The following is a 72,089-nucleotide window of genomic DNA, read 5'->3' on the forward strand; positions in this document are numbered from 1 at the left end:
CGAGCGGGGTATGTGTATTTCGGGGGTGCGCGGGAAGTTTCACATGCGATTGGCCCTGTGCGAGTGGGGTACGTGTATTTCGGGGGTACGCAGGAGGTTTTACAAGCGATTGGTCCTGTGCGAGCAGGGTACATGTATTTCGGGGGTGCGCGGGAAGTTTTACCTGCGATTGGCCCTATGCGAGCGGGGTACGTGTATTTCAGGGGTGCGCAGGAAGTTTTACACGCGATTGTCCCTGTGCGAGCAGAGTATGCGTATTTCGGGGGTGCGCGGAAGTTTTACACGCGATTGGCCCTGTGCGAGTCGGGAACGTGTATTTCTGGGGTGCGCGGGAAGTTTCAAACGCGATTGGCCCTGTGCTAGCAGGGAACGTTCATTTTGGAGGTGCGCCGGAAGTTTTACATGCGATTGGCCCTGTGCGAGCGGGGTACGTGTATTTCGGGGGTGCCCGGGAAGTTTCACATGCAATTGGCCCTGTGAGAGCGGGGTACGTGTATTTCGGGGGTGCGCAGGAGGTTTTACACGCGATTGGGCCTGTGCGAGTGGGGTACGTGTATTTCGGGGGTGCACGGGAGATTTTACCTGCGATTGGCCCTGTGCGAGCGGGGTACGTGTATTTCAGGGGTTCGCAGGATGTTTTACACGCGATTGTCCCTGTGCGAGCGGAGTATGCGTATTTCGGGGGTGCGCGGGATGTTTTACACGCGATTGTCCCTGTGCAAGCGGGGTATGTGTATTTCGGGGGTGCATGGGAAGTTTTACACGCGATTGGCCCTGTGCGAGCGGGGTACATGTATTTCTGGGGTGCGTGGGAAGTTTCACATGCGATTGGCCCTGTGCTAGCGGGGAACGTCTATTTCAGGGGTGCGCAGGAAGTTTTACACGCGATTGGCCCTGTGCGAGTGGGGTATGTGTATTTCGAGGGTGCGTGGGAAGTTTCACATGCGATTGGCCCTGTGCGAGCGGGTACGTGTATTTCGGAGGTGGGCAGGAGGTTTTACACGCGATTGGGCCTGTGCGAGCGGGGTACGTGTATTTCGGGGGTGCGCAGGAATTTTTACCTGTGATTGGCCCTATGCGAGCGGGGTACGTGTATTTCAGGGGTGCGCAGGAAGTTTTACACGCGATTGTCCCTGTGTGGCGGAGTATGCGTATTTCGGGGGTGCACGGGAAGTTTTACATGCGATTGGCCCTGTGCGAGCAGGGAACGTGTATTTCTGGGGTGCGTGGGAAGTTTCACACGCGATTGGCCCTGTGCGAGCGGGGTACGTGTATTTCGGGGGTGCGCGGGAAGTTTTACACGCGATTGGGCCTGTGAGAGCGGGGTACGTGTATTTCGGGGGTGCGCGGGAGGTTTTACCTGCGATTGGCCCTGTGCGAGCGGGGTATGTGTATTTCAGGGGTGCGCAGGAAGTTTTACACGCGATTGTCCCTGTGCGAGCGGAGTATGCATATTTCGGGGGTGCGCAGGAAGTTTTACACGTGATTGGCCCTGTGCGAGCGGGGTACGTGTATTTCTGGGGTGCGCAGGAAGTTTCACCCGCGATTGGCCCTGTGCTACCGGGGAGCGTCTAATTCGGGGGTGCGCAGGAAGTTTTACACACGATTGGCCCTGTGCGAGTGGGGTATGTGTATTTCGGGGGTGCGCGGGAAGTTTCACACGCGATTGGCCCTATGCGAGCGGGGTATGTGTATTTCAGGGGTGCGCAGGAAGTTTTACACGCGATTGTCCCTGTGCTAGCGGAGTATGTGTATTTTGGGGGTGCGCGGGAAGTTTTACACGCGATTGGCCCTGTGCGAGTGGGGAACGTGTATTTCTGGGGTGCGCGGGAAGTTTCAAACGCGATTGGCCCTGTGCTAGCGGGGAACGTTCATTTCGGGGGTGCGCAGGAAGTTTTACACGCGATTGGCCGTGTGCGAGCAGGGTACGTGTATTTCAGGGGTGCGCGGGAAGTTTCACATGCAATTGGCCCTGTGAGAGCGGGGTACGTGTATTTCGAGGGTGTGCAGGAGGTTTTACACGCGATTGGGCCTGTGCGAGCGGGGTATGTGTATTTTGGGGGTGCGCGGGAGGTTTTCCCTGCGATTGGCCCTGTGCGAGCGGGGTACGTGTATTTCAGGGGTGGGCAGGAAGTTTTACACGCGATTGGCCCTGTGCGAGCGGGGTATGTGTATTTCGGGGATGCGTGGGAAGTTTCACATGCGATTGGCCCTGTGCGAGTGGGGTACGTGTATTTCGGGGGTACGCAGGAGGTTTTACACGCGATTGGGCCTGTGCGAGCAGGGTACATGTATTTCGGGGGTGCGCTGGAAGTTTTACCTGCGATTGGCCCTATGCGAGCGGGGTACGTGTATTTCAGGGGTGCGCAGGAAGTTTTACACGCGATTGTCCCTGTGCGAGCAAAGTATGCGTATTTCGGGGGTGTGCGGGAAGTTTTACACGCGATTGGCCCTGTGCGAGCGGGGAACGTGTATTTCTGGGGTGCGCAGGAAGTTTCACAAGCGATTGGCCCTGTGCGAGCGGGGTTTGTGTATTTCGGGGGTGCGCGGGAAATTTCACATGCAATTGCCCCTGTGCGAGCGGGGTACGTGTATTTCGGGGGTGCGCAGGAGGTTTTACACGCGATTGGGCCTGTGCGAGCGGGGTACGTGTATTTCGGGGGTGCGCGGGAGGTTTTACCTGCGATTGGCCCTGTGCGAGCGGGATATGTGTATTTCAGGGGTGCGCAGGAAGTTTTACACGCGATTGTCCCTGTGCGAGCGAAGTATGCATATTTTGGGGGTGCGCAGGAAGTTTTACACATGATTGGCCCTGTGCGAGCGGGGTATGTGTATTTCTGGGGTGCGCAGTAAGTTTCACACGCGATTGGCCCTGTGCAAACGGGGAACGTGTATTTCGGGGGTGCAAGGGAAGTTTTACACACGATTGGCCCTGTGCGAGAGGGGTACGTGTATTTCGGGGGTGCCCCAACGAATTGGCATTGTGTATCCTCCCAGGTGTGCACTCTCCCCCCTCCCCAGGGCCTGCAGGCAGACCCCACCACAGGAGTACACACTGCACCCCTGGCCATGCCCCACTGGCAGCCCATCCACCCTGGCGAAGCCCCCCAGCCAGCCCACATGTCAACATGCACAAGTGAGCACTGACTCATGTCCACCAGAACCCCCATGCAGCCAGCATTGAGGGGCACTTGCCAGCAGGCCCCGACTCATGTCTCCCAGCACCCTCATCCAGCCAGCATTGAGGGGCACTTGCCAGCAGGCCCTGACTCATGTCCCCCAGCTCCCCCATCCACCCAGCATTGAGGGGCACCTGTCAGCAGGCCCCGACTCATGTCCCCGTGAAACACGAAAGGAAGCTGCACAATCATGGGCTTCATGTGCACCAAAATACCACAGCACGCCACCCCAGTCTTGACATGCAATGATTTCAACAATCCACCCCACACCGACATGCCTATGTCAGGACACAAATCAAAATTCAACCATGTACATCAACACATGTCCGTCACACACACAAACTGTTTGCCATAGATTGTGTAAAACCACATTTTCACATGCATGAACCCAATGAGCGAATCCCCCACATGGAATTAAAATATCAAAATGTATTATTAACAAAATCAATGTAATGAAATGAAAGGCAAAAAAATAATGCAAACATGAAATGAAATGAATGTCCAAAAATATGAAAAATGAAATGTAGATGCAATCCAAATAAATGCTAAAGAAAAATGGTCCAAATTCTCTGTCCACCAAAACAAATCCAAAGGAAACGTAAAAATCAAATTCCATTGCTCCATGGTGAAATCCAAAAAAAATGTACATATACAGTCCAACTATGTACAAGCAATTTTGAAAGGGTTCATGAGCCCAACAAAAGAACTGAAACCTATCTAAGAAACTACCTAAGAAATAACTATATACAAAACTGTGGGGCATAGTCCAATCACCCAAAAATAAATGAAAACGAAAATTAAACCTAACACTAAAAACTATTTACAATGGCGGCAGGCTAGTCCGACGGCTCACTTTCCGATGTCCCGGGCCAGGGCATCATCGAACTCCTGGTCAATGTCCTGGAGGCAGTCCTCTTACATGGCGCAAGGGTACGCAGGGACAATGCCATGTTGGACTCCAACTCCCTGCGATAGCCTCGAGGCACTCGGCACGCCTCAGTGCCCTCCGCATGGAGTTCTCCGCCCTGACCATTGTGAGCCGTGCCTCTTCCGCCCGCCGCCTCTCCACATCTATACACTGGCCCAACCGCAGCCACACGGAAGACACACCCATTCCAGGGTCCTCCTGCCCTCTGGCCGATGCCTGCCCCCCTGATGTTGATGGCCCCGAGCCATCATTGCTCCCACCTAGAGCCTGCTCTTGCTGCTGCTGTCCATGTGCCCTGTCCGATGATGCCTGCACATCCTCCATCAGCTGGTCTCCAGTTGTGGTGTCCACCCCTGCTGGACCGCCGATTCCCAACTGTGGCAGGAATGGGATCTCCACCAAGCTGGCTCTGTTGGTCGGGCCAGGTCCACAGGGGGCCCTGGTGGAATATGGGCCAGAAGACGGCAGGAGGACGACTGGCGCATAGTCTCCAAAGAGGAGGAGAGGTTCGACAGAGTGCGCAACACATGTAGGAACCCACCAAGGGCCCCTCCCGACAGTGCCACATCGCGACACTGCTCTTCGTGATGGCGTGCTCCCCCCCAGGATGTGTCATGCATCCATGGCAGTTCAAAGTCACACACACGCTTCTCAGACACACAGACATGCACACCATACATGTACATGAGAGAAGCACCCATCCCTCACCCCCCCTCCATGACCAAGAACATAGACTGGCATGCATTCATGTGTGCATTCTGCATACAGCTCCCCATGTTGCATTGGACACATGCACCATCCATGTGGTTCACACATTACTGGTCTCACATGCATGACCATGATGTCCCTGCACACACACTTCCATACATGGCCTATGTCACACATACAGGCAAGTATCAGACTACCAGCACACTGCAACATGCCCTGTCTCACACAGCAATGCATGGCCACTTACCGCTCGACTCCAGATGGGCCTGCATCCTGAGGATCTGATGGTGAAGCACTGGGTGAATGCGCTCCAGGACCCTCATTTGCTGGTTGGAAAGCTGGCCCCGGCGCCCCACTGCATCCTCTGCCCCTAAGAGGTGCCGGGCCTTCCTGAGGGTCCTGGCCTTGTAGTCCTCCCAGAGCTTCTGGATGTGTTTCATGTCTCGGGGTGCCCCCCCTCCGCGTTGATGGCACCCACGATGTCCGTCTAGATCCTCCTCCGTCCTTCCTTGTCAGCGCGCGATGGTGTGAAGAGGGCATCATAGTGCCCCAGGACATGCTCCACCAGGACACCAACTTCCTTCTCGCTGAAGCTGGTGGCCCTCTGCCTCTCTGGCTGGGGGTCGCCAGTGGTCTCGGATGGTGTTTGGCCCGACATGGCGACCCCTGAGGCAGGTGTGGGTGGGCAACTGGATCCTGGGGCTGGGCTGTGGAGCGATGTTATCCCAGTCGGGAGTCTTCTGTTCTAACAGGGGTGGACACAGCAACTGGACCCCTGCAGATGGCTGAGGTGCAGGCACCAAATAGCAGGGCACGTGGGCAGCAGGCAGGCAGCAGCAGATGGTAGGTGGGAGCGTGCTCGGGGCTCTTGGGGGCAGGAAAACGGCCTTTTGGGCAGGAGCGTGGTCTTCCATGTGTTTTCGCGTGGCCAGCTTGATACAGAGTGATTTGGCACGTCAAAAAAGTGCACGTCAGCGTGAAATCCGAGGAAAGGCCCTTAGCGTGTAAGCACATCTGTGACGTTACGCGCGCGGGCGTTTCCCTCGTGACGTGTGCATAGTGGTTCAGTGCATGAAAAAACTGCATGTGAATGCGTGTAATCCGAGGAAAGGGCCTACGCGCATAAGTGACGCGACGCGCGCGGGCATTTCCCTCAGCACGGGTTAAAGGTGAGAGGGGCAGCAGTTCACAGTATGTGCCTTTCGTGGAGACCGACGTGTGTGTTGCTACTTCGTGTTGTTTCGTGTGCCATCACAACTTCACAGTGGATCAAGGACGTATCTCTTCTTTTGGCGGGGGTATTGGCTACGCATGTTTTTCATCATCGCGCTAGTCTGACGGTGAGTCACGTACGCTATTTTTCCCACTGCGGGTGCCCCTGTGTATTGCATACCCGTTTCCGAGGTCATAGTAACCTGCGTGTCCCACACGTATGCATCTTTCGTGTTCCTGGGTTCCACCGCGTACTGCGGGAGGTTAATTCCATGCACGTAGGCTGCAGGGGTTGCGTGCACGGTTTTACTGCAGTTTTGGGGTACCTGAGCATTGCGTGACCCGTCACTACATCACCGGGGTCACATAGAGCCTTGCAGGTGCAGGGGTGCTGTTAACATCTTGCATCCCACGCCCTTCACCCCAATTGCCCAAGAAAATTGTGGTGTACACCTCCCATTGGCACTACTCCATCTGTGCTATGGTTGGGAGGCCACCAAAGGTGAGGGGCGCCTCAGCTGGGCGTACTCCTCGTAGCGGGCATGGTCAGGGACGTGGCCGGGGTGACCAGGGAGTAGGGGGACTCCAGGGTGTCCAGGGTGTCCGCAGAGGGGGAAGAGGCAGGGGTGCGCCACTTGTGCACAATGTTGTGCCATGTGTCAGTGCAGTCATGCCACCAACCCCTGTGGTTCAGGGAGATGCAGCTCCTGCAGATGGCACTGGCGCCCGTGTGACCTGGCAGTCCGTTTCATCAACTGCCACGGGCCCAAGGGTAGTGGTAGCTGCAGGTGCAGCTGTGGACACCACCACCCAGGCTCAGGGTCTCCCAGCGCAGGCTGCGTTGGCACTTGAAGTGTCTTTAGAAGATGTCCAACAGTGCAGGAGGCAAACCGTAGTAGCATGCAGGGCTGCCCTGACCGAGACACGTATCCCTGGGGCAGTAATGTCATCTGCTGCCCCGAACAGCCGGGGGTTGGCAAGTGCAGGGGCAGATGCAGCCAACAACACCCTGGTTGTGAGTCTGTCAACCAGAACAGTCGCAGTCAATGACCCTGCCACAGCGGATGGTGCTGCGCAGGGTCCATTAGAGGGCACCCAGCTGCCACTGACGCAAGTCAGGCCTTTGGTCGTCCCTCCAACTGCCACTCCTTTGGCTCAATCCACCAGTGCCACTGGCCATACTGATCAGGGTGGCATTTTCCAGCCAGGGTCTGCGTCACAATCCAAGAGGAGGAATGTTGCACCTGCAGCACAGGCTGGGACCCCACACACAGCCACTACCTCCTGCATGTCGAGGAAGAAGCCTTTCTGCAACCAGGAACTGGACTTCCTCGTGGACTACGTGCGGGACCACAGCCGTGACATGCTAGTGGGGCCTAATTGTCAGACAACGGCTGCCCACCATGATACCCACTGGAAGCAAGTTGCGGAGCATGTGAGTGCATTCGGCCATGAGGTGCGCAAGGTCCAAGAGTGCAAAAAGCATTGGAATGACCTCAAACGCAGCGCTAAGGCTAAGTGTGCCTCAAATTACAACTTGACTCTGGTGACTGGCAGTGGGCCTGCACCTGAGGAGGAAGACCTCACTCCGCATGAGTCACTCGTTGCGGAGTTCATACCATCAGAATCGGTCGAAGGAGTGGGAGAGATGCAGGACTTTGATGCCCAGTCCAGTGAGTGTTGCTGCGTGTTTGTTGAGGACATGTGTGTTTTACTTGTGTGATGTGTTGTGCATGACTGCCACTACATGTCACGTGTACATGGTTCTGATGTGCAAGTAATGCAATGCTTCACTGATGCATGGCTGCTCTGCAGGATGGTGGAAATGTGGAGCAGACGGGAACTGTCCTCATCACCACTATTGCACCCTACACACATGTTGGTCACCAGGATGCCCCTCCGGTCCATGTTCCAGCTCACTGGCCCTTCTGCATGTAGCCTGGGGTGACCGTCCTCTCAGCCCAGGGACTATGTCATAGCACGACTGACGTACATGTGTCCTCTGCATGCATGCGGGTACTCCATGTAGGCATGCTCCCTTGCCCCTCCACCCCCCCTCTGCATCCCAATTTCACCTTTGCACTAGTCTGCTTCAATTTTGCTGTTGAGTACTTGCCTGTTCATGCATCCTGTGTACATGCTAACTTCCAGCGGCAAATCTGCCAGACATATGCTGTGTGGTACATCCTTTGTACTTGATGCAGGGTGTCTCACTTGGACTGTGCAGAGGTCAGATGCCCTGCAGGGACATGAGTGCCCATTAATGCTCCATGTGTATTCCACGCATGCCCCGATGTGTCCTTGACTGGATGATCATTGTAGTACGAGTCCAGGGTGACCTACATTGCATGGCATTTCATCAGCCTTCCCATGGCCACTGGGGCTGAGTCCTGCGTCACACACATGTTTAGGGTGTGACAGTCTGTGTGGGTCACAGGCTTCAGCCTGTTTCATGGCCAATGACTCTGTCCAACTGGTGTAGTATCTTCTTCACACGTGGGTGTACTCCTGAGGTTGCATCATGTGTCCAGCTTACTGTCCCATCATCATTTTCTGTGTTGTCACTTGACTCACATGATGCAGTTGATGCTAGTCAACACTGTCTGTCAATACACAGCTCTATGTTCAGCCTTTTGATACCATGCAAGGCATCCCTACATTTGCACTTGGGGGGAGGGGTGGTTTGCTTGTAGCCATGCTACCCATTGAATGCACATTGCATGTGATGCCTGAAGTTGACCTTGCACTGCCTTCACATTTTCTGATACACATCATGAAGTACTTGTACATGTGGATAGTGAGTAACGTACAAATGTGCTGCACTGCATCGACCCACTTCAGAGAGATATAACACCTTTCTACATGCCTAATCACAGAAGCAATGTCAAGTTGACCCAGCATGCATGGCAGGTTCTCTTTTGTGTGTGACATGTCTGCTTCATGTGTTTGGTGTCTGTGTGATGTCTATGTTGTGTGTGTGTTGTGTGCTTCTAACATGTGTAGTGACCTTTTTTGTCTCTACTTTTCAGATGATGACGCAATGGAGCCAGAGGATGGTGTTGTCATGCCAGGCACAGGGTTGTTATCACTACAGCAACCCGGCACAAGTGGGGGTCGTGGGGTGGTAGGCCATGAAAACCCACATGTGCTACAGTCCATGTTGTGTTTGGCTGGCAATGAGTCCGGCCCTGATGACCACTCTGATGTCCATGTCGAGTTGGATGTGCATCAGGTCCATATGTCTGGGGTGAGTGATTCTGATGTGGGCACTCCTCTGTCCGTGACACCTGCACTGAGGGGTCAGACAGTCTTGGAGCCTCCGCCTGTGGTGGATCGGGAAGCAGGGTCACCCTCCACACCAGTCACTGATGTGCCTGGGCCATCACGTTGACGGGGGCATGTAGTCGTGCAGCCACGGGCGGTGCCAACACAACGAGGACACCCGGTCCTTGGATTCCGCAGGTGTCAAGCCCAGCAACGCGGTCGCCGCACGCAACCGCTGTATACTGAGTTGGAGCAAGTCATGACTGCCAATTCTGAACGCCAGGGGGCAGCAATGGAGAACATTGCTGTGAGCATGGAGCGTGTAGCCCAATCCATGCTCCCCCCTGCTAGGCAGGTGCTTCTCCAGCAGCAGGCGGCACGGTCCACAGCCCGCTCGCTCAGGCTGGGCATGGCAGCCTCAGACAGGGCACGCCAGGCTGAAATGTTGTCACTGCGGGAAGCAATTGCTGCTCACGCAGAGGCACACATGGAGGCCCTGAGGGAGGAGTATGCTTCCCTCAGATCCACTCTTGGTGTCCTTCTGATGTCCCAGAGGGAGCGGTCAGAGGAGAGGTTTGTGCAGCTTGAGCGTAACATCTTGGCTGAGCAACTGTTACGCTCACCTGGCTCCCACAGAAGCGTCGATCGGAACTGGACAGCTGCGGTCTCCATCAATGTGACGCTTAGGGCCGAGATGACGGACTGCACTGGCCCACCTAGCTTCGTTTGCTTGGCCCATAGGAATATTCTTCTGCAAATGGAAAAAGGGAATTAACCACCCGTGGAGTTGAGCGTAAATCCCCCCACCCCCGCTGTTCTCCCCACAGATCACCTTTGATGTCCCCTCTTATAGTCTCACCTGATGGTTTGAAAAGATGAGCTCTCCATCCTGCATTGAGCGCAGGGGCGCGTTGATAACCAGTTGCTTCACTGGCTCGAAGGAATTGGTGAGTTCCAGAACAAAATTGACTCTGAGATTCCCGGCAAGACGCGGTAAGTATAAAGTTCGTAAGAGTTCAAATGCCTGACTTTCACTCTTGTCCGATTCCTTGCAGTTTGCAGCTTGACCCTAATGAAGAGTTCCTCATGGTAACCGGTAGTATTCTGGTAAGGATTTGTATTTTCCAACACAGTTTGATAAAATAATGTCAATATGTAACCTGTTGCTTTCTCCCTTATTCAGGCACTGAGAGAAAGTATGAAGTCTTGGGGAATAATACTTCCGGCGGTAAAATAAGGTAAGTCTATTGTGGTGAGGAGGGTTCCCCTGGTTAGTCCCTTTGTTTCACCTTGCTGTCCTTTTGTTTCCCCTTAGGGGCCGGGGTTCGGCGAAGATGCAGTGGAAGCTGCGCCGACCCGTGAAGAGGAATAGTACCCCCGGTGGTAAAATCAGGTAAGTCTATGGGGGGGTAACTAATATTCCTCTGTGTATTCCCTTGGCTCACCTTGCTGTTCTTGTCTTCTCCTTAGGTGCCTAAGTGCGGCGGAACATGCAGGAGGATGCGGTGGAATGTGAAGATGCTGCGAAGGCCGGTGAGTTCAGCGCGGCGCTGCAGCAGGCGAGGCAACACGCAAAAAATAACTTCTTTCTTCCAGCTCGAAGGCGCGATGGATTGGGAATTTAGGTAAGGATTAAAGGTATTGCTCTTGTTCTAACCTTTTCTGCTTCTTTCTCCCTTTTTCTAGGAGCTCCAAACTCGGGGCGGGTGTGGCAGAAGGCTGGATGCACGGTGAGCGTTACGCTGCTGGATGCAGAATAACGCGAAGCATGTGCTGCTCTTCGGGCATGGTTTCAATAGCATCCAAAGTAGTCCCAGGTAAGTATTCCTCCCCAACCCCGCCCGAGTAAAAAATAGTCCCTAAGTAAAGTAGTCCCTTCCAAGCCTCCTTTGGCTTGGAGCTCTTGCAGCATGGTCTGCATCAGGTAAGTTTGCAGCATGGTCTGCATCAGGTAATTTTTAATCTATGAGCCTGGTGCCTATGGTGCCAGGACTGACTCTCCATATGAGCCTGGCACGGACCCAAATAGCCCCTAGCAGGGGTGCTTGGGCTTGCTTAGGATAACTTAATGCCTGCTTCCGGGGTTGCTGGACGTGGTCTGGGTCCCCGGGGGTAGGCATCATGACAGCTACATGCTTGCCGGGAGGTGCATCAGTTGTCCAGCCAGGCCTTGCAGGAGGAACTCTGTGTTACACGTGTTACCTTGCAAGAGGAAGCACGCGTATCATATGAGGTTCTGCATGCATACCTATGTGTCATCGCCGCACAGAACCAGGCTCACCTGTCCGGCAGACTTGCTGCCAACGAGGGGCAAGCTGCGGCTAGGCATGGTCAGGCTCCTGTGACACGTCCTGCTTTCCAGGAAGAGCCAGACTCGGATGACGAGATATCTCCCACATAGGTCGGGCCATGCAAGCGTTGAGCCCATGGAGTTTTTTTTTTTTCCTCAACATCATTGCATGTGGGTGTTGAGCATCACCCTGTATCTCCCCCCTCCTGGGTGCCTCCCCCCCGGGTCGTATGTTGCCATTTTTCATTTTTCTTTTAGTTTAGTTAGTTAAGTTTCTATTTGACAGTTAGTTTAATTAGGTAATGTAGGTTTTTGATAGTTAGTGTAATTAGATAATATAGTTTAAAATTGCTTGTCTGTTGTGCTTTCATGTGACGGTGTGGTGCTTTGTGGCTTTTGAAAGCATCCACTGTCTGTTCCAGCTGGTCCCTTCAAGCTTGTCTCGTGTATGTGTTTGCAGCTTGGGGTCCTGACTCACATATGCCACTCCTGCTTCCCTTATCCATGGGCTTGCAAGGATGGTTCAGTGTTACAGCCTATTACAAAAGGGCTTTGGACTGTCATATCTGTGGCATGTCTGCTGCTGTACTACTTGTGTTGACACCCCTAGTGGGGATGATATGGGTGATTTTGACCACAGTTCTTCCTTTGCTAGATGGGTGGTTTCATGATTCATGTGTGCATTCATTGCTGTACATTGTGTAGTGTGTTTCTTATCTTTGCTGTACATGTGCTTCATGCAATTCATGCTGTAGACAGTGGCTGACACACTTTGGCTGGGAAGGTTGCACTGATGGAGTGATTTCAGATGTACGTCTCTGACATGGTCCACTCATGACATGCCTGAGGAGACACACACAGGGAAATTTCATGCATTAATCATGTGTTTCTGCCCTTTCTGCAGAGGGATGAGCCTCCAGACCGCCTTTCCCAGCAGACATGGCCCATTTGATGTCTGGAAGCTGGCCACGTTCAGTGGTGCAGAAATGCACATGTGTGCACAGGCAGAGCCACAGGGATTGCGCTCATACATCATACAGAAGCTGTCATGTTTCAAGGAACTCCAGGCAAGTTGAGCAGCACAAGGGGGCCACACCGCAGCCAACCATCCACCATGACACTTGCACATGCATGCTAAGTAGCACCACTGACGGTGAGCTTGGACAGATATTGGTGTTGAAGTGCACAGTGCAGCTAAGATGCATTGGTGGAGTAATGGGCAGTTGATGGGAAAGTTGTCAGGGGCACACGCAGGGGCAGTGGCACATATCCTCCGGTCCAACATGGTCCATTGAGGCGGTTGTATTAGCCATGTAGCATTCCAAGACAGGGAAAGAAGCAGCTCACAGGGACAGACAGCGAGGGCCAGACTTGTGTGCAGTGCATTTCATTTACAAGTTTGAATTGCCACATGTACTACCTACTTTATTTAGGTTATGCTGGAACACAACTTGTACTGAAGTCGTACCTTGCTAAATGCGTCTGGATGCTTACCCAGGGAACATTGGATGTTGTGTGAATCTTGACACATTGGTCTAACATTTGCCACGCACCCACCAGCGCATTACTTACTGCATTGACTGTGTATAACCCATCACAGGGGGAATCTTACGTATGGGTACGAAGCACCACACCAGATAGTTTTTAGAGTATCTTGTTACTTTGGGGCATGCATGGTGGTGTGTGTGTGTGTTATGGGCACGCACAGATTAGTGACTCTGGTTCGCTTTTCAGCATTGAACTGCTCATGTTACCGGACCTGAGAGTGTGCAGGCAGGAGGCCAGCACTCACCCCAGAGATAAGTTTCTCTTTGACTTCAATTTGAGTAATTTGGCACTATGTGCATGATGTACACGTTTGGTCTGATTGTGTATGTGTTAATGTGATTATTATGTTTTTGCACATTCCCTACTTTCCCTTGTCAATCCTACTCCCCTCTCCTGCCCCTCATTCCGGTTATCCAGTATACCAATGCCTGTCCCGACTGCATATCCCTGACCCTCCTTCCCCACCAGGGTCTCAGAGGCCTGTGTGAGTTTGACCTTGCAGGCACCCAGACCACAATGGGGGCGGTTGGTTCATGCCACTCCTGCGCCTGTACACGGGAACTGTGACAGTACACATCAGTTTGTGGTGCATCATTCGATATTATGTACCACACGTGGTACACATCCTGTTGTGACATTGTTTTACTGTGCTACCTTGGTTGTTCCATCATTGTGCTAGTACTTGGGCTTTGTGACATACTGCTACTTCAAGTCATCTACTGGAGGCTCTTCTGGTTTGTTTTGCTGCCTGCAGGCTTTTTGCTTGGCTTCTGTGTTGGCCTGCTTTGGGTTCTCTTTGATTTGGTGTTTTTGCAAGTCAAGGTGTCCTCTGAGGGTGCTGGACACTTTTTACACGCAAGGTGGAAGATGGAGACAAAGGGGAAGGGTGATCCTGCGGCCAGGTGAACTTCAAGGATGAAGGCTACATACCCCATTCGCAGTTGTTCAGTGGGTCATGGTGATATGTGAGAGAGGGGGGGTATTTTGTTGTTGGACAGTTGCCTTGCCCCACAGTGTGATGGACACCCTGACATTGTAATTGTGGTATCTTATGTACATGATGTATTCTGCTGATCAATGGCTGTTCATGTGTTGTGTTTACCTTTCAGGTGTGAGGGTATAGTTGTGGTTTGACATGCTGGGGTGTACACATGGGCAATGTTCACATGTGATGAGGACACTGATGGTCACTTGACTGCACATGCATGCATTGAGTTCATGTCCCTACTGACACACACACTCGCACTATGATCCACAACATGTACAACCACCCTTCCCTGTCCATATGTGCACACAGTTAGCCTTCTGGGGACCACTGTGTCCCTGCAACACATGATCTATGACCATTTGTGGATCCTGTACAAGCGTGATTTGTTTTTTTATTTAGTTTGTCATTTTCATATGATGCTCAGGGTGTGCATCACACACAATGACTGGCCACTATGCTGTGTGCTGAGCAGTGTGTTGCAGGAGATGGACACAGCACACGTATTATGCAGTGTTTATTTTGCCGTGCACAATGTGCATGTGAACAGGCATTCATTGTTATGGTCAAGCTACAACGGTTGTTATGCATTTGGGTATGACTTGCTTTGTGTGGTAGGTTGTTGGTCAGTCATTTCATCTGATTCCATGTCAGGCATCATTGTCTGACGCCTCTTTGCATTTTTCACATGTCAATGTGTACATTACTGTTATTGTGTTGGTATTTTGCTAATGCTTGCCATGTCATGTTGTGGTTTTGGTGGCTTTGTCTGACATACCAGTGATTGTCATGGCCTGTTTTACAAGTCTGTGTGATACACACCTTGCATGTGTACCTTTTGGTCACACAGGATTGGTTAGGTTTGAGTAGCTAGGGATGCACACAATGTGGCACTTCCATGGCAACATTCTCAGGGTGGTAAGGTTGTGACAGTTGACTGTCTCTTTGTCATCATCGATTGTCACCTGGCATGTGCCAGGCCTGTGTGCACTCTGCAGGGGTGGGAGTTTAGGTGAAAAATGTGGCCACAAGCTGGGTCCGGGCTGCCTCGCCACTTGCCCTATCCCCTCCCATGGGCAGCGCCTGTGCCTGTGGTTGGGGATGTGGAGGCACCACCATGTCCACAGGTACACCCTGCCATGTTGCAACATTGTGCAGGACACATGCTGCCACAATGATCCTGCACACTACTGGGGGTGCATGGAGTAGCTGGCCGCCAGAGTGGTCAAGGGAGCGGAAGCGTGACTTGAGCACTCCGAATGTGCGGTCCACTATGCCCCTGATTGCAATATGGGCTGTGGTGTATCTTACCTGGGGTGGTGTGGTGGGGTTCCGGATTGGCGTCATCATGTGGTTGCTCAGAGGGTAGGCACTGTCCCCTGGAGCGGTGATAATGGTTGTGATTATTGGGGTTGGATATTTGTCTGTGTGCACGGTCATTTGTACTCGTCTAGGAGCCATGTGTCGTCATACTGCCCAGCTTCCAGGGCCCGGCTCAGGGCGGACATTCTGTATATGAAACTGTCATGGGTGGAGCCAAGGTAGTTTGCATAGACAGAGGTGATTATTCCCTTGGCATCGCATATCACCTGCACGTTGATGGAATGCCAGTGCTTGCGGTTTCGGTAGATGTGCTCAGTGGCCCTAGGTGGACGTAGGGCCACATGGGTGCAATCTATGACACTGAGCACTTTGGGGAAGTGTGCCACTCGTAAAAGACCTGGACGACGGCTATGCCTTTCTGCGGGTGTTCTGGGCATGTATGTGTGCCTGCAGACTGAGGGGCGCGCAGTCATGATTGCCAACACCTGGTGTAGGCAGCATGACTGTGTGGCCTGTGAGACCCGCCCACTATGGCAGTAGTCTGCTGAAATGACCCAGTGGGCAAAAAATGCAGGACATTGAGCACCTTCTCCAAGGGGCTCAATGCTTGGGAGCAAAGGGTGGGTGATGTAAGGTCATCTTCACACTCCCTGACCAGGTCTAGGATGATACAAGGTGGAAACCTATGCCTGCCATAGACCTGGTCGTCAGGCATCCCAAAAAGGCTTGTCCGGGGGAAAAAATGCGGGCCCTGGCTATTCTCCTCCTCCTGCGGTGTCCCACAATCAGTGCTGCGACAAATGGGGCATTGATCGTAGCGGTATGTACGTGTTTGTTGTTTGTGCGTGCTTTTATACTGTGGGCGGGGGCGCTTATGCCTGCTTTCCTGTGGCGGACGTGTTGACGCCTGTACGTGTCTTTTAGCGTGCGCTTGTTTCCCGTATTCAAATCCATTAATACGAGTTTTTCGCGTGCGTGTGGGCGTTCCGTGTATTTCCCTGCAGTACTTCCCCAGTTACGCCTTCTTTTTCACACGTTGTTCCCCATTCCGTGCGTTACGCCCCGTTTCCCACCCCCTTTTTGGTATGTGCGCAGACGTTGTGCGCTTTCCCTGTGCGTGTCGCGCACGGCGTTCGGGATGGTGCAATAGCGTGTGCGCCTGTGTGCGTCACACACGGGTTTGGCGCACACCCCGAGAAAAACACGCACAGGAACTTCCATGAACGCACACGTGCACATGCGCTTCCTTTTTCACGCTTGCGCCTGCTTGCGCCAGCTTCCGCCACTTTTTTCGGCGCACATTTGTTCCATGAATCGGCCCCTTACTGTTCTGTTTTGCTGAATGCTAAAATTGCACACATGACCTTTAAGACGGTATGGCAATTATCCTCCTTTCATGTTTAAACATCCCAAGGCTGTGCCTTCATGGAAACCCACTCTGGCACTTGTGGGACAAGTATATCAACACTGCAACTAAAAACGGACCTGCATAGCCTCATTCCCCCTGAATGACAAAATGTTATGTGCTGCATTGAAAAATGACTTGCATTCCAGATGACATCGCCCTGGTGACATTTTCGTTTCTGAAACAGCACAGAATTCGTGTTATTTCAACCTAGCCCTGCCTGTGTCTTGCATCTGAATGCCATGAAATCAGACAGCTGCCTAGGATCAAAGGGCACCATGGCAACCCCTGTTCAAGTTGACCCAGAGGGGGCAGGCTGGCTGTGGAGATTTGAAGGACTGCCCATTTCAATCAACAGACTTTTGACATTAAGACAGTAACATGAACAAGCAATAACATGAAATTATGACATGTAGCATCAGAATAAGACTATTTGGGCCTCATTACGGCTTTGGCGGTAGTCATGCCGCTATTGGCAGCATGGCTGCCATCAAAACTGGGTCCGAGTTCCCTGAATGGGGAATACTGGGCTATTCCGAGTTTGGAGGGCCAGGTAATTCCTCCCTCTTGGAACCCGAGCCCGGACCTTCCCCATTCCCATTCGAGCCCTATAGGGCTCAATTGTAATGGGAGAGGGAGCTAACAACGGGCCGATTACGACTGGCCAGTTGTTAGCTCCCTGGTCCCCTCGCAGGACCCGGTAAGGACGCCTGGTTTTACCGCAAGGGGATCTCGCTTACTGTTTGTTCTAGCCATTGAACCGCTCGCTATTGCTTTACGTAAAGCCTTATGCTTAAAAGGTGTACCCTTCCATGGAGTTGAGCAGAAATTATGTTTTTTTGCAGATGACCTTTTGCTGGTTTTACGGGATTTGGGGACTTCTTTGCAATCCTTGATGAACATCTTGGATCGTTTCCATACGGTGGCCGGATATAATATAAACTGGTCAAAGTCTTAACAATCACAAGGAGTTGCGCTAAATCAATGGTGACTAGTTATGGTTTTCAGTGATGTTTGCACAAGATGAAGTACTTGGGGATTTGGTTGACCCCAGTGGTGAGTGATATGGTGGATGCGAACTTGAATGTGGTCTGTCGTGAACTGAAGGTATCTCTGAAGAGGTGGTCAGTTTTATGCTTATCGCTATGGGTCAAGGTGAATGCCTTGAAGATGGTGATTGCTCCGAAAATCGACTATGTTTTGAGCATGTTCCCGTTGAAGATCAGTGCATGTTACTGGAAATTGATTGATGCAACTCTTCAGGTGTTCATTTGGGATGGGAAGCCTCCTAAATTGAAACTGTGGAAACTCCAGCTGCCCTTTGAGAGGGGGGACTTGGGGTTCCCAATTTTAGGGCGTATCATCTTGCCTTTTCTTGCCAGTTTTTACTTCCTTTACTAGTTGATTCTCCGAATGCTTGGGCAGTGGCGGAGACGAGCTCTTTGGGTCCTCTAGCCACGCGGGATCTACTTACGACAGTTAGCAAACATGGTAGGAGGTCTCTTTTAACTGAATTTTTGAGGGGTGTGTGGAAAGATTTTCATTATATGTTTGGCTCAAGTGCCCTGGAATCACCTACTGTATCGATTTGGCTCAATAGAGCGATTACAGAGAACCGTGGACCTATATTGTGGCCGGAATGGTTTGTTGGTGGAGTTCATTGGATTGGCGATGTGTACAGGGATGGGAAGTGGATTGATTATGATATTTTATGCAAGGATTTCAATATTGAAAATCTTTCAGTGGCAGATTACAGGAAATTAAAGAAATGCATTGGTGAGATCGACAGGAATGATTCGGTGAGTTTGGAGTTTTTTGTGGGGACTGTCAGCCTGTTGCAAGTAAGGTGTATCGCCGGATTGTTGCTAACTACAAAGAAAACATTGGTCTGCTGGATGAATGGAGTAGGAGACTGGGATGCGAGATCACCGCAGATTCGTGGCTGGAGATATGTGCTAATGTTAAGCTTTGCTCGATCAATTTATGTGAGCGTTCTAGGCAAATTAAAATTCTCACCTGGTGTTTTGGTCCACGGAAAGGCTCAAAAACAGAGGTATGTCTGAATCAGATGTGTGTTGGTGCTGTGATGTGGAGAGGGGCACTCTTGAGCATTTGCTTTGGGATTGTGTCCGGGTCAGAGGTTTCTGGCAGGAGGTTTGTACTATCTGTCTACAGGTTTTGGATTGTAGTATTGACTTGGATTTTAAGATGATGGTTTTGGGGAGTGGTGCCTTACTCGAGGATTTGTCCATTTCTGAGAAAAAGAAATTGTTTAGGGGTCCATTGCTAAGAAACTGATCTTGTGAGAGTGGAAGTCTCGAGTCCCGCCTGACTCAGATGCTTGGGTTGATGAGATGGTCTCTCGGACATGTTCTAAGGGTTTGTATTTTTTTTTGCTTACTCCTTTTCTTTCAATTAGTATCGATATTCTTTGGATGTACTGTCTGTTTATGATATCTTTACCTGCTTTGTTTGCCAATTGTGTGTTCTTGTATTGCAATGTATAAATAAAGAATACAAAAAAAAGTAGTACCAAAAAGTAATCTTGCTTGCCTTCCTTTCTGCATTGATGTGTCCGATATTAAATTAAATTAAGTGTACCCTATCATTTGCTGTTTAAATTATCACCACATTGGTGATTGCTGCCCGAAATTTGATTTGTGTGATTTTGCATTTGAATTTGAAAATAAATAAATATTTCCTTTTACACACTGGCCTGGTTTGTGGTCCATTGCGACACAGGGTGTACGTTAAGGAGAGTGTGAGACGGGTTGGCTGCCTTCTCAAAGTAAGAACCCGAATCAGAAAAAATAAAAGCCTTTTTACTGTGCACCACATCCCTGGCCAGTGCAAAGAGTCCTGGTCTGGAGTGTGACGTGTCTTTAAATCCATGACACCATCACATTTTAGTGCAGGGGCTACCAGAGCCAGTATAAAAGAGTTTGAAAACATTGGTGGGGATGGAAGCAAAGGGATGGCCAAAAATACAGCTCACAATAGTACACCATTGTAGAGTATGGCAGGAAAAGGTTAAGCAAAACGCGGAAGAGAGAAAGGCAGACAAGGCCAAGCTACTGCAAAATAAACTATCAAAGTATGCAATGGAAGGGGCAGTTATAACCAGCCCCAGCCAACAAGCGCCAGCACAACAGCAGTAGTATCAACAACCGTTTGCACCGCCCATGGGAGGAGGGTACATGGGGCGGGCGGCTCACAGCAGGAATTCCGAGGATGGGGAGGGTTCCAGAGGAGGCATGGCTTCAGGCCACAGGCACATCACAATCAAGGGGGGTTTGCAGGGGGAGTTAGGGGGTACGGGCAGCAGATGCAACAGAACTCAGGGGACTTTTTGGGGGGTTCCAAGGACAGGGGAAGAAGCCACCACAGTGCTGGACCTGTGGCCAGCTAAAACACATTTCAAGAGCATGCCGATTTAGAGGAGCACAACTGAATTGGGGAGATCAGGGCCAGCAACATAATCAAGGGGGGCAGGACGATTATTACGCTCAGGGCCAACAGCAACAAGGGCAGATGCAAGGCACATATCAGCAGACGCCACGAGCACCAGCACCAGCACCATCACAGATAAAGACGCAGGTACCACAAATGGCAGCACCACTACTGCAGTATTTGCAAGCACCACAGATCAGGGGGAACACACAAAGGTTAGCACAGATACAGGATGATGACACACCTGAGCACATGGAAACAGTGGCAACAGTGTCGGTTAGGAGATTAAGAGGAGTAACCATGGTGGGGAACAACCCCTTTACAGGTAACGGGTTATCAATGTATCCTCAATAGGACAGCCCACAGGCAAACTTGTTGTGTACCATCCTGTCGATCACACCCAACGCTGCGGAGGAACCTTGCATAGGTGACAAAACATTTTCCTTTCGTATTGACACTGGGGCGACTAGGTCATGCATCCGGGAAAGAACATTTGCGTTTTCATGTTATGCTATGAACACTCAAGTATTCTCTGGGCCTCAAGGAGTGGTTCCTTTTACTGATAATATCTCACTATCTATAGGAGATCATGGCTTATCACTACCTCTACTTTACTCTCAACAGACACCTGTAAACATATTGGGGAGCGACCTCATGAGCAGACCAAAAATGGCCATTTCATTCACAGACAAGGGCATAGTGTGCTCAACACCAGGCATACACATGTTGGATGTAAAACAGATTGTCCAGGCATATTGAGGACGCACGGTACAGACGGGGGTGCCCATGGACCCCAGAAATGTTTCAATATGGGATAGACATTGCCATTGAATGGATGCCAGGCATCGCAGGAAAGGTATGGCGAGTGCCAAATGAGTATCTGTTCAGGAGAGACACCATTGGGTGCGCAGGATGGAACAATAGTGTCCATAGAGATAGAGGTCGTATTGGCAAGAGAGGATTGGATTGCAGTGCATGCAGCAGATGACATTGCGAGGGCTTGGAGAGCAATCATTGCAGTTGCAGAAGGGTGCGGGCTAACAACAGTGACAGATGATGACGTTTTTGGCGAAGAGAGACTGGAAATAGAGATGATGTTTGAAATTAGAGTAACATTTTGGTTACGATTTCATTACAGAGAGGTACCACAGAGAATGTCGATGACGCTGGAGGCGCCACCCACACTCTGGGAGAAGGACATGGCCAAGGCACCGGACAGTTTATGGACCACCAGTCCTTATAACGTGGGGTGCATACAGAGCATAAGGGGAGTAAAGATCAAATTGAAACCAGGAGCCATTTTGCCAAGAGTAAAACAGTATCTCCTAAACAGGGAGGCAGATGAGGGCATTTATTAGACAATCAACACCCTCATAGAGAGAGGCATTCTGCAACCATCAGAATCTCCGTGCAACACGGCAGTGTACCCCGTGCGTAAGGCCACCGGGGGGTCATGGCATTTCATTCAGGACTTAAGACCTCTTAACCACATTGTAGAAGCAGACTATCCAGTAGCAGCAAATCCAGCGGCAATTTTTTGTGGCATCCCAGCAGTAGCCACCTGTTTCACGGTCATTGATTTGAAGAATGCATTCTTTTCAGTGCCACTACACCCAGACTCACACGATCTCACCAGCTTTATTTATTGAAACCAGAAGTGGAAACATGCTCGGTTGCCACAGGGGTACTGCGAGTCACCCTCTATCTTCAACAGAGTGATCCAGATGGATCTAGGCTACATACAGACAGAAAGCACAGTTTTACAGTATGTTGATGACATTTTGATTTGCAGTGAGATGGAAGATCAGCGCAGGGAGGACCCAGTACACATGTTGACAGTGTTAGCTGACTGTTAGGCAGAAACCTGTGCAGTTCCCTTAGGGACCACTGCAAAAGATTTAAGACTACAGATGTTGGCAGTAAACCCACTTGGTAGCAGTCTGTACCACCCAGATTTACCTGGTAGCTGTGGCTGAGCAGTCAGACTTCCCTCTTGAAGAGTTAGGCAGTATGCAAAGTATACACAATAGGCACTCAGACACAATAATACAATCAAACACTGACCACAGCTTTTGGTATCAAAGTATATAATTATTTATTTAAAAACACACAGTTGAAACACTCCAGCACTCGTATTGTAAAATATCCTAAACACAGTTACTATTGTAATATATACACCCCTTTTTCCTTATCAGATTAGTCACAGTAAAACACCACTTATTTTCATACAGAGGTGAGCGCTTAACTAAATTGCACTCTAATAAGTTTGTGAAAAAGGGAAGGAAAAAGACAGAATAGGAAGAGGCACACCACTCTACGATTCCAGAACACTGTTAGCAAGGCAGAGAGCAAAATGTCACTGGTGAGTCAAAGTCCAAAGGCTGGGCCCACTCTTAGAGAGAGCAGAGCACAAATGCGCCCAAGATCACACAGTTACACTAGGCTTAGAAAGTCTTTCAGAGGGTTCAGAAAAGCATTGGGAGAGACTTAGAAAAGTTTAGCCAAGGTGTCCCAGGCTAACCCAGGTTCGAAAGCCGGGGGCTAAATCTACCCCGTACAGTCGGTAGCAAGGGAAGCCAGGTGGGACACGGTACCTTAAGTGGGAAGGATCCTCCAGCGGTGGCAGTTGTTCCTGGTAGTGGGTGCAAGTTGTGTCGTCGTCCAGTGGAAGAGAAGATTTCGACTTGGAGGAAAGATGAAGGTCGTTGCACTACCAGGGAAGAAACCAGCCGTGGCGTTTTCTGGTTAAAGGTGGTACCTTTGTTTCGCAGTCGTGGTAAAACGTGGTATCCCAGTTGCCGGGGTGCTTGGCACGGGCAAGGCGGCCACGAGATACGTCGGGAAAGCGAGAAGACGGTGCAACTGGTTATCCCCACCAGTTAAAGAAAGAAGACTCTCCGGCGGGAGATCTCCTCTGTCGTTGGGAAAAAGTGGTGAGACGGTCCGGCAGGGCTCCACCGGTAGTGGTGTTGTGGCAGGTCGGCTCAGCTTCTCCCTCGTCGGATTCTTAGGTCCTGTGACGACTTCTGAAGTTCCAGTCCCCAAAGCCCTGCTTTTATGCAGCAAACCCCCATTCACTCAGCCTAGCTGTCACTCAAACATGCTAAGTGGTGAGCCGGCCGGCTCACCACTTGGGCCAATCAGGACGGAGTGCGACTTGAGTTGCCTAGGCAACTCAGTTCAGGGTGCCTACATTCCCCTCCACCCATCCTAAGTACCCCAGACACAGTGGCACCACTTTGGAGGGCTTCTGTGGAGAAGCCCGCCAAAAAGTGGAACAAAGGGCTCGACTTGGGTTGGAGTCACAGAAGAGAATACAAGCGCCATTTTACCTTTACGTGGAAGGATAGTAATAAGGGCAGGTAGTTTGGTCTTTCTTTCCTGTCCTTCCGGGCATGCTCGGTGGCTCTCTTTTCCCAAGTTTGTTTGATTTTCACAATGTCTTGTTCGGTTAGCCGTAGACGAGTCTGTTGAGAATTTGTCTCGATCGCCCAATCATTCGTTCTTAAGTTCATGCTTGGGGTATGCCACGTACAGCAGAGTAAGTTGTGGTCACTGTGAATGGTTTTTTGAACCTTGAAACCCGTCAAACCTTTAGTTAGACCATTTGAAACAAAGATGTAATCCAGCTTGGCTTTAGACCCGTTGCGTTCTCACGTTGGAATATTCGTTTGATTGGGGAACAAAGATGCCACATTCTGGATGCTTCATGAGCTGATTACTACGTTCCAGGCCTTTCCTCTCACTATGGTGGAGTCAACACTTCCCCGTTGAGCGCTGGAGCATTGGTGTGCTGCATGGGCCTCCGTACACTTTGCATTCAAGTCGCCACAGATGATGAGCTCGATATTATCGAAATTCTGCATATAGCTGGTCAATTGTTTCCGACATGTTGTCGCAAAAGGTTTTTGTAGACATTCACTGATGATTCCAGTAGCAATTCAGAATGGCCACCTGCCTCTGCCAGCCGATTTCCATCTTTTCCTTGCCCTGGATTTGCGAGGTCAGCGTGACCAGCATTTCATATGACTGTTTCCACTTTCGTGGTTCGCTCACACCCGTTCCTGTTTTTATGGCAGTCAAAAGACCCGACGACGGTCTCCCAAGCAAGCCTTTGACTGCCGGAAAGGTCACCACTGAGAAACCGCCCAGTGTTGGTTGGTTGACAAGCCAGGTTTCTTGTAGGCATAAGATGTCGTATAGACCAAGATCAACATCTCCCGGTATCGTCAGGTGCGAGTGGCCTCTTGTGTTGCATGAGCCCACAATGCACATTTCCTTTATGGGTCGGTCGCTACTTTTTTCGCAGGAGTTGTCGTCGAAGCAATCCGACCCTGTTCGCTGCTATTTACCATTATTTTTATTCCAGCTCGACATTAGCCACTTCCATGGCCCTTTAGGTTGTCTTTCATCTTCCATTTTTGCCTGATGGGTTGCATGGTTCTTTAACCTGTCATCTGGCTGTTTTCACTCTTGATTGCTGCAAGCGACGGCTTGAATCTGTTCTTCTCTGTTGTTTCTCGTTTAGTTCCGAGCCCAGACCCCCTGGTCCTTTGTGCCTCTCTGTGGCGTTGAGATTGAGTCACCTCTCTCCATCATTTCGGTGGTCCCTTTGCCGCCCCTATTGTGCTCGTCTATACATTTCATGCCCCTCCCGGGGCTTGTACCCTCGGCCTTGGCGGTATAGGTCCTCTGTTTTGGATATGTAGTGATAATGGGTTTTTGGGTTATCCAGCTTTTCTTCACCTAGCTCTTGCCTGCTCATCTTCCTTTTTTGCTCCATCAAACAAATTCAATTTGTCAAATTCTTCGTAGGCTGACTCATCCATATGTCGGATGGCGGCTGATTTTAAATGGAGAAATGCTTTCGCCTTCTTTTCCCTACGATAGGGTTCCACCAGCACCATGTCATCCGTTCTGATCTTTTTCAAAGATTTCATTCTATTAGTTATTTGGAGTATTGTCGGTCGGTTTAATATTAGGAAGTTTTTGTCTACTTCCCTTTGTTCAAGCTTGAGAACTCGTATCTCTTCATTTGCTTTTTTTTGTTTTCCAATTTACTTTTTTCTGCCCGATACTTTCGCGGACTTCTTCGGTTGTTGTCTTTTTGTTGAGCGTCTCGGAGTTTGGATGGGCTTCTTCTTTGTCTTGGTGCATGGCTGAAGATCTTCTCATTATCCTCAGTCGCTTGAACCGAAACTCTCTGTACGGCCCTCGGATTAGTTTCGTTACTATCCATCTGGATTGGACCCTCCTTGTCCATCTTGGCCTTTGCTGTTTGATTCGCAATCTGTTCAGGACCGTGCTTTTTTGCCTCGCCTTCTATACCAGGGGGGCTTGACTCCTTCGAGCCCTTTTCTGAGTATGTAGAGATGTCCATTAGGTCTGTACATCCTAAGAATTCATCTACTGTTCTCGGTGATCTCGGGGTGGCGGTTTCCTCTGATCGTGAGCTTGGTTTTTGTCAATTATTATTGGCTTGTGTTCGCCCAGGCCGAGACCCCTCACGTTAGATTTAGCCGGTACTGAGGTAACCTTCATGAGGTTAGACTTCCTTTCCATCAGGTCAATTGTAGGTGGCTGCGCCTTTTGTCCTCTAGACGATTTCGCCTCTTCCGTTTTTTCTTGTGGCAATAACAACAGGGTTTTCTTTTTTCCATTTGTCCGTTCTCCGGGCTCATCCCTTGGTTCTTCGTGAAATGATATCTTTGTAAGATCCTTTCTGTTCAGAATTTCCAAGGTTTCAATCTTTTTTTCCAACACTTCTATTTTTCTTTCGCAGTCGGTTTTCTGAATAGCATCGTTCTGGGGTCCTTCCGGCTCAATTGATCTTACTAGTAGGGTCCTGGTCATGGTTTCCATATTCGTGATCTTTTTCTCTACAGCTTCGATTTTCCTTTCCCACTGTGTTTTCTGTACAGGCGCGTTTTCAGTATTTGCCGGTGAGAGGCTCTCCATTTGGGCCAATTTCTCCATCATATTAGATAGGATTGCTGAGTTATCTTGTACGTTTTCTTTGATTGATTCGTACAGTTTACAGAAAGGTGCTAACACGATGGTCATTGCTGACATGATGGCGATCATTCTGGTTTCTTATTGGGCGATTTGTTTTGTAGCGCCACCGCAATTTCACTGAGTCGTCTTTTTTTTGGAGAGGCTTGGATTTTATCCGATCTTATCAATGTGGCTGATGAGTCCAATGCCGGGCATTCCTCTATGGATCTTGAATTTCTGTCAATATTCACGGCCCTTCTTGGTAATTCGATTTTCGAATGCGGGTTTTCCTTATACAGTTTTGACTGGTCGCCTTTCAACAGGGGCATGACCGAACATTATTATCATGGTGTGTTTATTGATTCGCAGTGGGGTAGTGGGAATTGTATTTTGTCAGCTTTATATGGCTATGAGTGCTACTGCTGTACCCCCTACTAACATTTGCCGATCCAGGCAGGAGGAACTACCATGTCAGGTGGAAGAGAAGACACTGCTGATAAGGTAAGGAAAGGTAAGCGCAGTGTTGACACAGACATGAAGGGAGTTGATATGTATCTCACAGACACATCACGGGTATCCAATAACATGTGGTACAAACATATGACCAAAGTAGGTAAGTAAACCATCGGGGAGAGCTGTTATGTCTGCTCTTTAATTCCCTACACCAGGAGTGCTTCTAGAACGCCCATAGCAACTGAAATACCCACAGTAAAATCATAATGCTTGATGTACCTCACGATGGTCCAAATGCGAGGAAGATTCCAAGGGAAGACAGCAACATTAAGATGGATGTCCAAAGGGACCTTCCCATATGAAGATAATTACATAAAGACATTAAAGATGGTGAACAATTATTGGCAGCTAGATAAGGGTTGCAGTACATCACAGATGGACCAGAGAAAGGAGAGACAATGACTATCGCGCTGAAGCAACTACCATGCCCTTGGACACAACTAAAAGAGATAGGTGGAGAGCCTGCAAGCTGGGAAAGACCACAGATATGAGTGTACGGATGAGTGTACACTAACGATGGATGGGAAGATGGAGTGGTGGGAAGCAAGGCACTGACCTTAGCACAGTCAGCAGTGAACAAGGTGCAAGAAGAAAATGACAAGTGCCCGAACGAATGGAACAAAAGTGCAAAGTTGCTGACCTGGGTGGAGAACGAAGATGGACTGATGTCAATAATTCCCCTGAAGACACCAGTTCTGTGCAACCAGAACAATGGTGATTTGGAAGTTGGTGAAAACGTGGGATGCAAGATGATTGAAAATATCGCAGCAATGAGAGCAGGAACGGCAGTAGTGATGGATCACTATTGGGAATGAGGATCAAAAGCATATGAGAAACTGCCATCTGGGTGGGTAGGGGTATGCTTCCCGGTACACATCAACATGCCTTCATTGGTGGTCCCCAACAAAGATGTGAAGCTCAATGAATTCCCGAAGATGGACAACAACAGATGAAGGAAGAGGTCGGTTGAGGTAGCACTGCCTGCCCACACAGAGAAGACAGAAAAGCAAATAGGACCAAACAGGATAAAGAGAGGGGGGAATTACTTTTCAGAGGCGTCAGAGGCAGCAATGGACGAGATCCCAACAGAACACAGACCGTTTAGCAGAATGCAAATGTTCTTTGCATCTATAATACCAAGAATACAGACATACACCAATGCCTAATGGTTACAGATCACCCGTTGGGAGCTGATGGTAACAATCAATTCTACAGTAAATGGGTTCAACGCCATAAAAGAAGAACTCAGAGCGATAAGATTGGTGGCGCTCCAGAATAGGTATGTTCTGGATCTCCTCACAGTAATGGAAAGAGGAGTGTGCAGAAAGATAGGGAGTTCATGCTGCACATTCCTAACAGCTAATGATGAAGACAACTGAAATCTCTCAGATGCAGTTGCACAGTTGGAGCAAATGGAGGATGAAACACAAAGCACAGAGAAGGACCAGAGCTGGTTCTCGTATATATGGTCATGGATGCTATCATGGCTGTCAGACAGATTGAAGGTGATAGCTGTAGCCATCGTATTGGGAGCAGCATCAGTATGCAGAGTGAAGATATGCATTGGAAGATACAAGGAAATGGCAGAATAAGCAATTAGAATGCGGATAATGATGGATGTAAGGACAAAGATTGCAGTGTGACTTATTTGCAGCAGGGACCATAAACCTGGACAATCCCGGGATCCAAAGTTCTACGAAGGGAAGTGGGTTTGGTGCAACCCCGAAGGAGTATGCTGCTACATGAACTGGTCCTTTGAGGATCACACAAATTATTATGGACACCTCAGAGGATTAACTAAGATATGGTAGCCCAGGGCAAAAGGGTAGACATAAAGAGATTTGGTCAACAAGTTGACCAGAGGGGAGACTGCTGAAAAGGGATGGACGAATTCGACCCTGGTCCCTCTCCAATATGATACATGGACCAGAGAAAAACTGGAGATACCGCAATCGCTCATACTATTTCAGACCGATCCCTAGTGCTCCTATGATAGACCAGTACATAGAAAGGTACCCACTCAGCCAACACTAGAGCCCAGCAGCAGTACAAACGTTACCCAGAGTAGAGGAGGAGCCTCAGGATGCCAATAAGGAGACTTCAATGGACAGTATTGATTAAAGCGTCAAGAAGCCACGTTACTGATGTTAGAGACACCATGATTTAGCAGCGTAAGAAAGAAAGCACACATGTCATCCGCACAATGGGACACAAACGCACACCCGAATACATGAAGAACACAGGCATAACAGTTCTATGAGTTAGAGGACAAATACATGCAAATACAGTCTTTGCTTTTATTAATTTGTCATTAGCTTAACCACAGCTACACAGAAACCGCAAGAAACAAGAGATTCTGAGTAGAGCTTGCAGATGCTTACATGCAAACAACCTTATGGATCTGGAGGAGCACCTAAGGGACCTGAAAGAACAATGTATAACTAACCTATGGAGACTATAGAATAACACAACCGCATAGAAGCCATGCCATGGCTTAGTAAAATCACAGTAGGCTACAAGCATCTCAGTAAGAGCTGAGCTGAGCCGAATACAGATTGAACAGAAGAGCAAATGTGTGAGACTGGGCCAGCAGCCAAGGCTACGAAATGCAAGTGACATTCCATTCCCTGAACTATAGTAACACCAGCTGCAGTAAATGCAAATAATTCCTTATAAATCAGAATAATTCAGAGCTCCAAAAGCCCAAAACACGGTCTCAGAACACGTGATTCGGCAGGCTAGGATGATGAATCGAAACCAGCGCTGGGAAAGAGGAGCAAACTCAGGCGGCCAGACAGAAGCTTGCAACAAAGTCATTACAAGATGAGACAAGTGTTGTACGATGTGAACGGGCACTCTCATAGACTATGGTGGTACACACACGTTACTATGCAGACATATAGTTGTACTTATTACATTGAGAAGTTACACCTCAAGCTGAGAATCATTTTGGATCCAAGGCCTGGGGACATCAGCTCTAGCCAATCCCAGTTCAGCATCCTAGGGGAGGGTAGCAGCGGGCAAGACCAATGGTAAGACCCTCACACTGCAACATTTCAGCCACCTGACCTGCGAGAGCAAGTAGACTAACATGTATAGCGTCTGCTATATGGGAACTATCACTCAACAGCCAATCCCATATTGCAATAGTTTTTCGGGAGTAGGGCCCTGGTTTTGACGTCACTATGATGCCATCCAGATACAAAACTGGCCTGCGAGCCAGGAATCGTTGAGATGTCCCAGGATTTTCTTCGATCTGTGTACTGATCCCTGTTGGTTTTAGCTGTAATTAATCGCAGTTGAACTTTCTGTCTGGCTGGGTCTATGTTCCTTTGCAGGGAAGGTGTTGGGCCTTCCATGAGTCCGCAAGCTCCTACCTGGGAGTTTGACCCCAACAGTATCACGCAAGCCAGAACCCTCCCACTGCCAGGAGAACACAGCAAAGAGAGAAAGCACAGTGAGTTTGTGAACGAAAGCCAGGCACCTTCCTACCACTAGACTCGTTGTTATAAGGAATCAAAAAGTTTAATAAAAAGAAAAAACATAAGAAATAACTAAAATAAAATATAATGAGTTGTGCAGTCGCTCGCCTTATTTGCAGACAGGTTCTGATTGGAATAAATTAAATCAAATAAAGAAAACAGAAAATGAACTAGTTTGGTCAACCCAACCGAAATGAAAATAAGAAACTATGCAGGATAGCTGGAATGACCGTACCTGATGGGATCCAGAGGGCGGAAATTCTGTCTCCTAAGAGCAGAGAATGCCTGACCCCTCCCACTACCAGAAAAAGACAGCAAAGAGAGACAACACAGCATGTCTGTAAAGGGAAGGGAGGCACCTTCCTATTGAGAGACTCACCGTGACAAGGAACCAAAAGCATCATAAAAATAAACAACACAAGAAATAACACAGATTTAAATATAATGAAAAGTATAATGAAAATAAACAACACAAGAAATAACACAGATTTAAATAAAATGAAAACTATAATGAAAATAAACAACACAAGAAATAACACAAATTTAAATATAATGAGGCATCCAGTCACCCGCCTTACTCGCAAGTGAGTTTCAAAGGAAATAAATATAACCAAATGAAGAAAACAGAAAATAAACTAGTGTGGTCAACCTAACCAAAATGAACATAAGAAATGAAGAAGGGCAGCCAGAGAGGCCGTACCTGATGGTAGTACCCTCTCAATATTACCTGCTGCCAAACCATTGTCTCAGTGACCTGCTAAATATTACTAGCCACTTTTGGGGAAGTTCAACCAGGTTTAGTATGGATATAAAATAGGAAGACTGCAAGGTATAGCTGGCTCTCTTCCCCAGTTCTTCTTGTTTGTTTGTCTTTTTTTTTTTCATGTATGACCTGAGGCCTGTATGCGTGTGGTGCTGTATAAGTGATAAAGTAGAGTAACGTACAGTACAGATCTCTGACCAGTTCATAGAGCCATGGTACACTGCCTTGGGTAGCTCTGGTTCAGCTCTGCACAGACAGCATAGACCTCTTCCCAGCTTATAGAACCATGGTACACTGCCTTGGGTGGCTTTGGTTCAGCTCTGCAGAGGACAGCATAGATCTAGTACCAGTTTATAGAGCCACAGTAGGCTGCTGTGAGTGGCTTTGGTTCAGCTCTGCAATAGGACAGCATGGATCTCTTACCAGCTTATAGAGCCACGACAGACTGCTTTGGGTGGCTTTGGTTCAGCTCTGCATAGGACAGCATAGATTTCTTACCAGCTCATAGAGCCAGGGTAGACTGCCTTGGGTGGCTTTGGTTCAGCTCTGCACAGGACAGTATAGATCACTTACCAGCTCATAGAGCCACGGTAGACTGCCTTGGGTGGCTTTGGTTCAGCTCTGCACAGGACAGCATAGATCTTTTACCAGTTCATAGAGCCATGGTAGACTGCCTTGGGTGGCTCTGGTTCAGCTCGGCAGAGGACAGCATAGATCTACTACCAGCTTATAGAGCCACAGTAGACTGCCGTGAGTGGTTTTGGTTCAGCTCTGCACAGATAGCATAGACCTCTTCCCAGCTTATAGAACCATGGTACACTACATTGGGTGGCTTTGGTTCAGCTCGGCAGAGGACAGTATAGATCTACTACCAGCTTATAGAGCCACAGTAGACTGCCGTGAGTGGTTTTGGTTCAGCTCTGCATAGGACAGCATAGATCTCTTAACAGCTCATAGAGCCGGGGTAGACTGCCTTGGGTGGATTTGGTTCAGCTCTGCATAGGACAGCATAGATCTCTTAACAGTTCATAGAGCCACAACAGACTGCCTTGGGTGGCTTTGGTTCAGCTCTGCACAGGACAACATAGATTTCTTACCAGCTCATAGAGCCAGGGTAGACTGCCTTGGGTGGCTTTGGTTCAGCTCTGCACAGGACAGCATAGATTTCTTACCAGCTCATAGAGCCAGGGTAGACTGCCTTGGGTGGCTTTGGTTCAGCTCTGCACAGGACAGCATAGATATATTACCAGCTCATAGAGCCATGGTAGACTGCCTTGGGTGGCTTTGGTTCAGCTCTGCACAGGACAGTGTAGATCTCTTCCCAACTAATAGACCCATGGTAGACTGCTTTGGGTGGCTTTGGTTCAGCTCTGCACAGGACAGTGTAGATCTCTTCCCAGCGTATAGACCCATGGTAGACTGCCTTGGGTGGCTTTGGTTCAGCTCTGCACAGGACAACATGGATCTTCTACCCGCTCATAGAGCCACGGTAGACTGCCTTGGGTGGCTTGGTTCAGCTCTGCACAGGACAGTATCAATCTCTTACCTGCTCATAGAGCCACGGTAGACTGCCTTGGGTGGCTTTCGTTCAGCTCTGCACATGACAGTGTAGATCTCTTCCCAGCTTATAGACCCATGGTAGACTGCCTTGGGTGGCTTTGGGTCAGCTCTGCATAGGACAGTGTAGATCTCTTCCCAGTTTATAAACCCATGGTAGACTGCCTTGGGTGGCTTTGGTTCAGCTCTGCACAGGACAGTGTAGATCTCTTCCCAGCTTATAGACCCATGGTAGACTGCCTTGGGTGGCTTTGGTCCAGCTCTGCACAGGACAGTGTAGATCTCTTCCCAGCTTATAGACCCATGGTAGACTGCCTTGGGTGGCTTTGGTTCAGCTCTGCACAGGACAGTGTAGATCTCTTCCCAGCTTATAGACCCATGGTAGACTGCCTTGGGTGGCTTTGGTTCAGCTCTGCACAGGACAGCATGGATCTCTTACTTGCTCATAGAGCCATGGTAGACTACCTTGGGTAGCTTTGGTTCCGCTCCGCACAGGACAGCATAGATCTCTTACTAGCTCATAGAGCCAGGGTAGACTTCCATGGTGGCTTTGGATCAGCTCTGCACAGGTTTCTCATGTTTACCCACCACCAACAATTCCGGTTTTTATCACTTCTAGCCAATGTATCTACCTAGGATAAAAGGCGGAGTCATATCTGATAGAATTTAGATCAATTAACTGCAGAATGCACACATAAATGCTTTACTCGTTGAGCTATTGTACCAGCCAAGGAATTTATCAGCTCCACCCACTGCATGGGTGCCGCTCTATGCCACTGCTGCCTGCTCCTACATAGGCGTGTTCATAATTGTTTTAATGAATAAAGGATATTTCACAGAGGAGAAAACATATATAAAACAGAGGGTCACATTTTAAGTTCAGCAGTGCAGGAAAGAAGACCAAAAAAGTATAAGCATTACCAGACCTGAGGGATCCGGAAGCGGTCCAAGACATTAGAAATTGCTATGGATGTCGAAGACGTACTTCCACCAACAAACCCAATCAGAGATAGGAGGGATTGTGGTGGAAAGAATGCTTAGCCAATTGAACTCTGCTCTCGCCCATGTGGAGATGTAACTCCATGTTTTCTGCAAGATTTTCACTCGTCTTAGACATAATCCCATTTGGCATGCACTGTAAAAGCAAAGAAATATCGAGGTTGAGTACCACAAATGAAATACTCCAAACACGAGCTATAAAGATTCACAGATCTTTAATCGACTGTACAGTTTACAAAGAAACACAGATACAGAAACCTATCTGGCTCTCAACACCCCGCAATGAGTACCAGCCCGTCAAAGAGAGGAGAGAGAGTCCTGGACATCTAAACATTCATACTTTTATACAGTTTTGAGAAATATTGTCCAGCCCCTCTTCACGTTAATAATCTTCGGTCTAGAGTTTGTGCCTAGTTCACATTTGGTTCACATAATATTTTACAAAGGATTATACATGGTTGTATTTCTACAGTGATACAATGGCAACGTATGTTCACAAATCCTAGAGCAAGCTCCCCAAAAGTTGCATTCAATCGAATTCGGCCTATGTCCACACTAGGAGTTTACTTTGCATTGTTCCAGATGTGTACTCGCAGATGAGGCTTGTTAGCGTAGACAATGCTAGGACAACAGTTTATGTATAGTACAAGGCCTCATTACCTTGTCTAAACAGTTGGCTCCTGGACAGCCTAAACATTAACAGAACTCAAAGGTCAGGAGGCTTGGTTGCAAGTTGAAAACATAGTCCACCATTTTAGAACAGAGAATTGTATGAACAGAAATCAAAATGGCTGATGACTCTAAAATGGCGGCAAAGTCGATCCAAAATCAGAACTTTGCAACGCGGTTTTCCCCATAGAGTGACTAGGCTTAGGCCAATATAAATCAAAAGGAGGCACTATATGATTTCCGTTTAACAATAAAAGCAAATATGTGTGTTTTGCATCACTGATGCTCTGCTCAGTAAGCTAATTTTTTGAAAGTGCAACATTTTAGAACATTTGAGAAACTATCCAGTCACAACGGGACCATTTCTCGAATGTAACCGAAACTAGATAAGGCTTCATCCAGCTGTGTGTCTGGGTGAGTTCTCCTCACCAAGGATTTGATTATTCACAGATTGTTGATTTCTTCTTTGAAGTTTATAAAGATAGACAGGAAACTGTGATTCACTCCTTTAAATGGTCTGTAAAGCTCACCCCTCTCATAGAGACTAAAGTTAAAGAAATGGATGAGAACGGCAATAATTTAGGGAGGCGTTGGTGTGTCTGGGATTTCTTTGGGGTCTCTTGGCCTGTTGATATTTGATTTGCTCCGTGGATGATTTCAATAAAAGCCATTTACCAACCTTCCTTTTCCAGTCAGCGGATGCCGTAGACATCATGACAACGTTCTCAGGGGCACAAGATTTCTATGCCCTTGAAACACACCTCCGAGGCGCTGTGGTCAATATTGAGGATATTAAGTGCATGTTCCCTTATGTTGATTACATACACATCCTGAAAATATTGAATTACAAAAATGGTGTAAATTGGGCATAAAGTGGTCTGTCGTGGTGTCTGGCAGTCTGCTTACCACTTCCATTATTCAGAGATGGAGACTTAGTGCTACTGAGTGCAGCAGTGACTACAAAACAGCATCTCCAGCACAGAGTGCATGTGGAAAGTGAGCGAAAAGTGGTCTGTCGTGGTGTCTGGCAGTCTGCTTACCACTTCCATTATCCAGAGGCGGAGACTCAGTGCTACTGAGTGCAGTAGTGACTACAAAACAGCATCTCCAGCACAGAGTGCATGTGGAAAGTGAGCGAAAAGTGGTCTGTCGTGGCCCGTCGGGTGCCGGAGTATGGAGCCCGGCCCATTGGCCAGAAGCACCCCCAACAACACAACAGTTCGAGGAGACAATCACCCCCCAATTCTGCACCAGATAGACAGGCTGAATACACGGTAAGCGGAGCTACGGGGACAGGCACGAGGAGCTCTGATGTAGCTTGAAAGATTAAATGGACGACCCCCCTCCCCTGAACAGTTGATATGGCATGGAGGGTTCCAAGGTCCACGTCATGCAGTCTTGGCCATGAAGAGGACGAGGGGCGTTGTCTCAGGAGTTCACGCCTGAGGTTTGAAGGTGAAAAACTGCATGGGCATATGCCACCTGACATTGGGGGCATTGAGGACAGAGCCCCAGTGAACATACATACAACACAACTTAACTCCAAGTCTGAAAGTGGGCCAAACCACTTGCACAGGGCACAAAACCCACAAGACCTGGTCGGCACGAAAGGCTCTTTGATCGCCAAAACACACAATCACTCCTTACCTGTGGCCACTAAGGACCAGGAGGCACGATTCTTATTGGCTGTGCGAGGCCCCCAGAACAACAAAAAAACAATGTTCTACACAGACCAAACAGCATTGATTTTGAGATCAAACAACAAGTAGCGGTAGCCTCAGATAAAGCATCAAGGACTGACTCCCCAAAATCAGCAGCAGACTTCCTTAAAGATGATCCATTAATGAACATCAGCGTCTATCAGACAATGAAACAGCGCAATGTACACCATTAGTTACGAGTACATTGGCCAATGATCAGACGCAAGAAACTAACATTGAAGCTAGTAAAAACTCTCAAGCAAGAAAAAAGGCAAATGAAGAAAGAGAATTTGAAACTCTTGAGGAAAGAAGCAAACGACTAACCAAAACAGCAAAATGGAATTGGAGCGAGAGGGATCAGGCTCCGACAGATCATCCGAAGTGAGACTCAAATCTAAAAAAGTATAAGCCCTATGAAGAGGGAAAAACGCGACAAGAAGAAACGAGACAAATTACCCGAAACAGCAACAGCGGTCACACATAGGGCAGACTTCTAATGAAGAACGGCCGAGAGACTCCGCAAAAGTCCATTACAGATCGAGAACAGAGATCTATAAAATCATAAGCTCAAAAAGAAAGGAAATACGATGGACATTCAGAATGGAACAGAGAGCAAGTAACAAGAAAGAATGAATTCTGAATAGAAGAACAGTGCTGGCGATTTTTCATCAAATTCCGAAATTGCGGGTCGTGAAATCAGAAAATCTGATCATTGTCGAGCCTTGGCATGACCACCAGAGAGCGGAAACATACCTACACATCGGATCACCTTCAGTATACAAACAAATTTTCAACAGTACTCTGGAAATTTACAACCTGTTTGATACAACACAGCAAGACGGTCAAACAGACGGGATAATGACATTGTCAGAAAGGAGCGGAGCGAGGCAACAATAAGACATGAAGCAAGCCACAATAAAATGCAATTTTGTTACCAACAATGAGATTCTCAGTATGAGCAGTGCACGAAAACATACAAGAGATTCACCTAAAAGGTCGGAAAGTGAGAACACGAGTGAAACTCCACACAACAATCGAGTGTACAGAGAGCAAAGTCCATGAGACCAAAGATCTCAACAACAAGAACAATCATCCAAGCAGTTCAGAACAGTCAAAACCAACGAGTAGCAAACCACAAACCTGAAAATAAACAAGGTATCTGGACATGGCTACCAATAGCCCTTACAATGCATCGGAGTAAGTAGCAATTTGCGAACAAAGACCACAAGCTGAAGCCGAATCGGCAATAAGAAGCCCCCTCACGTAAAGTGAAATTGTGCTCATGGAATGCAAGAGGCCACTCCCACCTAACTGTGCCGGGACAGGTAAACCTTGGTGCATATGATATCATATGCCTGCAGGAGACCTGGCTAGTACAACCACCGACTTTAGAAGGATACCAAATCATCACGGCTCCAGCAGCAAAAAGTCATCTGGGTCACCCTACATCAGGCCTTCTGATTGCATGCCACAACGGATGTGGGCTATCCATGGGGAAAATGCTGATCGCAAACCTATCAATACTGGCAGTAATGCCAGTTGGGAGCAAAGGAATGACGAAGGCGACGCATCAAATACAGTAGTAATTATCAACACCTACTGGAATCCAGCTGCCATCAATGTGGAAACACTTATCTCATTATGTGACCAGGTGATTGATGAGGCCATGACAACGCTGATAGCGACTTTTCTACTGATCTGCAGTGATTTGAACGCAGTTTGTAAAACATACAAAGGAATCCGAGCAAAACTCAAGAACTCCCCGGCAAAACAGCGAGGTAAAGCATGGCTTGACTTGATCCACTCACAGAATATTAGGCATATGGTGAACAGGAACAATCACATCAGTCGATTACCAACCCTTGTTAGCGGCATACAAACATCAATTAACAAGACAGAAATGCTCTTGCAGCCCAAAAAACCATGTCTACAATAAAGAGCTGGTAGAAAAGAGATGCGAGTTCAGAAGAGCTATAAGGTTGGCAAAAAAGTCGACAACAACAGAAGCCTGCACAAAAATCAATGAAACGACAAGGGTTTACAATGCATGGGTAAGATTTTATCGAGACAAACTTTACCAGCTGGACGCAGAGGACATTGCCAAAGAATTAAACACACTTAATGCAAGAGACTTCTGGTCCCTGTTGAGAGCCATCGATATAACCACTGGAAGACACAATGCCCAATAACATCGATCAGCGGACCTGGGAAACACACTTTGATGCAGTATTCAAATTCATAAGGCCAGGGGGCACAGATGACATTCAGCATGGTAACATGAACTGGATCAACCTCGAAAACAAAGAGGACATCATGGAGGTAATTAGGAAACTGAAAAACTCTAGGGCTCCGGGACCTGACAGTATCACCAACTTTTAACTAAAGGCTCATCCTGACGAATGGGCTGACCTGCTACGCTTAACTTTTCGTCGATGTGCAGAAACGAGATCCCTGCCTACATTGTGGACCACTGCGACTGTAATCCTGATCTATAAAAAAAAGGGGATAAAAATGATCCTCACAACTTCCGACCCATAGCCTTGCTTAACGCCATGGGAAAGCTGTATGGATCCTTGCTTCTAAGGAAATGTCAAACTTGGCTGCCTCGGCAAATTGCAATGACCATCTACAAGCGGACTTTAAAAAAATGCAGGGACAGCTGGAAACATCTTGGTGCTCAGTATTTTGAAAAGTAAGGCCTTATAATACAAACAGCGTCTCTTTGTCGTCTTTATAGACTTTACTCAGGCGTTCGATCACATTGAAAGACATCGCCTGTGGCAGAAACGACTAGCCTGGAAGTGCCCAGAAGACATCTTGGCCCCAATTCATGCCCTACACTCTAAAACCTCCATGAGAGTTTGTCTTAGACGACAAGGCGAACTATCGGGAGAAATTCCAACTACACGTGGGGTCAAAAAGGGTTTTCCACTGGCCTCAGCTCTATTCCTTGCCTACATAGGAGACTTCCAAAAGACCGAGGTGTTGACACGGGCATTCCCCCCAAAAATTGGAAATTCAACGATCTCACGACTTCTTTATGCTGATGATCTTACATTATTCGATCAAACACCATCGGCCTCCAGCGGCAATTGAATAGCCTACTTCTGTACACAAACGAAAAACTTTCTTGAGATCAACAAAGAAAAAATGAAAGTCATGAGACTGCAAAAACATAGTACGAAAGTAGATGGCAAAAAATGGTTTCTGGGAGATTCTACTGGACAGTTCCAAACATGAAACCACCATGTAAACTGCCCTGTATGGAAAGATATAAAAACTAGCAGCCCAGGCAAAAGCAATCAATAGAAAATGTGGGAGGTTCTCCTTAACTCCGACAATACATTTCTATGAAATGAAGGTTGTGCCGGCCATGACGTACGGCACCGAAGCATTGCCGACTATTCCAAAGAATCTTTGGCCCAAATTAGAAGCCGCCTTTTGGAGATCGGTCCTAAAGTTGCCGACTTCTACATCGGGAGTCGCGATAAGGCACAAACTGAGTCTACAATCACTCGAGTGCACTGTAAGTTGCAATTCCATAATGCTGTACAGAAAGTGCAGAATGGACGACATTAACTCAATTTTCAAAATGATTAACAGAGAAATGCACACAGGCAGATGTGAGATCTTAACAAACTGGCAAATGGAAAATGAACTACTACTAGATACCATTGCCTCAGAAGAAGAGCTCATACAAAATCCGTGCAGAGTTCTGTGCAAAATCAAAGATCTAGACTGGACAAAGACGACAGAAACAGCGGGCAAAAATAAATTGACGTTACACCTACCTCACAACACAAAAAAGTTAAACGAACTGCAAAACTACATCAAGACATTTCCTAACAGGCTGGCCCGAAACCTGATACTAAGAGCACAACTAAACTTATTAGAAACCAATGAAATCCTATACATTAGAGGGTGTTTGCAAACATCAAACTGCCGCTTCTGCCAAGACACATCGTCCCCGCCGCAATAAACTATTGGACATCTATTGATGGTATGATGAGGGACATGAGTGATAAGACTACGATATCTATCAAGCGTAGTCGCAGCTGACATACCGCCACAGGAAGGGACCTGGTAGAAAAGGCTTATAGATGGTGACAGAACCAGCTGGCAAATCGCCACAGCGAAGATTTTGGAGCACATTGTGAACAATCTGCTTTAATAGAAACTACCGACTTGTCGAAAATCACACTGCAATTATCAAGTTTCAACAAGACGTGATGGCTGACGCAGTCATGAAGCAGCTGATTCCTGACTGTGATATTGTAAAAATCTCATGTTGATTAAACAATAAAAAAAATAAAAAAAAAATATTGAATTTTACAGGCTTGCATTGGCACACATGTGTTCAATCCTGGATCATGTTTGCTACACCGTGTTATTGACGCTCAGCCATGGCGGTGCGTGTCAGAAACACACCACTCCTGATCACAGGAATTGAGCAGGGGCCTACCTCCCTGAGGGCAGGAGTAACAGACCTTGACTTGCACTTGTGTGTGTAGGTACTTTGGCTTATGACTTGAACAAGGTGCATAGCTTAGCAATGAAAGCTGATTCTTTGATCTTGATGCCGCCATGGCGTAAGTCATAGACAAAGGTGCATTGAGCAAAGCCAATGCGAGAAGAGGGGGTGAACACCGGGGGTGAGAAGGAAACAGCCATGACAGCCAGCAATATATAAGAGGTGATCAAGGCACTTCACAGAGTGAATGCTGTCTTAGGGAAATGAAAGGAGACTGGCTCTGTCAGGCACGCGCAGGAGACTGACCCATGATGAGGAAAAGGCAGACTATACATGCACTGGCTCCAGGCAGAACCTCGGACTGGAGGGAGTCACGTCAGTGGGTGGAAAGAAGTAGTTCCTTGCAATGATTTGCAGAAGAGAGCTTTACGTGAGCCATTGCTTCGTGTTCAGCTGTCGGTGAGTTGAGTCCTCTTTGCTACACCCGATAGTTGGAATCAGTCTTTCTGTTCTGCTGTCAAGGTTTCTGTCTGCTACTGAGAGTGAGGGTTGAGGCATTAGCACTGGTGCCCCAGGCACAGAAGGAGGACCTAATGGCGGACGGGTAGATGTGATGGGGGTCAACCAGCATGGGTCTGGGGATCCAGCATAGGATATGAAATCTACTGACCAAATTTCTATGGAAAATAATCAAACTCTGTAGATACATTAAAAAAACTGTATGTAAAGGACAGGAAACAACATTACTTTTTTTGGATATAGCCTGTCTCCCAGAATGAGGCATGGTATGCCCAGATGTGGGTCCACTTGTTGGCTACACCCTCGGGATCCAAGCCGTACTACACCTCAACATCTCTGGGGTTGCTTGTGTTTCCATTCAGACAGAACCTGGCCTTGTAGTTCAGCCAGGGCTGCCCCCATTGGTGGCAGCACCTGACTCATTTGTATTTGGCTGGATCCCTTTTCCAATGGTGCAGATGGGCTAAAGAACAGTGCTGTGTAAGGTTGCCCAGAGCAGTGCCAATGCTTCATATTCAAAACCTTCCATCCTTTATGTTTTGGGTTTGTACTATGTTTGTTTCCGGCCAGTGTTGTTGATTAATGTTAGGGAGAATTCTCCAGAGTGGATAATTTCCCTTACCTACTAAGTCCCTCAGCAGCTTTGCTGGATTTCTAGGATTTATTTTTTCACCTGGTAAGAGTATGAGCCTTTATTTCCCACTCTTACGTGTGTTTGACTGTGTGTGTTTAACATTTTTATGTGTTCATGGACTGTGGAGCCTTACCGACTCCACAGGCATCATCTTCTTACTGTGGTTCACACATCACCTTTAGTGCAGTGACACAGGGTTGTCTTTTTCAAACTTCCCACTTTAAACTCCAATTTCTGGGACTGACTACTGTCTCCCATTGCAGGTAAAGATGGCATTGGCTTTATTAGTCTTTTTAAAATTCACAGACCCAGTACAAACTATCTTCCATAGAGTACTGGAAAGGGTTAATAGTTATCCCTTTTTCTCTGTTTCTCATGGAACATTATTTCGTTCCCCTTTCTTTAAGATTTGGCTGTGGCAGTGGTATCTACCCTATTTATCATATCGCGGTCTATGAAAATAACCTTGGTACTGTTTTAGGCTATGTTAGTAGCCTCGAACTTTAATCCGCTGCACTCCATTTGCTTTTATTTTGTTCCAGCTGGGTTTATTCACCATTTCTTTTTGTAAAGGTCTTTCTCGTGTTTTACTCTGCGCGCCAAACCAGGTTTGGTTCCTTTGTTCGCCGTCCTTTGGCGGACTTCTGCACAGTAGCCCTCCTTAGGCAACTGAGAGTCTGGGTAGGCAGGATGTGTGGGAGGGGTTTTAGGACATGAATGTAAGTGTCCCCAGAAACGCTCCCCCCTTAGTGAGAGGCAGTAAAGGACACACCCCAGAAGGGGAATGAGGCCAGGACCAAGTGCGGGTGAGATTAAAAAGAGCTTTATATAGGTCAATATAGGGCATGCAAAGGACTCTGCAAACTCCGAGAGCGCTCTGTGTGACAATAGCAAAGACAGTCAGTTATATTACAAATACACATCATGCATGAGGTAGGCTATAGGGGCCACAGACTCTTAGGGATTGGGTGGTGATGGCTAGGTGGTATACAACGTATACATTTGCTTCTCCAGGATTGGCAGACGTTGGTGCTGCGCCACGTGGGGTGGGAGGTCAGCTGGGCTCATCGGGGTGGAGTGCCGGGCCGGACATGCCTTGTAACGACTGATAACTAAACTAACATTTGCCCTTTTGGCCACACATTCCCACCCATTCGTTACACTTCGTATTTTCCGTTGAGTTGCAACTCTTGTAAGCGCGGAACTTAGATCAGTACATGGCCAGGAACATTGATATGCGATCTGGAGTGTCTCAATACATCAGTTTGGAGGATACCTTAGGTTCAACCAATCCGGTCTCATGTGCATAGTCAGGGGCATGGGTGGGGGTGCTTAACCAACCTGCCTTGGCAATTTAGGTGAGGGATGGTATTATGATCTGTTGGTACACGTGTGGGCGTCACCCTTTTTAGGGTCATTAACTCTGGGTCGATGGAGGTACTACTGGCCCGTGGGGGGCATGTGACTGCTGCCTGAGAGGCGGTGGGATTTAGGACCAGGTAGCTCGTAAGTCATGGAGTAAGTCTGTGGCGGCCTCTGACATGGGGGAGGCGGGTGGATGCTTGAAATGGGTCCAGCAGGGTTGGGGAGGGGAGGCAAAGCTGTTCTGTTTGAACACCAGCTATCTCTAGAGGGCCTGGGCAGGAGGAGGGGGAAATGACCTTGCAGCTCTGTGCGTGGCCTCTTGCACAAGGTGGTTTACTGTCTTGTGGGTGAAGGGCGACTAACAGCACATGGGGTTTGTAAAAGCGCTCATATGTATTTGCATTAAATGGAATACTAGCTGGGGATCATACTCTTTTGGATAGCATTTCACATCTATAGTTGACATACGAACATGAGGCAGTGTTAGGCAGGTGTGTGTATAAAGAGAGCAACATATTTTATTGTACACTGTTATCAGCAATCCAGTCTTTGTACATCACTTCATTATATACAATATCAGTTGCATATTTTCTCTTTACCCATTCTCCTTTACATTAGCAGCGAACGTTAGTCAACAAGGCACACATTACATCAATGGTTTCTACACATTGCAAGGGTTTTCGTAGTGGGTATGGGTGTGAGGCACCATGCCGTCTATCGTTGGGGGCTTGGTGCAGGGTCAGGGCCTTCAGGGTTTGGGCTGGTCTCAGTTACTTCCTAATGTTCCTGTTCATGGCTGGGGCAATGATGTACTGCGGAAGGTTAACAGCTACAGTGTTTTATTTTGTTGTTTGCTCGCGTCTGGTGGCTCGTGAGAACGAGTCCTCAGCGGATCTGCCATGCAGTGGGAGGTGGGGGAAGTGTGGACCTCTGTGAGCGCGGTCGAGTGGGGGTCACTCTGCAGCGTTCAGCGTGCATGTTTGTTCTGCCTTGGGTTAGATCTGCACATTTCTAGCAAGATGGGGATGGCTTAATGCAAGATGGCGTCTGTGCTCTGCCACATAACGTGGTGGTGCAGCCTCACGTGTCGGTCTGCAGAAGCCCTGCCACCTGGGCCCGGGGGCCGGTGGGCTACCAACAAGTCATGGGTCTTTACCAGGGTTGGACATGCAGTGGGGGGGGTCCTATCGACCTACCCTCCCCTACATTTCCCCCCTTTCGTTACTTAAGTAACGAATACCTTAGCTCCCCAGTCGTTCGTGCTCTTTCTCAGCCAACACTGCCTCTTCCCAGGCTGGCGTTCCCTTTATTGGCATCCAAGCTCTGCAAACCCCCCAGAGGCTTTCCCTCCTTCTAGCATCCTCATCTGGGGTGCAGGTCATATATATATATCCCCCATCTCCCTCCAGGTCCACCCATACCTCCGAGTACCACTCTAGTTCCCGGGGCTCCTTTATTGTGGTATGATATAACCTGTCCACTACATCCCCATCATAATATATGGGTACCATTCTACACTTGGACTCTGAAGCCTCACCAGTTTGTACGTGTGCTTCCTGTTGCGCCCGTGCCCCTCCTTCGGCGTTGCCCATTGTCACCATCATAATTGTTCCATTGGGGACTACATTTGCGCAGCATCGAAGACCCAACTGGCACACACAAAAAATCACAAGTAAAAACACGATGAGGGGCATTAGTAGTTTCACAGCGAGCCCCATCCAGGAAGGTACCCAGGAAAAAAGGTTATCGAACCATGTGCTTGGGTCTGTGCCACCTTCCGTCTTCATTTGTTCCCCTAGGTTGTGCACTGCAGTGATGACGTGTGATAGTGTCCCATTATCAGCATCTTCAGAAGGTACAAAAGTGCAACAGGCACTTCCGATTTTTTAGCAAACACTTCCATCTATTGCTGTCAACAGGTCTAGGACATACCTGTTTTGCATTGTCATTAGTCTCAGCGCCCTTAGCTCCACCGTGATCACGTTGAACCCTTCTTCAGTGTCGTTGGCCAATTGAATCAGCTCCGACCGTGTAATCTGCAGCCATTTTGCATTTGCTCGGGCCTGAATGCTTGGGATGAGGGAGGCAAAGAAGCTTTCCGCTGGGCTGAATAACCTGTACTAGTCTGGGATCTGTGCCAAAAGTTCTGAGGAGGCCTTTGAGATGTAGTTTGATGACCTCCATTTTTTGGACATGATTCCGTCGGCGTTTCCTTCTGATAGGGCGTAAAGTGCTGGCTCTTCAGTGGGTGAGGCGTTGGCTGTAGCTTGGGTCGTCCTCCGGCCCCCTTGGCCGAGGTGGCTCTCCAGTATTAACATTAGGGCTGAGTGCAGTGGCGCCAGGGAACTCGTGCCCCTCCATGATGGTGGGAGGTGCATGTACGCCCATTTCCACAGACCCAGTAAGTGTCCTTCAGGGCTGCTGTTCCTTTCTTCATATCTGGGATCATTAGGCTCTTGCTGCAGTTCATGTTTCTTCCCATGTCGATTTACCCTCTCCCAGGAAGCAAAGTTTGTTTGAGATTTCTTTCTGTAGTTTCAATGCTTTCTCTATAGCACTCACCCAGGTAAATTTTGCCACATGTTCTGATCACACTACGGCACACGTCTTTGCAATCCATTGTAGTTTTTCAGTCGACAGCCCTCGCAGTACTTCAGCTTTGCACGTTACCACATCATCTTTCCATTTGTTTTCCGAAAATAGTGTTCCTTTTATTACTAAGAATGGTTCTTTTAAGCATACCACTCCTTTTGCTCTTGAGTAGCACGTTTTCTCGTTCTCCAGCATTTCAAAAGATACCGTGTGTGTCTGGAAGGTGTTCTTAATTCTGCACAGAGTGAGATGGAGGAGACACTGGGCGTCTGCAAGAGGCAATTCTTGTGGCATTAAAACTTTAGGTGTGGCTGAGGTATGGGGGATCAGGGAGCACACATAGCAGCTTTCATTAGTTGTTCGTTTGGCTGTGGAGCTCAGGTCTGCATACCATTTATTCAACTGGTGCGGGTGCCTGGGATCTTCTATCATATCTAGTCCCAGGCCATAGTATTCGTCATATCTCTTCCTACCTACTTCCCTCTTTCTCCTGTTTTTAAGGAATGTTTTAGCGTGCCTGGCTCCGTGCAACATGGACCCCCTCCCCACGCCTCATACAAAGTCATAAACCTGTCAGCCATTTTAATATTCTCTTTCATTCTCTCTGTGGTGCAGTCATTTTCTATGGGAGGACTGTTTGTCGTTGTGAGCGGGGTAGCAGTGGTGCCATATAACCATGATATAACAGATGGGTGTCGGTCGTTTAGTTCATGTACACTAAAATGTATAGCATTGCTTTTGGGCTTCAGAGGGGTGGTCGGCTTGTTGTTAGTATCGTTCTGACGTTTTGCCTCGTCTGGATGTGGGCCATACCCCCATACCAGCTGAAAGCCATCCCATATTAAATAGTTACCCTCCTTAAACGGTTTGCTTACATTTTCCATATTGGTTCCATTACTTCCCCCCTCATTTATCTCAATGCAGATAAATGCTATTATCCAATATATTGTTAAGCCAAACATGAGTGTGAAAAATATAATAGCACAGACAGTCAACCCGCATTCGTATGAGTATGTTCGCAAATCAAAAACATTTCTACTCCTAGCGTCCCTATTGCTAATCATTGCAGGCGGCCTGTTCGTTGCCATGGTTACTCCTATATGTTGAAACATAGAAAAGGGTACATTAAGCATACAGTGCAATTATTTTTGCTTTTTTCCACTTTGGAGTAATCATCTAGAGTGAGAGAGGGAGAGAGAGAGAGAGAGAGATCATGTTCATTTTATACTGTTTCACATTTTGTCATAAACATTGTTATAACACAGTTGTTATTTCAATAAACCTTGCATGCTCTTGTGTGTAAATTTCTTTTATTCTTGCACATTTTCCCCGTCAGGGCCCTCTGCACCTTCTACCGGTCCCACGCTGTCATAGGCTTTTCAGACGTCTGTCAAATGTATCCAATATCTCAAGCCCTTCACTTTCACCGCTGTGGGTGTGCAAAACACCACCTCGTATGGTCCATGAAATCTTGGAGCATTCCACCTACGTACGAAGCTCCTAACATATATCATTTCACCTGGTTCTAGCTGACCCGTTGTGTTTTCTGTCTCTGGAGTGTGTGTTTCATTTTCCCCATCACTTATGAATGGTGGTGCAAGCTGTCTCGCTATCATTCATGCTGCCTTAGTGAGTTTTGTTAGGTAGTCGTTGAATTCTTCTCCTAGTACAGTTGCACTTCTGTGTGCATCTGAATGTCTACTGAGGGGTGAGCATGCTGTGTGCATTCGTCTCCCTGTCACAATCTCATGGGGCACAAATGGTGGTCCTTGCTTGGCTGATTCCTCAGCTCAAACAGGGTCAAGGGGAGACAGTGCGGCCAATTTTTCTTAAGGGTGAAACACAGTTTTGAGAGTCTGCCTTTTAGTAATCCGTTTATCTTTTCTACCAAACCGTTACTGTGCGGGTGATAAATCGAGCATAATTTGTGTTTTATTCCTAGCAATGATGTCACTTCTTTAAAGAGATTGTTCACAAAATGTGTGCCATTGTCAGAGCGAATTATGTCGCAAATTCCCCAGCAGGGGAATACTTCCCTCATTTGAAACTTTGCAGCGCATTTAGCATCTGGGCGGGTAGAGGGACCTGCCTCTACCCACCATGAAAAAGGGCAAACTACTACTATCATGTACCTCGCTCCGTTGCATCTCTCACCCATGTCTGCATAATCTATATGCAGTTCTCTGAAAGGTCCTAGCGGCTTGGGTATTGTTCCCCTGAGTGTCCTTAAAGTCATGCCGGAGTTGTATATCTGGCACGTTGTACATTCCATTGCTAGCTTAGAGAGTTGTTCCTGTAACCCTGGAATGAACCAGTGTTCTTGTATCTCGACCGCGATGTGTTGTTTTGCATTGTGTGCTGGAATGTGTAACTGCTGGAATGCTATTTCTAATAATTTAGTTGGCATCACTACTTTACCTGCGTTGTCTTGCCGCCATAATAAATCAGTGGCGGACTGGCTGCATCCTCTTTTTGTCCACATTTCTTTTTCACCCTCAGCTGCCCCTTCCTGTAGTTCCAATATTTGAGACACTGGCATGGCATTGTACCGGTCCTGAACATGCTCCTCCGATTCTCTTCGCAGTAAGTACTCATTGTGTTTTCCCTTCTTAAATATGATGCCTCCTTGGCAGCCGCGTCTGCTGCCGCGTTTCCCAAAGAGACAAAGTCAGTATTATTGGTGTGGGCCTGGCATTTCACTATTGCTACCATGGTGGGTTCTTTCAATGCTTCTATGAGTTCCTTTAATAATTCTGCATGTTGAACGGGTGAACCATCTGCCCTGTTGAACCCCCTTCTTCACCACCTGCCAAGCCCTCCGTGTACTGTTGTGGCCATGTATGCCAAATCTGTGTAAATTGTTACTGCGCATCCTTTTGCTGCTCGTAATGTTTAATTAATGCTACCAGTTCTGCTGCCTGTGCTGAGAAATGAGCCAGCAGTTGCTGCTGTATTAGGACCTCGTACTCACCTTCTTCTATTCGCACGAACGCCACCCCCACATGTTTTTCTCAAGTTTCGGAATTTATGGAAGCTGACCAATCTATGAAAAATACCTCTCCCTCCGCCAGTGCCTGGATATCCTCTACAGTGCATGGTTCTGAGATGAATCTTGCATGGTTAACCACCTTGCATTTTACCACATGTATATTGGCGCTTGACAGTATTACCTCATATGCAGTGGCTCTCTGTGTGGTTAATGTGCTTTTTGATCGCTCGAGTATGGCAAACGATGAGTGTTCTACATACAGTGTCAGTGAGCACCCCATTACTATGATGGCGCTTTTCTCAATGGTGAACGTGGCGGCTGCGAGAGCCTGTTCACAGGCGAAATGTCCCTGCATTACTGCGTCCAGTGTCCCACTGTAGTATGCCAGAGGGTTGTGATCTAGTGATGTTTTCTGGGTTAAGACTGCTGTCATGAATGCCCCCTTGCAGTGCGAGAATAGGTAGAACTTGCATTCAAAATCTGGGTTCACGAGCACTGGTGCACTTGAAATGAGTTCTTTGAGTGATGTGAATGCATCGCACAACTCTGAGTCCCACTGTATCCCACTGTATTTCTGTTTTTTCCTTTTGTGCTTCTTTGAGTGCCTGGAGCAATGGGCGTGTGTATGCAGCATAGTCTAATATCCAGGCACGAAAATAGTTGCACATCCCTAGGAATTTTTGCATCTCTTTCACTGTCTTTGGTCTCCCCACAGCGGAGATGGCTGCTACTCTGTCTGGGATTATTTTCTTGCCATCCTTTGAGATTAATTGCCCTAGGTACAGCCCTTCACGTTGACAATATTCCAACTTTTCTTTGTCCACCTTGTACCCCTTTTTGGGCTAGTGATGTCAAAAGGGCAATGGAGTCTTTTCTATACTCTCCCTCATTTTTGCTGCAAATTAACAAATCATCCACGTACTGTATTATTGTGCTGTCGGCAGTCATGTTTCCAAGATCTTCATGCAATATTCTGTTGAATATGCTGGGGCTTTCGCAATAACCATGGGACAATATGCAGTGTTCGTACCTCCTCCACTAGAGTGAATGCTGTCAGGTATCTGCACTCTTCTGCGAGTGGTATTGAGAAAAATGCATTTTTCAAATCCACCACAGTGAAGTGAGATGCGTCTTTTGGGATGCTGCATAGGATGGATGCCGGATTCGGGACCAAAGGGAACTCTTTCTGGATGACGTCATTTAGTGGGCGTAAATCCTGGATCATCCTACAGGCCCTTCCTTTCGCTTTTTTGTTTGGGTAAATACAGGTGTTAGACGGGGAGTTCGAGGGTACTATTACCCCCTGTGTGAGTAGAGCTTTATTGTTTCTTTTATCCCTTCTTCTGCTTCCCGGGACAGGGTGTGTTGTTTGACCTGGGGCAGAATTGCTCAGGCTTGAGATTGATCTTTACTGGTGTGACCCCACGTAGTAGTCCTACGTCGTGGGGACCAGTCGTCCACAATTGCCAGGGCACTGACTGCATGTCATCATTAAAGAACGAAGGTGGGGCGCCCACTACTGCCATTAACTGCACTGGCACCTGCCTCTGCTGTCTCATTATTTCACAAGGGATGGCTATTTCCATGATTATTTCTCTGTCACTCTCTGAATCTGTGAAAAGCTCCTCGTCTGACAGATCTTGGAGTGCAATGTCAGCGTTTATGCATAATACTGTGTGCCACTCGCAGTCGTGTATGTCCATTGCAATTACAACTATTCTTTTGGCTGTGATTTGTACTGCATGTATGTCCAATGACATCACTGTTCCTGGTATTATCTCGGGGTGAGCTATTGGGCGGAAGACGAATTCCGCTGGTACTCTCCATTCCAGCTTTTTCAACTCCGGGACCACCCTAGCTAATGTTTTTAACCCCTGAATGAACATATCCGGGTTCACGGGTATGCCGCGCACCTCTGGGCATGTCGCTCTTGAATACATCACTAGCATCGCATGCATAAAACACATCCCTAGGGTTGAGCACACAATCCCTCCTCTTTTTGTGAACGAGATAGTCATGTTAAATTTGCTGAAGAGATCTCTTCCTAGCAGGTTCACGGGGGATTGTTCATAATACAATAGGGGTGCCCTTACTGTTTTTCCCCCCACTGTCACGTCCAAATCTTCTGTGTAAGGAACTTCGACCACCGCCCCAGAGAACCCCTGCCTCTCCAATTTACGATTAGATAGTGGAAACCGGCTTTCGCCTATGCACGATTTTTCGGCTCCCGAATCTACCATGAAGATGAATTGTCTATTTCCTATCTCTGCTCCTATCAATGGTTCCTCGCTTGCATTGAAGGTTGTCGATAGGAATGGACACGCAAGTGCTCTCTGTGGGCTGTCCTATGCTGGACGCCTAGTTTTTCCCCCTTGGCTGAAAACGTTACCTGAAACTACCGCTATTCCTCCATATGTGGCAGGCGCGCCATTGGATGTTGTAGTGAATGGGTTGTTTTGAGTGTAGGGTAGGTGCTCACTGCTTTGTGGATGTTGTTGAACATTGTGTGGTCTTTCCCTGTATTGCTCTTGCCCCCTTTGGTCTTGCTGCTCTCTTCCCCCATCCCGGGGTAACCCGTATGGGCACCCCGGTTGGGGGTGCCCGCAATATTGGTCATCTTGGTAACTCAGGTTACCAAGCTCCTGCATTTGCGCAAGAAATGTCCCCACCTCCCACAATTCCAACAATTTCCTTGCCCCTCTCTGGGTCCTGGTCCCCCATTTCCGCCATTACCTCCATATCCTTGTCCACCTCCTCTTTGCCCCCTGTTCCCACCTCTTCTGTTGCTGGGTGCCACGCTTGCCACTGCAGTCCTCCTTATTCCTCCTGTCCATTCTACTGTCTCTGCCCGTTGTCTGCTCAATTTGCAGCCATCCTCCCCTGTATCGATACCAATCCCCCCTCCTCCTCCTCCTCTGTGTCTCTGTCGTGTGGGAGTGCTGCTACAGCTGCTGCGACGTTCACTAGTTTCGTTTGTACTAACTTTGCCTCGTCTGCAGCCTCTTTTGTGCCACCTCCTTTTCTCGTTCCTTAATTCTTTTGCAATGGTGCACTATTATGCTCTGTATCTCTGCCCATCCTTTCGCTTCAATCCCTGCTATCTTTTCAAGTGCTTTTTGCACTTCTTTTGGGAGCCCTCTCTTTATTATGAAGTAAAATAACAATGTTGATTGGTCATATTGTGTACCCATTTCAGCTCTCCACATCTCCTGTACCCGAAAAATGTAATCCACAACTTCTTCCCCATCATTCATAGTGCATTGCATTACTGATTGTAAATCTGGCCTGTCTGGAAATTTTTCCCTCAATGCGTCCCAAACGCGCGCGCGCCCTGTATTGAAGGCAGCGCCATCATGTCTGTCACTATCCAGCGTGATTCCCTGAAAACCTGCTTTTGCCCACACCCTGTCTGATTGGTCCCCTACTGCGGACACGGGTAAACTTTTGACATCTCCTATGGCCAGGGGCACCGCTGCAGTGTGTTTCTCGAAGGCATATATCTACTTGCTTGCTCCATCTGATAGCGGGGCAGAGATTTTAATAAGTTTGCCTTGTCCATCTATGCTCAAGGTATATAATTTGGTTTTTAGGGATTGAGTGGTGATGGCTAGGTGGTATACAATGTATACATTTGCTTCTCCAGGATTGGCGGACGTTGATGCTGCACCACGTGGGGTGGGAGGTCAGCTGAGCTCATCGGGGTGGAGTGCTGGGCCGAACATGCCTTGTAACGACGATTGATAACTAAACTAACTTTTGCCCTTTTGGCCACACTTTCCCACCCATTCGTCACACTTCGTATTTTCCGTTGATTTGCAACTCTTGTAAGCGCTGACCTTAGATCAGGACATTGCCAGGAACATTGATATGCGATCTGGAGTGTCTCAATACATCAGTTTGGAGGATACCTTAGGTTCAAACAATCCGGTCTCATGTGCATAGTCAGGGGCATGGGTGGGGGTGCTTAACCAACCTGCCTTGGCAATTTAGGTGAGGGATGGTATTATGATCTGTTGGTACACGTGTGGGCGTCCCCCTTTTTAGGGTCATTAACTCTGGGTCGATGGAGGTACTACTGGCCCGTGGGGGGCATGTGACTGCTGCCTGAGAGGCGGTGGGATTTAGGACCAGGTAGCTCGTAAGTCATGGAGTCAGGCTTTGGCGGCCTCTGACATGGGGGGGGCGGGCGGATGCTTGAAATGGGTCCAGCATGGTCGGGGAGGGGAGGCAAAGCTGTGCTGTTTGAACACCAGCTATCTCTAGAGGGCCTGGGCAGGAGGAGGGGGAAATGACCTTGCAGCTCTGTGCGTGGCATCTTGCACAAGGCAGTTTACTGTCTTGTGGGTGAGGGGCGATTAACAGCACATGGGGTTTCTAAAAGCGCTCATATGTATTTGCATTAAAATGGAATACTAGCTGGGGATCATACTATTTTGTATAGCATTTCACATCTATAGTTGACATACGAACATGAGGTAGTGTTAGGCAGGTGTGTGTATAAAGAGAGCAACACATGTTATTGTACACTGTTATCAGCTATCCAATCTTTGTACATCACTTCATTATATACAATATCGGTTGCATATGTTCTCTTTACCCATTCTCCTTTACATTAGCAGCAAACGTTAGTCAACAAGGCACACATTACATCAATGGTTTCTACACATTGCAAGGGTTTTCGGTGTGGGTATGGGTGTGAGGCGCCATGCCATCTATCTTTGGGGGCTTGGTGCAGGGTCAGGGCCTGCAGGGTTTGGGCTGGTCTCGGTTACTTCCTAATGTTCCCGTTCATGTCTGGGGTAATGATGTACTGCGGAAGGTTAACAGCTACAGTGTTTTATTTTATTGTTTGCTCGCGTCTGGTGGCTCGTGAGAACGAGTCCTCAGCAGATCTGCCATGCAGTGGGAGGTGGGGGAAGGGTGGGCCTCTGTGAGCTCGATTGAGTGGGGGTCACTCTGCAGCGTACAGCGTGCATGTTTGTTCTGCCTTGGGTTAGATCTGCACATTTCTAGCAAGATGGGGTTGGCTTAATACAAGATGGCGTCTGTGCTTTGCCCCATAACGTGGTGGTGCAGCCTCATGTGTCGGTCTGTAGCTGCCCTGCCGCCTGGGCCTGGGGGCCGGTGGGCTGCCGACGAGTCATGGGTCTTCACCAGGGTTGGATATGCAGTGGGAGGGGGATCCTATCGATCTACCCTCCCCTACAGACACCTGCACAGGGTTCCATTGGAAACCCAAGTCACACTCTTGTTTGATTGGCTAGGTGACTGTCCTGCCAGGACAGCCAACCTGCTGTGTGGTTGACAGCCAGGCTGTGTGAGTGGGGGAAAACTGCATAAAAAGCAGGTATCTGGGACTTGGAAGGCAGAGACGCCACTCGATCAAGAGAACCAAAGAAAAGCTGAAAGAAGAGGACTACCATGACTGAACCTCCCGGTGAAGCCCTGCTGCGGGTCTGAATCTCCAAACTTCGACGACAGAGAAGATTTGCAAGGAATCTTCTTCCCTTGAGCTGGTGGGACCAACCAGTTCACCAAACACAAGCAAGGCCTCCCTCCCCTGGTAAAATTTGCTGGGCACTGCTGCAGCGATCCGGATAGCCAGGATTATTGGACCCTGTTTGGGTTTTAAGGAGCGCACCTTTTATTTGTTGCTTTGTTGTGCTTCTGGTTTCTTCCCTGGGCAGTGCAAGACCCTCCAGTCTTCCTCCTTTGTGTCAGTCTGACAGTCGCTTCAGGAACCCGCCAGGAACTTCTGCCTCAGCTACAGCATTCTTCTTCTTCTAAGGTACTGTTCAAACCCGATTGTTCGTTCCGTCCGACCGCAGTGAAAGTGTTTTAAATCTTTGGCCAGTTCGAGGGCTTTTCCTTCTCTACTCTTTTTTTCCTTCAACCAAATTTGTTTCGAACTCTTGGCAAAGACTTAACCGCAAACTACTCTGAACTGTGTAATCCTCTGCGTAGACTCTGAACCATAGACATTGGCCCAGGCCTATTGATTTGAATCCTCACTGTAGTAAGCCTTTTCTAGATTTCCCTGCCTACTTACTTGTTGGTGCTGCATAATTTTGTATAACCTTGTCCTTCCCTCCCTTTTAAATCGCTGGACTTGCATTTTGCTCACACTTCACTTTGAGCTTAACTTGTCTAGAATTCATTGGGTGTTGTGTAATATATTAAGAGTCTGATTTTTCTGCTGCTTTATTTAGTGAACTGTTTTACAAATGAATGTGTAAATAAATGTATATTCTTTTAATCAGAAACCTTGAGTCAGTGTTTGTTTGAACCATAGTTATATGTTTGTTTGAACCATAGGTTATCTGCAGCATCCGTCAGGAGGAGTGGGCTGGAGCCCCTCTCCCTTCGTCAGGAGACTCATCCCCAGGTGACTCTTCAGGCATCCAAGGACACTCACCCCCTAGGTGCTCTATCTCCGCACCACCAGATGCTCCACGAGGCAAGCGACCGCTTCGTTTCCTCTCTGCACAGCTGATCGGACGAAGAACAGCTGTTCAGGAACATCCACGAAGCGCAGGCCAATCCAAAATGGCCGGCGCGACTCGGGCCCACAACGAGGCTCGACCCGGTTGCTAAGCAACCAACCCGCTTTTTACCCAGCAAGCACCGCCGGTAGGCGGAAGCCGTCGGAGGAAGGCCAGGAGAAAGGCCCTGTTTGCCTCCTCAGCCGCAGTCACAGTTATCTGCAGCATCCGTCAGGAGGAGTGGGCTGGAGCCCCTCTCCCTTCGTCAGGAGACTCATCCCCAGGTGACTCTTCAGGCATCCAAGGACACTCACCCCCTAGGTGCTCTATCTCCGCACCACCAGATGCTCCACGAGGCAAGCGACCGCTTCGTTTCCTCTCTGCACAGCTGATCGGACGAAGAACAGCTGTTCAGGAACATCCACGAAGCGCAGGCCAATCCAAAATGGCCGGCGCGACTCGGGCCCACAACGAGGCTCGACCCGGTTGCTAAGCAACCAACCCGCTTTTTACCCAGCAAGCACCGCCGGTAGGCGGAAGCCGTCGGAGGAAGGCCAGGAGAAAGGCCCTGTTTGCCTCCTCAGCCGCAGTCACAGTTATCTGCAGCATCCGTCAGGAGGAGTGGGCTGGAGCCCCTCTCCCTTCGTCAGGAGACTCATCCCCAGGTGACTCTTCAGGCATCCAAGGACACTCACCCCCTAGGTGCTCTATCTCCGCACCACCAGATGCTCCACGAGGCAAGCGACCGCTTCGTTTCCTCTCTGCACAGCTGATCGGACGAAGAACAGCTGTTCAGGAACATCCACGAAGCGCAGGCCAATCCAAAATGGCCGGCGCGACTCGGGCCCACAACGAGGCTCGACCCGGTTGCTAAGCAACCAACCCGCTTTTTACCCAGCAAGCACCGCCGGTAGGCGGAAGCCGTCGGAGGAAGGCCAGGAGAAAGGCCCTGTTTGCCTCCTCAGCCGCAGTCACAGTTATCTGCAGCATCCGTCAGGAGGAGTGGGCTGGAGCCCCTCTCCCTTCGTCAGGAGACTCATCCCCAGGTGACTCTTCAGGCATCCAAGGACACTCACCCCCTAGGTGCTCTATCTCCGCACCACCAGATGCTCCACGAGGCAAGCGACCGCTTCGTTTCCTCTCTGCACAGCTGATCGGACGAAGAACAGCTGTTCAGGAACATCCACGAAGCGCAGGCCAATCCAAAATGGCCGGCGCGACTCGGGCCCACAACGAGGCTTGACCCGGTTGCTAAGCAACCAACCCGCTTTTTACCCAGCAAGCACCGCCGGTAGGCGGAAGCCGTCGGAGGAAGGCCAGGAGAAAGGCCCTGTTTGCCTCCTCAGCCGCAGTCACAGTTATCTGCAGCATCCGTCAGGAGGAGTGGGCTGGAGCCCCTCTCCCTTCGTCAGGAGACTCATCCCCAGGTGACTCTTCAGGCATCCAAGGACACTCACCCCCTAGGTGCTCTATCTCCGCACCACCAGATGCTCCACGAGGCAAGCGACCGCTTCGTTTCCTCTCTGCACAGCTGATCGGACGAAGAACAGCTGTTCAGGAACATCCACGAAGCGCAGGCCAATCCAAAATGGCCGGCGCGACTCGGGCCCACAACGAGGCTCGACCCGGTTGCTAAGCAACCAACCCGCTTTTTACCCAGCAAGCACCGCCGGTAGGCGGAAGCCGTCGGAGGAAGGCCAGGAGAAAGGCCCTGTTTGCCTCCTCAGCCGCAGTCACAGTTATCTGCAGCATCCGTCAGGAGGAGTGGGCTGGAGCCCCTCTCCCTTCGTCAGGAGACTCATCCCCAGGTGACTCTTCAGGCATCCAAGGACACTCACCCCCTAGGTGCTCTATCTCCGCACCACCAGATGCTCCACGAGGCAAGCGACCGCTTCGTTTCCTCTCTGCACAGCTGATCGGACGAAGAACAGCTGTTCAGGAACATCCACGAAGCGCAGGCCAATCCAAAATGGCCGGCGCGACTCGGGCCCACAACGAGGCTCGACCCGGTTGCTAAGCAACCAACCCGCTTTTTACCCAGCAAGCACCGCCGGTAGGCGGAAGCCGTCGGAGGAAGGCCAGGAGAAAGGCCCTGTTTGCCTCCTCAGCCGCAGTCACAGTTATCTGCAGCATCCGTCAGGAGGAGTGGGCTGGAGCCCCTCTCCCTTCGTCAGGAGACTCATCCCCAGGTGACTCTTCAGGCATCCAAGGACACTCACCCCCTAGGTGCTCTATCTCCGCACCACCAGATGCTCCACGAGGCAAGCGACCGCTTCGTTTCCTCTCTGCACAGCTGATCGGACGAAGAACAGCTGTTCAGGAACATCCACGAAGCGCAGGCCAATCCAAAATGGCCGGCGCGACTCGGGCCCACAACGAGGCTCGACCCGGTTGCTAAGCAACCAACCCGCTTTTTACCCAGCAAGCACCGCCGGTAGGCGGAAGCCGTCGGAGGAAGGCCAGGAGAAAGGCCCTGTTTGCCTCCTGTTCGCCGATGGGCGCTGCAAGCTGCTGATCTCTACACACCCATATTCAAGGCCGCATATCGAGAGCTAAATGAGCTTGGGCCCTAGATCTACCTTCGGATGTGGACCTCTGATGCACACCACTGGCACCAGGAGTCTTGTTGGGGTAAGTTCCCTACCACGCCTAGCTGATCCCGTTATCCGCGCACCATGTGCTGTTGACACTTCTGAACCTGCACGCGCTCTGCAAATGACTTTCCCGGCCGTACTTACTGCAATCTTTATATTCTTCCACGCTAATCTTGTTGTACTGTCCATGTGCTGCATTTACCGCTAACAAAATTTAATATTCCTCCATGGTCATCTAATATGTATTGCTAGGCATCCACTATGTATTGCTAGATATTTATTGCCATTATGCCATACTCGATTGTTTGAATAGTCATCGCCGATCCCTCTAGCATCTGCACGTACCTAATAGGCACTTTTAGACACTGTGCCTCCTGTGTTGCTGGGCTTCAAGGTTCTGGTAACCACCTGACACTCGCTGCCACAATATGCCCAAACCACCATAAACCCAACACAAAGTTACACCCAGGACCTACTGCCTGCACTATTACGCCTTGCTGTCAGCCGCCCCACTGCGTCACCCTCTACCCACTAGCTCCCCACATCACATTGTGCGACAATTTTATTAACTATGTATTGCACATGGATTATCTACCTACTGTACTCCTTACCTAACCTCATCACCCCTAAGCACGCCCATCTGCACTCGCATCACCCCATTACATTGTTTACCTTTCTGGCCTCAATCTCACTACAACCTGTATCCACTATGGCCTCGCACCCTAGTCCAGCTACCACAACTAGTTCAACACTATCGTGCCTACCTCCATCCTGCAACACATTATCGCACAATCCATACCTAAATGAACCAACCTTGTGGTTACAACACTTCACCACCAAGCCCACCCCGAACCAACCATGCCCTACGCGCATCAGGAATGCCAGGCTTTGCTCTCGCTTCGATTACTACTCAAACACACATCTCACATTACGGAACGGCATCTCTCATCACGATTATACTTCATCCTTGCCTAACACTGCCAGGTCCAAAATCACCTCAGATGAACCCTCACCACTACGCTTACTCAGTTGCAGCAAACCTTGTGCCACTCCAGTCCGGAACCAAAGACTAGCAACTAGATGCCACCACTGGTCCTACCACCTGAACACAGACTCCAGGGACAATTCGGCCAACTTAACCCACACCCCAGATACCTCACTATCGGGTGAAGCCTCCCCAGCCAACACTCCCAAGACCCAACCTAAACTCAAAGGGGCTCTCATTAACGCCCGCTCTGTTTCCGCTCACGCGCTTGACATCGCTGACTTCATTGTGACTGAAAACCTTGACTTGGCATCTGGCCCTGCCCTGACCCTCGCCATTCCCAATAACTACTCCATCATTAGATGTGATAGGGACACCAATCAAACTAAGGGGGGGGGGATTAGCGTTTATATTCAAGAGCTCTCTTAATTTAAGAGTCGCTAACAGTCATCAGCTACCCTCTGCTGAACTACTCTCAATCAAACTCCCTATCTCTCCCAATCATACTGCCTTAGTACACCTCATCTATCGGCCACCTGGTCCTACGTCCACTTTCGTAGAAGATATCTCTTCTATCCTAGCATCCAGCACCAAGCCTAAATCCCAAATTATCTTACTTGGTGACCTTAATCTAGGCTATTTGGACACGAATGACACTAAAGCCGGTGACCTAGCCAATGTCCTATCTGACTTTGGCTTCACTCAGCATGTCAACGTACCTACCCATATCAAAGGACGTACACTGGATTGGGTTTCTGACATGAATTGTGCACTAAACTTAATCTCGGTGCTACCATGTGCATGGTCCGACCATCACAAAATAACATTCTCTATCAAATCTCGCCCATCTATGGATAAACCTTGTACGGCGCCACCCACACTTACTCGTAACAAGAAGGATATCACAACTGAGAAACTACTCCCACTCATCCTACCACTATTAAATTCGGTCTCCACAACCTGTGCTGACCCTATCGCCCTGGTGGACACCTACAATCGAGCTATGTTAAAAGCCTTGGATTCCATTGCCCCACTTAAACAGCGCAAAGAAAAATCACGCAACCATCTTAACCCCTGGTTCACCCCACTTCTACGAGAACTTCGCAAAGATAAACGCAAAGCTGAGTCTCTCTGGAGAAACTCACCCACACCAGAAAATAAAATTAACCTTCTATCCATCACCCTCTCTTACAAAGAAGCCATACTAGCGGCAAAAAAGAAGTCTATAACAACAGGATCACACAAGCTCAATCCAATACTAAGGAACTCTTTAGAATTCTGAAGGAATTAGAGTCCCCAGCCGCCCCCATTGACACCTATACCCCTGACACAGATTGGTGCGCCAACATACAAAAAGCATTACTCAACAAAATCACGACACTCCAAGCTAAAATTAACACAAAAAAAACCCATCTCCGCGACTCAGCAGGAAACCCCCAACCCTCCAACATCTCTTCCCCCATTCACCCATTCAAACCTTTTAGCTTCTCACCGCTTACCACTAGGGAAGTGGAAAATATCATCAAGAAGCTAAAACCCTCTAACTGTCAAGGCGACGCCTGCCCAGCACCAATCATAAAGGAAGCAGCACCTGAGCTCGCTCCCTTCATAACATCCTTCATCAACTCTTCGTTTAAATCTGGCATAGTACCTAACAACCTCAAGGATGCTTGGGTAATCCCCTTAATCAAAAAACCTAACTTAGACCCTAATAATCCCACCAACTATAGGCCCATCACCACGGTACCTTACCTCCTAAAAATCCTGGACCGTGCTGCATATCTCCAAATTCAAGATTATCTTGACAAAAATAACCTATTAGGACTCAGGCAATCTGGTTTCCGTCCGAGACACGGCACTGAGACAGCTCTATTAGATCTAAAAACACAAATTGAGGATCTAAAAGACAAGGGCAAACAAGCGCTCCTACTCCTCTTAGATCTATCCGCCGCCTTCGATCTGGTGGACCACCAAATCCTTTGCCAGCATCTCAAAACGGCTGCCCACTTCTCCGATGCAGCCACCTCTTGGATAAGCTCATTCCTCGCCAACAGATCCATGAGAGTCTTCTCACCTCTGGCCGCGGCTGACCCAGCGCATGTCCCTTGCGGAGTCCCACAAGGCTCATGCGTATCACCTACGCTCTACAATGTATTTACTAAACCACTCTTTGATATTCTTGACCATCTGGGTGTCACCTACACAAATTATGCGGATGACACCCAGATACTCATCCCTATCACTGGTGACTATGTAACTGACGTCAAAGCTCTTAATGCAGTCTACTCCGTCATTCAGGCGTGGATGGCCCACCACGGTCTCTGCCTAAATGATGAGAAAACCGAGCTACTCATCCTCGGTTCTCAATCCAAACTTGCAAAACTTGACAGCAAATATGATGCCTTCATCATTGATGGTAACATTATCAAGGTCACTAAGGTCACTAAAACACTCGGTATTTATCTAGACTCGACCCTCTCTCTCACTAGACAAACCAACTCAGTAGTCTCAGCATCTGCGTACACGTGCAAACTAATCACTGCTTGCAGACCCTTCTTATCTACGGACAATTGCTTGATCCTTGCCAGAACTCTCATCTTATCCAAAATTGATTACTGCAATGCCCTTTACTTGGGAACCAGTCAAAAAAACATTGACAAACTTCAGGTAACCCAGAATAACGCCATCAGGGCTGCTCTTAACATACCTAGGCGCACACACATCTCCTCCACTAGACGCAACTTACGATGGCTCACCATCTCACGGCGCATTGCCCTCAAAACTCTGGTTCTTAGTTACAAAGCACAGAACAACGCTGCACCAGCCTACCTGTCAGAGCGCTTCACACAACACACAGCCCACAGACCCCTAAGATCTGCACAAGCTAATACACTCATCATTCCTAGCTTCAAGCTCCAGACTGCCAGTGGCTCGAGCTTCCCAGTCCTGGCAGCCAAGCTCTGGAACTCACTTCCCAATGATCTCAGGAATGTCCCCTCCCTTCAATCCTTCAAAAATAGAGCAAAACAATGGCTTTATGAGCTAGACGAAGCTTCAGCCTCCTTTTTGTAAACACTCACTGCACGCTGTACCAATCCTATCACCTCTGTATATATTGGGTCGACTAACAACCTTGTAAATATATGTATATTTCTTTGCCTTATGTATATTTATATTTTGTAATATGTAACTGCCTTCCTGTAACTGTCTCTCTGTAACTCCTCATTGTAACCCTTCCAAACATGCGCCCTGATGCCCTTGGGCAGGCTGCGCAATATAAATAAACAAATACAAATACAAAATACAAATAATTGCTGTCCTTTGTGTAACTTCTGATACTGCTCACTTTACTCTTGAGATAAGTCTGGCTGTTCAGCCATCGCTACCACTTAACTTTGTAGGACAGGCTTGTACCAAAGGTGAATTTGTACTGTCACTTGTAGTCTTAATTGTGTGTGGTGTTCCCAAAGGGTACTGCATATGATTCTGCCTAACAGTTATCTGTAAACCCTTGTAACAGGAATATGTCTGTCATGATCCAAATAAAATAATACACACTTTTACGATATTGCAGTAATGAAAAATGCCATGAAATAATGTTTAAACCATCAACATGGTATAACTGATACCTGCCCTTTGACACAAACACAAACACAAAACTCAGACTCCCCCTGTTCACATAACAAACTGAGAGGAGATGCATTTATATGTTATGTAGACGCTGCAGGCTTCTTTTTAAGCCAAGGTTTCTAAGCAGGCAGCTACTTTCCAATGCATCTAGTCTTTCAGCTTCTTTCTGAACCTAACTGGCAGGTTGGCCTGTGCTTCTCCTGCTACAGTCCATGCCATGGTGCTCTGATCTACCTGCCCCACATCAGCTCCAGAAAGCAAATGAATGAAGGCAATGCTTTAAATAGCTGAAATCCCTGGAAGATCTGCACATCTGCAATGAGTCAATGGCGGCTCAAAGCGTGCAATGTGTGCAGGGGGCGGAATGGACTCAAACCAGAGGACTTGTTCTTTAACAATGGTGAACTATTAATATTTAACCATCTACTGTTTATTAAGATTAAACATAATACAATGAGAAAAAACGAAAATCCATGACAGGGGTTTGGCTCTAGATTCAACTCAATCAACTATCGGGTCCGACTTGTGTCTCCGGGGCTCAACACTCATTATGTGGGTTCCTTAGTGATGCAAAAGGTCAGCACTATCAGGCAGGAGCATGAAGTGCTGTTGATAATGATAATGAAGTCATAACGAGCCCTACACACACACGAGGTGATGAGGGACTACGTGGCGAGGGAGATCATTAAAACACTGTTCCAGAGCTTCGAGTCCACCGGGAGGTTGGCCTGGTTCTCCCTGCTTCTGATCCCTTCCTGGCTTTCCTTCATAAGCACAGAGCACAGTGAGTTCTGCCGCTCCGCCAGCTTGAGCTGCAACTGGCACCCATGGATGTACTGAACCTCCCTTGGACATAACTAGCTGCTGTCACGGAGTCAGGTAGGACAGAAGCCTGTACTGCCTCGCCCGCAGCACTGACTGGGCTCTAGCTCAAGGCAGAGTTCAGAATGCTGAGACTATTTACCTCCTGCTTCAAGCCAAAGAGAGCCTGGTTAGCTTGAAACCAGCAGCTACCAGGAGCTACTTTCGGCTCACAAGGCCAAGTGGGGCCTTGCAAACATACATATGTGACATTAACTTTGAGTATTTGAAAATGTTAATAAGGATATATTAGGACACAGCTAGTACACATTTATGCAATATGGAGCATACATATCATCAAAAAGTTAAATTATGTATCTCATTTGTACTCGGCTGAGAACTCGCTCCTGGTTCCTCAGTGGTAGCTCCCTCCTGCCTACTGGGTGATGCCTGACCCCCAGAAGCTGGTTTTAGCACTTGTTCATCAAATCCCAATTGTGAGCCATTTTAGGCTAGTCGCGTCATTGTCCTGTGCACTTCCCATCTGCATCAGTGTGTGGGTTGGTAGACATGTTTATGCTAAGCACAGTGTATCTTTTGTTGTGGGCTGGTCATCAGTGCATGGGTTCATCACCATCACGCTCTGGGGTGCGCAGAGAGTTCTTGATCCTGGTAGCAAAGCTGGTGCCACAGCGAAGACAGATCAATGTGGGAGGCGGGAACACAGACAGATATCTTGAGCTAGCACTGTCTCTGGCATGCTCTAGCATGCTATGCAGGTGCATAGTTTGGAAATAAATAGCTGCCAGGGCCCAGATCATTTCTAGCATGCCTGTGGACAGCTGTCCTCCCTGTACAGCACCCCCGGTGACCCCCCAACACTGTCACACTTTCAGGGTAGCAGCCACAAGGAACCTGCCCAATGGGGTTGATGTGTGAATTAGAAAAGCCAATCAAAACAGCATAACATAATCGGTGTGTCTTGAAATGAGACACCAAATATGTGGCAGCTGCTCATGATCCTGGTTATCAATTGCCTCCGATTCTATAAATTGCAAGTGGAGCATGTTGACCATCTACCCTTATAAAATAGAGCACAGGTGCTTTCCTCATATAGTAAAGTTATGGACACATGTAGTCAACGGCATTACTAAAACTGACTAACGTTCCCCGTCACACATCTCCGCAATACCTTCTCCTATTGGTGGGCACTCAGCACAGACACTCCTCATTGGAAGAGGCCTTTTCCTTGGTCTTGCCCCTCTGGTGGTGCTGGTGACTGTCTTGGTGTTCTCTTCTTTGTGCCGGGAGCCCATATTCCGCACAAATGGTATTGTGACTATGTGGCTCCGATTGCAGTCAAGTGCCAAGTGTGTTTAAGACTCATTGTTTTAGCTGCCTGGCATAAGCCATCGTGTTGGTGCACTCAATGATTGCTACGCACCAGAAGACACAGAAGAAGTGCTAAGCTTAACGAGGTCTGGCATGCACTAGCTGGGTGTTCCCACCTGCCCAGACACAGGAAAGCAGCACACCCACCTACCTAGTAAAGTAGCTGCCTGCTTCCCACTCCACAGGCCTTAGACACTCCCCTTTCTGTGGATGTGCAGCACAGGATTAGCATGGATTGCATAGAGTCTGGATAGAACATTGTACTGGAAAAACCACACAAGCATTCCTCACTTTCAACTGCTGACTCATTGCTCAGGATGATGGCGGGGCTCAGACAGCGGTTGCTAGATGTATGACAAAGACTGACTCGCATTTAACAAATACATTTGCCAAAACAACACATCCTGATTGGGACAACAGAGAGAATAGGTTTCAGTGCTCAGAAATAAGTTGTGGGGCCCAAACATGCCACAATCACTCAGAGAACACACCACAATGAAGCTTGGCTGCTTGTAAGAAAGGGCAAAGTTAAAAGACAGTGGACCGATCTACTTGTCTTCTATCGACTTCTCCAAGCTCTTTGATCTGGCCAGCTGGGCTCATATATGGAAAAAAAACTGCAATCCTGGAACGTACCAGGTTATTTATTAGCAATACTAGTACACCTACACAAAAGAACATACCTCCAGGTTAGGCTGAATATGCATGGACCCCTCACTGAAAGAATTGAGGTTTCAAGGGGTTTACGGCAGGGATGCATTCTCGCTCACTGCCTATTTAATCTCTTTTTGGCGGACCGTGAAGAAAGTCTGATACCAGCTGCGTGTGCTACCCCAAAATTAGGAATATGAATGCATTAACTAATGTAATGTTATGAATAACTCAAAACAGAGAGCGCTTCCCTAGAACCTCTGTGTTATTTTGGAAAGACAAAAAGAAAAATTACATAAATCAGTTTTCACTGTGTTTAAGCACACAATCTACTGAAATACGAATGAATAACACTTTCTTTATGAAGAGAGATGAAAGATCTTCTCACACCTCCCTTCTTTACAGTGACTCACAACAATAAATGTAACATGTGTACAGCAAAATATACACTTGATGTTGAAGTATTCAGATTACTTACTAAGTTGAAAGTAACTTGGATATACAATGCAGTACCTGACAGAGATGTACAGAATAACATGAGATACAATTTCAACTTACATATTCTTTCAGATACAATGGTCTTGTACATATACGTTTATGGCGATCATTCTTACAAACTTGAATGTCTCTGTTTTGTTCCACTTCCTTTCTAACCTTAACTTGTCTTTTCCCATCATTCTCTTGTTTTCAGCATTTACATACTGTATTGAGATTCCACACTCTCTCGCTTGATACCTTTATGTCACCATGAAATCTTTTAACTGTTTGAATGGGAACAGACCATTTGGTCAAACCTCTGCCATTGGCACCTGGGAGTTTTATTCTCACCCAATCACCAACTTTAATTTGGGACTCCCTAACTGCATTTCTCACATCATACCACTCTTTATTATATTCCTGCCTCTGCAACACTTTTCTGCTCACTTCTTCACAATAAACATTCTTAACACATGCTCTGCCCAACCATGCTGGAAACAACCTGGTATTGGGTTTCCTGCCCCTTAATATCTCAATTGGTGAAATCCCCGTAGTGGAATGGGGTGTAAATCTATGAGCAATTATTGTATCTTCTACCGCCTTTTTCCAATCGATGTTGCCACTTAATGCACACCTAATGCGGTTCTGAATAACCTTATTGAATCTTTCTACGATTCCATTAGTCTGGGATGATAGATAGAGCTTGTCCTGTGTTCAACTCCATTCTCTTTAAGAAACAAACTCATCTCTTGTGACGCCAATTGTACACCGTTGTGAGTGATAATCATGGTTGGGTATCCCTCACATTTGAACATTTTATCAAAAAACGCTATCACATCTTTCGAGCAAATGTTTTGCACCCACTCAATTTCTGCACACCTGGACAACATGTCAGTGATTACCATGCAATATTTCAATTTGCCCTGACTTCTTACAGGACCTACAATATCCAATCCAACACAGTTTTTGTCATCCCTTGATGTCCCTAATGAGCTTTTTGTAATATCGTCTTCCTCACTCCTTCAGGAGGAAATGGTTTTCCATTTCTTAATACCAAATCATCATGCAAATGTAACTCATCAAATGCATGTCTCATTGCATCCGGCAATACACCTTTCCTGATCTCACTACCCTTCATACCACTTTTTAGCAATTCCCCAGTGAGAGTTGCATCTAGATTCATTCCTGTCAGTCATTCCTCCTCAGATACAATGTCTTGGCATATACTCAAAATGTGTTCCTCATCATTACTCTGCTGCTCACCATCCACACTTTCAACCACATTGGTTAATCTCGACAGACAATCAGCTGATTTGTTTTTTACTCCTTGCACAAATTCAACATCAAAATTGTATTCTTGTAGACTTGCTACCCATTTCCTAATTCTGGATGATGTCTTGTCAAGTCCCTTAGTAGTGAGAATGTCCTTAAGAGGTTTGTGGTCAGACCTAACCACAAACTTAGTTCCCCATATAAATGATCTACATGTTTCAACAGCCCAATTTACAGCTAACAACTCCTTTTTAATTGTGGAATAGTTTGTGTCAGCTTGTTTTAGCACTCTTGACACAAACCCAATGGGAAACTCACTTCTACCATCCATTTGCGACAAAACAGCACCAAGACCGTGATTATTGGCATCAGTTGTAATTATACCAGTATTGTTTGGATTGAAAGCTTTAAGAGTGGGCGCAGCATTAAAATCTAACTTGATATTGTTGAACTCATTTTCACATAACTCATTCCAATCAAATCTCACTTTCTTTTTTTACTAACGTCTTCATTTGAAATGTCTTACTGCCTAGTTCAGGAATAAACTTTGCATAATACTCAGCCATCCCAAAAATGAAATACGTTTCTCTTTGTTTTATGGACCAGGAAAATTCAGGATGTTATTAACTAAATCCTCTTTAGGTTTAATTCCTTTTTCTGATATTTCATGACCCAAATAAGATATGGTACATCTATTGAACTTACATTTATCTTTACTCAAGGTAAGTCCAGCATTGCTAAATATATCTAATACCTTGTAAAATCTATAATCATGTTCCATTTGATCTTTACCATAAATCAGAACATCATCCTGAAAACACAAAATTCCTTGCATTTGATTTAAAAGAGGATATATCACACGTTGGAACACTGATGCTGCAGATTCAAGACCAAAAGGCATCCTTTTGCACTGAAACAAACCTTCACTGGTAATGAATGCCGTAATATCTCATGACATAGGATGTAACATTATTTGGTGGTAAACTCACCTTAGATTTAACATACTCATAATCTTAGCATTTCCAATGGTATCTAACATTTCAGCTATATTTGGTAACGGGTGCCTATCAGGAATCACACATTTATTGACAGATCTAAGGTCTATGCATAATCTCAATTTTCCATTTGGTTTGTAAAATATCACCAAAGGTGAGACCCATTCTGAAGAGTCTATTCTCTCAATCACATCATCACTAAGCAATCTTTCAAGTTCTTCCTTTACAGCTGGCTTTACATTCAATGGAACTGGTCTCAATTTTTGTACTACAGGTATTGCATCATGCTTCAATCCAATTTTGTGAGAAAAATCTTTTAACACACCCAGTTGTTCTCTAAATACTATATGATCATCAAAAGTCTTTAAATGTGCTGCTACTAGTGCCTGATCCACTGCATAAACGGATTCCTCCGCATCTGCATCTAACTTAATCTTCAATCTAGCCTGGTGAGACCAGTTTAGTAGTGGTTGCATTCCTTTCACTGTAACATATATTTTTCCTTTTGCTGACCTGTCCTTAAATTTCATGTCTGCCAAAAACCACCCAATAAGATCAATTTGCTTTCCTCCATACGCCACTGGGTTAATGTCAATCACATTTAGGTTTACACTGGTTCCAAATATTTTCTCAAAAATATAGTTGGGCAATAGGGTATATTTTGCACCATAATCAATAACCATTTCCAGTTTTTTACTATTCAATTCTATCATTGCCATGAGCCTTTCCTTGTCAGCATTCTCATCATGCTTGTACTCACAATGAACAACCTCTTCCACCGAAAAAGTACATTATTCATAACTTTCACATAGTTCTTCCAAACAATTTATGTTTTTCTTTTTAGTTTTACAAAACTAAGGGTGTAATTCATGGAATAAATGTGTGCCAAAATCAGTGGTGCAAGCAGGCGCAAGTGTGAAAAAGCCAGCACACGCGTGCAAATCGCACGCGTGTGATTCATGGAAGGACCTGTGCATATAATTTCTGTGATGTGCCCCAAAACCGCGCGTGGCGAACACCCGCGCACGCGTCATATCCACAGCCCGAACGCTGTGCGCTACGCACACAGCAAAAGCGCACAACGTCAATGCACACATCAAAAAGGGGGAGGAGCAAGGGGCGGAACACGCGGAATGGGGAACAATGCGTGAAAATAAGGGCGTAACAGGGGAAGTCCCTCTGGGAACTACACGGAACGCCCATTCGCACGTGACCTACACATATTCATGGAATCGAATAGGGAATACCGGTGCACATCAAAACACACGCACACGCACAATTACGTCCGCCACACGAAAGCAGGACGAAGCGCCCTTGCGCAGTATAAAAGTACACGCAAACAACAAACAAGCATACACAGCTACGATGAATGTCCCCTTCCTCGCAGCAGTGATCGTGGGACACTGCAGGAGGAGGAATATAGCCACACCCTGCAATTTTTTTGCCCAGGACCAGGACCAGCCTTTTTGGGATGCCTGATGACCAGGTCTATGGTAGGTATAGGTTTCCACCTCATATCATCCTAGAACTGGTCAGGGAGTGGGAGGATGAACTCACATCGCCCACCCTGTGCTCCCAAGCATTGAGCCCCTTGGAGAAGGTGCTCACTGTGCTGCATTTTTTGGCCAATGGGTCATTTCATCAGACAACTGCCATAGTGGGGGGGGTCTCGCAGGCCACGCAGTCATGCTGCCTACACCAGGTGATGGCAATCATCACTGCGCGCCCCTCAGTCCGCAGGCACATATACATGCCCGGAACACCCACAGAAAGGCAGGCCGTGGTCCTGGACTTCTACAGGGTGGCACACATCCCCAAAGTGCTTGTTGCCATAGACTGCACCCATGTGGCCCTACGTCCACCTAAAGCCACTGATCACATCTATCGAAACCGCAAGCACTGTCATTCCATCAATGTGCAGGTGCTATGTGATGCCAAGGGGATCATCACCTCTGTATATGCAAACTTCCCTGGGTCCACCCATGACAGTTTCATATTCAGAATGTCTCCCCTTAGCCGGGTCCTGGAAGCTGGGAAGCATGGTGACACATGGTTCCTAGGTGAGTACAAATGCCTGTCCACATGCATACATGTCACACACAGCCAAATACACAAACCCAACTAATGACAACTATTATCACCTTACCAGGGGACAGTGCCTACTCTCTGAGCACCTACATGATGACGCCTATACGGAACCCCACCACACCACCCCAGGTAAGATACAACGCAGCCCATATTGCAACTAGGGCCATAGTGGAGTGCACATTCAGAGTGCTGAAGTCACGCTTTCGCTCCCTTGACCACTCTGGTGGACAGCTACTATATGCACCCCCAGTAGTTTGCAGGATCATTGTGGCAGCATGTGTCCTGCACAACGTTGCAACACGGCATGGCGTACCGGTGGACATGGTGGTGCCCCCACATCCCCAACCACACACGCGGCCGCTGCGCATGGGAGGGGAAAGGGCATGTGGCGAGGCAGCCCGTACCCAGCTTGTGGCCACATTTTTCACCTAAACTCCAACCCCTGCGGAGTGCACACAGGCCTGGCACGTACCAGGTCACAATTGATGATGACAAAGGGACAGTTAACTGTCACTACCTTACCACCCTGAGAATGTGTCCATGGAAGTGCCACATTGTGTGCATCCCTAGACACTTAAACACAACCAATCCTGTATGACCAAAAGGAACACATGCAAGGTGCATATCCCACGCACCCCCTGCAAAACAGGCCATGAAAGTACTGGTATACCACCCAAACCCCCCCAACACTCCTCAACCCTGACTGCCACACCATACCATGGCATGCAACGTAAAAACATCCAACCATTTGCACAAAACTTGACACAATAGTCATGAAGTGCAATGTGAGAAATGTAAATAGGCACCAGACAATTATACCTCACATGGAATTGGAAGACGGGAGTGACCAAAACCTCACACCCTGAAAACAGTGCAACAAATGCATGCCACCAGTCGTTCAGGCAACAAAAGTCTGAAAACCATTTGCCATGCACACTGGACAATAGCAAATGGCCATATCAAGTACCGCACACTGCACAGCACAGTGAGTGTGCATTGCATTCCTGAAAACACCTCTGCATCATTTCAAAAAATTGCATACAACCAAATATCACCCTTCCATGCATGTCCACGAATAATTACTCGGAAGTGAACATGGATTGTTGTGACACAGCATGCATGAGGAGGCAATCTGGGTGCAATGTCTCTGGGTGCAGTGTTGCCTAAGTGTATTTGTTCCTATGGACATGTCTAGAATACATGCATGTGAATTAAGTGAATGGCATTGTCCCGTACACAGCACATATGAACATAGCACCAAGGACCATCCTGTGTCTCAAACCTCAACCATCCCCTAACACGTCAAAATAATTCACTACATTGCATCAGCATTTGACCAGCAGAACATATCATGTACAGAGTACACCACATCGGCAATGGCAGACAGTGACTCATCACTGAATCATTGAAATCAATGAAATGAACAACACACAAACCTCATCAAAGTGCATCAATGAGGGTCTGAATAAGGGAGAAGAATAGTACATTCCTACATGTTCCTCTAACAGTCCACAGTGTGAGAATGAACTGGAAAAGCAAAGCACATAAAATAAATGCCAGGACCAATAAGGGAGAGCCTAGGGACGGATTGTAGGTTGACATAACTAGCATCAAAATTCCCATGCCTGGCGGGAATAGTCGCAGTGCGGGAGTCACATAAGGAGAGGAGTAATGGAAGAGGATGGAAGAGATGAGGATAGTAACAAAACAAGTGACAAACACTGGTAGCTCTACAAAGATTCAACATAGTGCTGGGGAGGTGGTGAAGAAAGATAGAAGGTAAAGGGGGAAGAGATGACCTGTAATCAGTGGTGGAGGGACTAATGATCAAATAAGCTTTCAAAGTAATACTGAAAATGGTGAAGGCGGGCGTTGAAGGAAGGAGGCAGAACGACAAATGTCTGCAAAGAACAAGCGCCTATGTATCACCATGGTCAATGGCAATTGGGCTAGTGTTCGCAAATGACAGCCAGAGTACAAGGATGAGGCCAAAGGGGGGTGGACAGGGAGAGGTGAGAGAGAAGGGAGGAGGGGGCCAAGCTCAAAATGACCAATGGGTGAGATGGTGAAAGAAACCGCACACAGGCGGCAGAGGGAAATCTGCCGGTACGGAGAGTAGGGGATGTGATGATGAAGGGGGGAGGCAGAGGGACACTGACAGGGGCAGGGGAGACAGGGCAGTC

The sequence above is a fragment of the Ambystoma mexicanum genome, chromosome 5p, assembly GCF_040938575.1.
Source record: "Ambystoma mexicanum isolate Mex_15411 chromosome 5p, UKY_AmexF1_1, whole genome shotgun sequence".
Taxonomy (NCBI): domain Eukaryota; kingdom Metazoa; phylum Chordata; class Amphibia; order Caudata; family Ambystomatidae; genus Ambystoma; species Ambystoma mexicanum.